Here is a 72,089-nt window from a genome sequence, read left to right on the forward strand (position 1 = left end):
TCAAAACCACAATTTGGGACCGAGAGTGTTCTGCAGACACTTAACATGGGGAGATGAGAGACTGTACCCATTTTTCAATAACCACACTGTAAACCACTGACTCCTCAGTGGAATGAAACAAAATGAACTGGATTTTCATCTTACCCAGCCCCATCATATTTACATACCTGCTCTTTCATGATACCAGTAAGAGCTGGCTTTTTATTGACCTGGGATAATTTCCATGATATGTAACCAAAACTTTGTTGTAGAATTAGGCTACTTATTAATATAGTAGACACCCTGGAGAAGAAAATATCAGAGAGAGAGACCCATACATAATGAGGCAGATATACACCACAGCACCAGAGATTTACACAATGCAGTGTTTCTCACATTTAGAGATGCTTTGACTTTAGTTTCGCTCTGCATGTGCCCGATTATTAATTACCTTGCTTTGGGTGCTAACATATGGACTATTCTGTGTAGATACAATGGTAGTAGACACAATTTAACGAAGCCAGTGTAGTCTCACTGGAATAAACTATGGCTTAGTAGTGATGAGGAATCAATTTTATTTCTCTAGTCAGGCTTATTTAATAGCTGCAGCATCATTTAAAGTCTTCTTAGGATAAAATGAAATATTCTGTGATATAAATTGATGTGGTGAACCTCCCAATTAAAAAGAAGTGTGTTTATTGTTGTATTTTTGAAGTTGGAATTTATCTGCTCAGGAAATATTCCTCAACTGGTCGAATACCAGAGCTGTGTATTGTGTACCACACATACAAGAAGATGTATTCTCCTTCTCCCTCTCCCTTCCTCCTTCCTCCTTCCTTCTCCCCTCTTTCTCCCTTTCTTTCTTCTCTTTCCCACTATCCCTCCCAGTCTCTTTCTCTCCTATCACATTCGAACTATTTAAATACTTTTTTGAATGTGAACTGCAATTTGAATATATAGTGGCTGATCTTGAAGTCGTATTACATTTGAATTTTTGAGAGCCCTGTAGGGCATAGTTCAGGTGATGGAATGGATTAGGGGCAGTAATATGTGAAATGTATTAGCACAATGTGTTGTTTTTTCTGAACTTCCAAGAGTAAAAACAACATTTTGAGGGAGTCGGGCATTAGCTCAGCAGGTTAAGCAGATGTGGTGCAAAGCGCAAGGACAGGCTAAAGGATTCCTGTTTAATCTCGGGCTACCCACCTGCAGGGGAGTCACTTCACAGGCAGTGAAGTAGTTCTGCAGGTGTCTATCTATCTTTCTCTGCCCTCTCTGTCTTCACCTCCTCTCTCCATTTCTCTCTGTCCTATCTAATAATGACAACAACAATAATAACTACAATAACAAAATCAACAAGGGCAATAAAAGAATAAAAGGGAACAGAAATAAATAAACAAAAATAACATTTTGATAGTTAAGTAGAGTACTTTTAGAATGTTTCAAAGTACCTCTCAAACACCTTGTGGCTACATGAGTGTAAGTTGATTAATTATGACCTATTCTAAGGTGACAAGTGTCAAAAGATATACCTGTCCCAGGGAATATCTATCACTGAGCAATGTAGGTGACATGAGAACATGTTCTAAATCATGACAAATTGTGTTTGATCAGTTTGAATGTCAGAGGCCTTGTTCTTAAAGGATGCTGGTGACACTTTGATGTCTGTAATGCTCAGATGTGTAATGCATGTGAAAACATTTTTTTCTTTTTTAAATTTCTTCATTGGGAAATTAATGTTTTACAAATTCAGCAGTAAATACATTTATAACATCTCCCAGTTTTCACATATCAATACAATCCCTACTATGTCCTCTGTCATCATTTTTGGACCTGTATTCTCCCCCCCTGACCCCCACCTACCCCAGAGTCTTTGACTTTGGTGCAATATGCCAATTGCAGTTCAGGTTCTATTTGTGTTTATGTGTGAAAACATTTTGTGAATTCAAGGGGGTGGATAAACATATGTTATACCAAGTCAGCACAGAGAGGTATAGTGTTTTCCTTATGTATGTAACTTTCTAAAAGTTACTAAGCCTCATTTCAGAATGCATACATTAAAGATATAGTGACAGCAATGTCAAGAAAAGTATTTGACAGAATGAGCACGTGTATGTGAGACTTGAGTGCGATTATGTAGCCATAAATATCTTGAGTGTGCCAAGAGTAATCGGGAAGGAGGAGCCAAAGCTGTGCAGGTTTGGGAGAAGCATCTGGACAGTAAGCAAGTTGTCACAGTTCTTCATACTGTGCAGACAGTAGTGGGGCTACCATCACCACAGTTGTTCATAATTTGTAGAACGTGTAACGTGACTAAGTCATTTCACAACTAACACGGTTAATCTGTAAATGTTCTTATTCCTAATAAGGCTTAAAATAAACTTGTGGGAGGCACACATTAAGATTTTGTCATTATTTACTGTAACTTTAAGATTATATTGTTTTTTATATGTTTGTTCTTCATTTCCCATGCATATAAATTTTATCAAAGTCAGGGGTTTTTTTTGTTTGTTTGTTTTTGTTTTATCAGAGCACTGCTCAACTCTGTCTTATGGTGATGATGAAGATTGAACTGTGGACTTTCATTCTTTTGTGCTTAAGAGTTTTTTTTTAGCATGAGTCATTTCCTATTTCTCAGGCCCCCAAACAAATTCTGTATACTCAGCAAGGAGAAGTGGATGTAGATGAAGTCACTGATTTCAGTTCCTTCTAGAGTCTAGGGGCATAAGCAGATTGGGAACACACACTGGCCGAGTACCCTGTGCGACAAGCTGTGGTGAAGCATGTGCAGTGGAGTCCACTAGCTATAGGTCCTATAAGCAGATTGTGGGGAACAAATTGGGCCAGAGGGTGGGCCAAGCCCAGCCCTATGAAAGTGCCTAACAGTTTATTGGGATAAATAGCTTACAAGGCATTTGTTGTCACATGTAGAAAGGGTTCTTCCCTCTCCCTTGATAGGTGTCTGCACCCCTCACCCATCAGCAAGTAGAGTTTTCTCAACCATAGTGCAATTGGTCAATTCTAACACATTCTCGAACACTATTCAGGACATCCCACATAAGAATGTCGGTAATTCAGCTGGAAGTACATCTCACAGCAGAAATTGTGCTTTAAAAAGACATGGAGATGGTAAGAGCTGTATGTTATGAAGAAGTCATTTAAGCCAGGCTGTGGTGCTCCTACTTAGAGTGCACACATTACATTGTGCACTGCCTGGGTTCATGTCTCTGCCCTCTCCCCCACTGGAGGAAAGCTTTATGAATGGCAAAAATTGGGCTGCAGGTTTCTCTCTGCCTCTTCTCCTATCTCCTCTTTAATTTCTCTGTCTCTTTCCAAAAATAAATGGGTAAGTAAGTAAATCGAGGTCATTTAAGTGGCATGGGGAGTAGTGCAGCAGAAGACAATGGAACTTGCAAGGCTGCACTCATAAGTTTGACACAGCTCGCAAGTGGCACCCAAAGTGGTGCTCTGGCACTCTCACTCTGTTCCCTCTTCTTCCCTCCCTCTCATTAAAAAATAAAATTGTTGAATTTTTTAAAATATTTATTTTTTTCCTTGTGTTGTCCTTGTTTTATGTTGTAGTTATCATTGATGTTGTTGTTGAAGAGGACAGAGCAAAATGGAGAGAGGAGGAGAAGACAGAGGGGGGAGAGAAAGAGAGACACCTGCGGACCTGCTTCACTGCCTGTGAAGCAACTCCTCTGCAGGCGGGGACCTGGGGGCTCGAACCGGGATCCTTCCCCTGGTTCTTGTGCTAGTGCGATGTTTGCTTAACCCACTGTGCTACTGCCTGACTCCCTAAAGTTATTGTATTTTATGTGGTAAACTGAGAAATATTACACATGTACAAACTATTGTATTTTATTTTATGGTTGACTCTTAACTATTAATACCCTAGTAAGTAAATCAAGAGAATAAGTAAAACTGGCAGAAAATTTTGACAGTAAGTTAATTTCAAAAAATAGCATATATATATATAGATAGATATATATATATACATATGCATACATATTTAACTTTAGTTATTATTGATTGATTTTAATTACACCTTATAGGAATGCACAATTGAAGGGAAATAGTTCCATGTCAAAAGGGTGTTCCCTTTCTTCACACCATACATCTTTTTAAAAAATTACTAACTTTATTTATTTGATAGAGACAACCAGAAATCAAGAGGAAGGGGAGATTGGGAGAGAGAGAGAGAGATAGAGAGAGAGAGACCTGCAGCACTGCTTCATCACTTGTAGAGCTTTCCCCCTACAGATGGGAAAAGTAGCTCCCAAATATCGGGACAATATAGTAATGTTGACTATAAACCTCATCAATTTTTATTGTTCATTTTTAATGATGTCAACATAATTACACTAAAACAAAGGTGTAGGGGAGTCGGGCGGTGGCGCAGTGGGTTAAGCGCACGTGGCGCAAAGTGCAGGGACCATCATAAGGATCCCGGTTCGAGCCCCCAGCTCCCCACCTGCAGGGGAGTCGCTTCACGGGCGGTGAAGCAGGTCTGCAGTTGTCTATCTTTCTCTCCCCTCTCTCTCTGTCTTCCCCTCCTCTCTCCATTTCTCTCTGTCCTATCCAACAAAAAAAAAAAACAAAAAAAACAAAGGTGTAGACAATTGTTCTAGAGGACTCAAGAACCATATTTCCATCTGGGACCAACCTTTGCTGCACCAAATATACTTTGTGGTTGTATTCATCATTAAAATTAGATGAATAGAGAATTTAAGTATCAAAGGTATCTATCTATCTATCTATCTATCTATATATCTATATATATATAACTTAAGAAAGGAGACATTAGCAAAACCGTAAGATAGGAGGGGTACAACTCCACACAATTCCCACCACCTAATCTCCATATCCCATCCCCTCTCCTGATAGCTTCCCCATTCTGTATCCCTCCCCACAGATAAGTTTTTACTATATTTAACACACAGTCTTCCCCATATATATATATATATATATATATATATATCGGTAAATATATATATTCACACAGACACACACATACTTCTTTATTCACTTCTACGGCCCTGCCTTCACTTCCTTTCTGAATTCCATCTCCACCTACTAGTGTGTTGTTTTCCCTCTTTTCTCCCACAGAAAAGAAACAGTGCCTGCGTTCCTTCCATATTTCCAGATTCTCTTTCAGTGATGGCATAAGTGTAAAGATTCCTGCTGATGAATATTTTGAGTCCTGGTTGGAACTGGGGTTCAGAGCCCTCTGGTTATCTCCCCCTAACATCCCTCCTCTGCAAATCCGGACCTAAATTACTTTGGGGCTATAGAAGAAAGGTGTTCTGGCTTCTGTAAACAGCTTCTTTGCTGTCCGTGGATGTTGGCTGGTTGATCCATACCACAGCCCCATCTATCTTTTCCTATTCGGGGAGAGCTCTGAACAGGTGACATGTTTTGGGATCAGCTGGCATGGTCATTTGCCTAGGGAGGACAGTATGGGATCCTAGTAGCATCTGTAACTTGGTGGTTCAAAGGTGGTATGATAGTGAGCAGGATGAAGTATTTAATCAAATAGGAACCAAAGAACAGATATAGAGGGAATGACAATATGGACTTTAAGGTGGATAGATCTAGGATGTCTATCATAGGTTAGTTCCTGGGATACCAAGAAACCTGCAACATCAGTCCACTGCCTGTAAAGCTCCTCCCCACCATGGATGGGATAATGGGTCTTTGTGCTTGGCAACATGTGTGCCCTACCAGGCACATCATATCTGATGTCACAATGCAGTCATTTTCACTCAAAGTCCGGGGGTTTCAGTTTCCTGTTTACTGTCTATGAATTGAAGGGCTTCACGAAGTCATATAATTCATTTTACGTTTTATTTCAATCATAGGTTTTCATAAAAAATGTCCTGATTTGAAGGTAATAACCTGAGTTAGTATAAGTGTTTGAGATTGTATGAAATTTGTAATATTCATTAATTATTTTGTTTCAAACCCATCCAGGGCATCAATAACGTCAGAAAGTCTGCTTCTAACAAAGCAGTAGCAATGAAAAAAATACAAAAACTACAATCAGGTCAGTTAGTAACACATTTATTTCTTGATGAAGTAATGAAACCATTTTGAAAAAACTACCTTCCTCTGGTTTTTTTGTCATCTTAACTGTCCTACTTAACTTTATTTTTCAGAAAAATCTGTTCTTTTGCCTCCAGGGTTATCCTGTGTCTTGGTGCCAGCACTACAAAGCCACTGCTCCAAGATGCCTTTTTTTTTGTTTTTATCTCCATTATATTAGACATAGAGAAATTGAGAGAGGAGAGGGGAGATAGAGAAGGGTAGAGATTGACAGCTCCGTACCTGCTTCACTGCTTGTGAAGCAACCCCCTTGCAAATGAGGAGCTGGGGGCTCAAACCATGATACTTTAACAGGTCTTTCCATTTCTTCTTATGTGCACTTAACCTGGTGCACTGCCTCCCAGCTCTCTAGAAAAAATCTTGAATGCTATGAAACAACTTGCTGTTGTTAATTATGTTTTACTGGAATATGCATGAGCATATATAGTGTTGCATATGTATTTCCAAGCCATGGTAATTAATGTTCTCCTTATCATGTCTATGGCTACATTATATAGATCTAAAGTCTTCATTGGCATTCGAAGAGACTGGAACAAATGGCCTTGGGGATTCTAAGGTACTGTCTTCTCCCATCATTATTTTAAGATATAAGCATTTGTGTTATCAAAATATTAAAGGAGTTGCTGGACTATTCTGTGTAGATAATATGCTGGTAGACAAAATTTAATGGGCCATTGTAGTCTCAGTGGAATAACCTATGGCTTAGTAGTGATGAGGAATCAATTTTATTTCTCCAGTCAGACTTATTTAATAGCTGCAGAATAAAGTCTTCTTAGGATAAAATAAAATATTCTGTGATATAAACTGATATGGTGAAACTCCTGATAAAAAAACAAGAAATGTGTTTATTGTTGCGTTTTTGAAGTTGGAATTTATCTGCTCAGGAAATATTCCTCAACTGGTGGAATACCAGAGCTATGTATTGTGTACCACACATTAAGAAGATGTATTCTCCGTCTTCAAGGTGGGTTAGAGCCCACCTTGCTGCTTTGCAGACAGTTTCCATGCTGCGGTTTCTTACCCTCCTTCTCTCTGTCACCCAATGCAAACAAAACAAACATGCATCAGTGCGAAGGATGGGTTTGGGAGTTAGAATTAGCAGGTATTTTATTTTGTTTTTATTATTTTTTGTTGTTGTTTAGATAGATATATAGAGGCAGAGAGAGAAACATTGAAAGATACCTCAGTATCAAAGCTTCTTTCAAGGTGTGTGTGTGTGTGTGTGTGTGTGTGTGTGTGTGTGTATTGTAGGGTGGGAGCAGTGGAACCTGTGTCTTGCACATGGCAAAGCAGAGCACTCTCTATGTGAGCTATTCTCCTGACCCGCCTGTCAGTTCTATATTTAGGGTATGTGCTTTCAGAGTCCCATATCAGAACTGGCCCAAAAGGTGTAAATATCATATATGCATACATTTCTAGTCATTTGATACTTGACTCACACTGGATGGAAATTTAAATGGCTTTAAAAATTTTAATATGTATTTATTCCCTTTTGTAGCCCTTGTTGTTTTATTGTTGTGGTTATTATTGTTGTTATTTTTAATGTTGCTTTTGTTGAATAGGACAGAGAGAAATGGAGAGAGGAGGGTAGACAGGGGGAGAGAAAGATAGACACCAGAAGACCTGTTTTGGATGATGCCCAGGTGTGGAAAATGTTCTGTGATTTTTTAAAATATGGTCTCTACTGCCCTATCCCTCTTGCATTTATCTTTCTGACAAAATCTGCTGTTTCACAGAGAATTGCTTCATATTCCCCAAATCTTTCCTCTCTTGCATCTTTGAATTCACACTGTGTGTTAGCTGAGTCTTCATGATTGGTTCTACTTCCTTGACAAGCTATATGAGACAAAATTGCATTCAAGTGTCTTTCCTACATTGAAACTCTGAAGTTTCCCTTTCCTGATTTATAGCCTCATAATGAATTCTGCTTGCTATTCTTCTTTTTGTTTTTGGTAACTCTCTGGTGATGTGATCTTTTAATTCTTGAGTATGTTTCTGCATGTTAAGTTTCAATTCTTGAATTTCATCCTAAGGAGTTTTCTAAATTCCTGTACAATCTGCCACGGCTGTAGCTTTTTTTACATCTCAGCTTGTACATGGAGCCTGGATTCTGTTATTGAGCTGGCAGGTGGTACTGTGGCTGATATACTAGGTTTTCTGGTTTATACATGAGATTGGGCAGCAGAGGGGGGATTCTACTGCATATTATTAAGCCAACTGAGTTTCTGCCAGTTGAAGTACATGAAGTAATCTCATGTCACTGTGTTTCAGTTCCTACAGAGGCCTGTGGTTGTGGATAAACCCACCATAACCCCACCAGTAAAAGTTCCAGTCCACCTATTTAATGTTATTCCATCCAATAAATCTAATAAGTCCATTTCAGAAAATGCAGTATTTGCAAAGGTAAGCCTTTAAAAAACTTTTCTATACTCACTTACACACTATGCTATGGCCTTTTAATAATGAAAAAATCTTTAAAAAGTAAATTGGAACTCCTGCACGTGGCGCAAAGCTCAAAGGCCAGCTTAAGGATCCCAGTTCAAGCGCCTGGCTCCCCACCTGCAGGGGAGTTGCTTTACAGGTGGTGAAGCAGGTCTGCAGGTGTCTGTCTTTCTCTTCCACTCTCTGTCTTCCCCTCCTCTCTCCATTTCTCTCTGTCCTGTCTAACAAAGATGACAACAATAGTAACTACAGCAATAAAGAAAAACAAGGGCAACAAAGGGGAAAATAAATAAATACATATTTTTAAAAAAGCCAGTGATCTAGAGGGAGCAAATAAATAAATAAATGAGAGAAAGTTTAAAGTTATGAAAATCGTGATCATAGATAACAAGTCAAATGATTAAAATTGACAGATAAAACTATATTTTAAATAATTAATATAATGTTTTATGTCACGCTTCCATTAAAGGGTGAAGATGAAAAATTGACAACAAAGAGTAGAGTAGAAAAATACAAAGGCAAATGTCATCACTCTGCTTTTAAGAATCGGGTATTGCCATCTACCAAGCATGCGCATGCTAAGAAAAAGTAAGTCGTTACAGTGGAACATAAGGGCTTTGATAAGTAAGTGTATAGAAAAGATGTCTGTGTTTCCTCTTTAGAAACAAAATTTAAGTAAAAAAAAATTTAAAAGAATGTCAGAATAGTTGTTGAATTGCTTTAAGAAGATGAGTTTGTGTCAGTGTTGTAAAGAACAGCTCTATTCTTTTTCAATCTTTTAAAATGTGTGCTGTTGGCCTTCATGTTCTATCTAAGATGAGGTAAGGGAGATAACATCATTATTTATAACAGCTGTGCACTTTGCCATTGATGGGTTTTAGTGGAGTTGTTGATGTAAATGTAGGCTCTCATCTCCCTGTGAATATTATCTGAAGGACGCATTTTCCTATACATATGTCTGTTTTCCACCTTCACACACCTGAAGCTCAAGGCTCTGTTCCATCTCTTCTCTTCCATGGCCTGCTTTAGTAGCTTTGATGCAATGTATCACGTTCAGTCCAGGTTTCATCTTGCATGATTTTGTTTTCCTGTTTTTTCTTTTCTTTTTCTTTACCTTTGTTTTCTTTTATCTCTTGATTTTTTTCTTATTTTTTTGTCTCCCCTCTCTCCCAGGGCACTACTCAACTCTGGCTTCTGCTAGTGTGACTATTACTACTTTTAGTAATAGTTGTCAACTAAACCTGATAATCAGAAAATGCAAATACATAAACAGTATGGCTTTTTGAAAATGTTAGACAAATAGCTTATTTAAAATGTCAGCTTATTCTTAACAAATTGTGAAGCAGGCTTGCAGGTGTCTTTCTGTGTCTCTCCCTCTGTATCTCCACCTTCCTTGCTCAAGTTCTATCTCTATCCAAAAATATATACATAAAATATTTTAAAAGGAAGCTTATTAAAAATGTAAATAGATTTCTTGCTTTTGCAGCACATACAAGCGCCCTGGAACAGTACAGACAGGATTATGCTGGCTCCTGCCCAAGCATAACATGCAGATTAATGAAGTGCTCCATGTTACATATATACACAGTATGCATCTCTTCATGTCTGTATTGATAACCCAATTGTACTTTAGGTACAGTTTCTTATCTCCTCATGATTGCTCTCTTCACACTCCTCCTATTCACAAAGGGCAGAGTTTCTCCATATCGACATAATTTAAGGAACACGTCTCAAAATTTCATTTCATTCCAGCATTTATTTAGTTAACCTCAAGTGTCACTTTTGTGACTCAGTCCTGAAAGAAAATATGAGTTTTGTTACACACACACACACACACACACACACACACACACACACCTCCAGCCCTGAAGAACATTTAATACATTCTATTATGTGTGCATTAAGTGGTAGGGCACACATGTTGAAGACCTTGAGCAGTGGAGGGTGAACTTTCAAGGGCTTATATATATATGCCATGTGTGCTGCCTACTATAGTGTAATGCCACTTTCTGTTCATGGTCATTGTCAGCCTTTCTGACTAGTGTGTAGCCCTCCTTCAGCTTTGTAAGCCTTGGTTTCCATCTCTGTTAATGAGTTGTTCTCTTCTAACTGGATAAATGTTTCTTTGAGTTGTTCTCTCCTAACTGGATGAATGTTACTTTGAAATAGATCTTATAAGAGTATGTACTAAAACCCATCTTTAGCAGTCATGATCAGGATGTCATTATCAAGGAGTACTTTATTTTTTAAAAAGTATTAGTTGTAGCTTAATAGAAATTTACAAAATTTTGAGATTTCCAGAAAGTAGTTTCATGTGTGTAGATGTATGTGTGTGTGTGTGTGTGTGTGTGTGTGTGTGTGTGTAACTTGCTGCAACTGCCACCACAATTATTGTGTCTTCTTCCCTCTGCCAACCACATCATTGCTTACAAAATCTAGAAGACAATATAATAAATGGTTTTTCTAATTAATGTGCTTCAGTTAATTACTACTTAGCAATCTACATAATTATAACCAACTCTGAAGAGCATTATGAGGTTAAAATGTATTTAAAGATGTGTAGTTACCTATAGTAATGCATGTGGTTCTTTGCAAATTCTCAGTAGTCTTACAATATCGAACACATTGAAAACTGTAACCTGGCAGTCAGGCGGTAGTGCAGTGGGCTCAGTCCAGGTGGCACAAAGCACAAGGATCAGCAGAAGAATCCCAGTTCGAGCCCCTGGGTCCGCACCTGCAGTCAGTCACTTCACAAGCAGTGAAACAGGTCTGCAGGTGTCTATCTTTCTCTCCCCCTTCTGTCTTCCCCTCCCTGTCCTATATAACAACAATGACATCAATAACAACTACAACAATAAAACAACAAGAGCAAGCACAGGAATAAATAAAAAAAATATTTTTTAGAATTTTAAAAGCATTGTACCCTAACGTAAATACTGGTTGCATTCCTATTTTTCCATCCAGTAATAGATATTTCCTTTTTAATTTTATTTTTTATATGTATTTATTTCCTTTTGTTGCCCTTGTTGTAGTAATATATTTGTATTATTTCTCCCTTTTGTTGCCCTTGTTGTTTTGTTGATGTAGTTATTATCGTTGTTGTTGATGTCGCTGTTGTAGTACAGATAGAAGTGCCGGGAGGAGGGGAAGCTCGAACCAGGACCTTCTGCTGGTCCTTGCCTTTGCTCCATGTGCTCTTGACCCGCTGCGCTACCACTGAACTGTCACAGTAAAGATTCTTAATCAAAATGACAAACTGTTGTATCAACTTACGAAGTAACATACATTTCCTCTCCTTTTGCCTATCTCAACAGTTAAATACAGTGTTTTTGTTAGTACAGCAAAATGTATTTTCATCACTTAAAGTTTATCTTGTCATTGTGTTTTCCACATACAATTTCCTTATAGCAAATTGGTTACAAATGCAGAGTGTCTGTCAAAATAATAGCATGATTTTCCATAAGGATTTTATATTTACTTGGAATGACCATTTATCCTTTCCAGGTGCCTAAAGAACTCATCAAAGGAAAATCACAAGGTATAGTGAAAATAACTTAAATGCATTTCTTAAAATGTATATGTTTGTATAAATAAATATATATATATATATTTGTTATTGTCTCTACGGTTACTGCTGGTGCTGCTTTCCATGTTTTTTCCCATTTTATTCAATAGGTCATAGAGAAATTGACAGGGGCAGGAGAGACTGAGGGAGAAGGAAAGACAGACACCTGGAGACCTGCTTCCCCACTTGTGAAGCTTCCATCCTCCAGGAGGGTTAGGGCTTTGAATCCAGATCTTTAAGGGTCCTTGCACTTATTACTGTGTGCACTTTTGTGGATTTGCCACTGGCGGGTATTAACATTTTGTATTAATTACAAAGTACATTAGTTTAGATACAGTGAAATATTAAATGTGCCCTTAGTTGTAATTCCTTTTGGCATAAATGTAAGCTCTGTGAAGAATTGCCAAGGCTTGAAACTTGGTCTTTAAACATGGCCATTTCCTCTTCTTTTCTTTACTTTTCTTCTCTTTTCTTTTCTTCTCTTTTCACTTCTTTTCTTCATCAGCCATTTGATAATGGTTCAGAAAGTCATAGCTCCAGGAGCATAGTCCTACACTGCCAGCTCACCAAATTTATTTTACTCACCCACCACTCCTAGCACTACTACTGTAGTTCTCACAAGGTCCTTTCCCCCCTTTATTTAAGTTTCTTAAGTTTAAATTCTCTCTATATATCTTACTTGTGAACAAAACCATAGGGTAGAGTTGTCTTTGACTTCATTCACAGTCACCCATTAACCTAATTCACCAGCCTTTGATTGTACCATTCTGTCCATCTTGTGCTCCCAGTTCCTGTCTCTTTGTGCTTTCCTATTTCTGCTGTTGTGTTCCCATCTACTCTGAATTCATTTACTTCTTTTTCTTTCTTCCTCTCTTTTTTATTTGTTGTTGTTGTTGTTTCTGCTGCTTTCAGGGTGTCTCCCTATCAGGCTCACACATGTTCCCAACATGCTGCTGCTATCACATGCTGTTCTTTTCAATAATTCTTGACAGGCAAGAGTTTATGGAGGCAAAAGATCTTTATTCCGCCTCCAATTGAAGGGTAATTTGGCAGATAGAGCTTTGGTGACTGGTCGTGGTATCTGTTAATGATTTGAATACGTCCTTCCACTCCTCCATTGCTCTTGAGTCTGTGATGAGAATTAATTCTGAAGAAAACCTCATAGCCCTATATTTGTACACAAATGTCTTACTTCCCACAGCATTCTGCCATAATGTCTTCTTGTCCATATCTTCTTTTTCCTCTAACCAGTACAATGCTACCATCATATGGTGTCCCATGAATGCTAGTAATGCCAACTTTGGGGCATTTGACAAATTAGGCCTTTCTGATCAGATATCCTAGTCAAGAGATCTTATTAAAAGAATAGAATGGGGCTAAAACAAATAATAATCTTTGTGTCCTCTGTTTCTACAGCAGTATAGCTATGGAATGTGAAGCTTAGGGAGAATCACTCAATCTACTCATTTTTCATTGCTAAGCTACAGACTTTTATGGAACCCTTGCTGGTTCTGTATGGTAAAAATATGACTTTTTTCTTAAAACTCCAATATTCAAATGAAAAGAAAGAATTGTACAAGTTAGGGGAGACTAGACTAGCTAAATGTAGAAGGAAGCTCCCTTTGCATGCCTGAAGCAGCACCCCACCTACATCTGACTGATTGTTCTTTGTTTATTATTTATCTTCTTTCCATTAAAATGGGGGTGACACTGTTAAGCAGTGAACAGTTGATAGTTAATCTGTTGACAAGTAGGAAGGACTTTTCACAGATGTTTGTTTAGTAGACCTGCTGCATTTGCCCAGGAGTAATGGGGTATAAAAAGAAGAAAGAAAGGGGGTTCCGGCGGTAGCTCAGCAGGTTAAGTGCACATGGCTCAAAGCTCAAAGGCCAGCTTAAGGATCCGAGTTCAAGCCCCTGGCTCCCCACCTGCAGGGGAGTTGCTTTACAGGTGGTGAAGCAGGTCTGCAGGTGTCTGTCTTTCTCTTCCACTCTCTGTCTTCCCCTCCTCTCTCCATTTCTCTCTGTCCTGTCTAACAAAGATGAAAACAATAGTAACTACAGCAATAAAGAAAAACAAGGGCAACAAAGGGGAAAATAAATAAATACATATTTTAAAAAAAGAAAAAAAGCCAGTGATCTAGAGGGAGCAAATAAATAAATAATGAAAGTTTAAAGTTATGAAAATCGTGATCATAGATAACAAGTCAAATGATTAAAATTGACAGATAAAACTATATTTTAAAGAATTAATATAATGTTTTATGTCACACTTCCATTAAAGGGTGAAGATGAAAAATTGACAACAAAGAGTAGAGTAGAAAAATATAAAGGCAAATATCATCACTCTGCTTTTAAGAATCGGGTATTGCCATCTACCAAGCATGCGCATGCTAAGAAAAAGTAAGTCGTTACAGTGGAACATAAGGGCTTTGATAAGTAAGTGTATAGAAAAGATGTCTGTGTTTCCTCTTTGGAAATAAAAATTTAGGAAAAAAAAAGTTTAAAAAAAAAAGATGTCAGAATAGTTGTCGAATTGCTTTAAGAAGATGAGTTTCTGTTAGTGTTGTTAAGAACAGCTCTATTCTTTTTCAACCTTTTAAAAGGTATGTTATTGGCCTTCCTGTTCTATCTAAGATGAGGTAAGGTAGATAACATCATTATTTATAACAGCTGTGCACTTTGCCATTGATGGGTTTTAGTGGAGTTGTTAATATAAATGTAGGCTCTCATCTCCCTGTGAATATTATCTGAAGGACACATTTTCCCATACATATGTCTGTGTTCCACCTTCACACACCTGAAGCTCAAGGCTCTGTTCCATCTCTTCTCTTCCATGCCCTGCTTTATTAGCTTTGATGCAATGTATCACGTTCAGTCCAGGTTTCATCTTGCATGATTTTGTTTTCCTGTTTTTTCTTTTCTTTTTTATTACCTTTGTTTTCTTTTATCTCTTGATTCTTTTCATATTTTTTTTGTTCTCGCCCCCTCCCCCAGGGCACTACTCAACTCTGGCTTCTGCTAGTGTGACTATTACTACTTTTAGTAATAGTTGTCAACTATACCTGATAATCAGAAAATGCAAATACATAAACAGTATGGCTTTTTGAAAATGTTAGACAAATAGCTTATTTAAAATGTCAGCTTATTCTTAACAAATTGTGAAGCAGGCTTGCAGGCGTCTTTCTGTGTCTCTCCCTCTGTATCTCCACCTTCCTTGCTCAAGTTCTCTCTCTATCCAATAATAAATAAATACATAAAATATTTTTTAAAGGAATCTTATTAAAAACTGTAAGTAGATTGCTTGCTTTTGCAGCACATACAAGTACCCTGGAACAGTACAGACAGGATTATGCTGGCTCCTGCCCAAGCATAACATGCAGATTAATGAAGTGCTCCATGTTACATATATACACAGTATATATCTCTTCATGTCTGCATTGATAACCCACTTGTACTTTAGGTACAGTTTCTTATCTCCTCATGATTGCTGTCTGCACACTCCTCCCATTCACAAAGGGCAGAGTTTCTCCATATCGACATAATTTAAGGAACACGTCTCAAAATTTCATTTCATTCCAGCATTTATTTAGTTAACCTCAAGTGTCACTTTTGTGACTCAGTCCTGAAAGAAAATATGAGTTTTGTTACACACACACACATACACACACACACACACACACACACACACACACACACACACACACACCTCTCCAGCCCTGAAGAACATTTAATACATTCCATTATGTGTGCATTAAGTGGTAGGGTACACATGTTGGAGACCTTGAGCAGTGGAGGGTGAACTTTCAAGGGCTTGTATGTATGCCATGTGTGCTGCCTACTATAGTGTAATGCCACTTTCTGTTTATGGTCATTGTCAGTCTTTCTGACTAGTGTGTAGGCCTCCTTCAGCTTTGTAAGCCTTGGTTTCCATCTCTCTTAATGAGTTGTTCTAACTGGATAAATGTTTCTTTGAAATTGATCTTATAGGAGGATAAAGTAAGGCCCACCTTTAGCAGTCATGATCAGGATGTCATTTCCAAAGAGAGTATTTTATTTTTTAAGTGTTCCTGTTGTCATCAATATCAATTTAAAAACTTATAAGGTTTCCTGAACGTAGTTTCATGCATGCAGAGGTGTGTGTGTGTGTGTGTGTGTGTGTGTGTGTGTGTGTGTGTATGTATGTGTGTGTTCACTGCACCTGCCACCAAAATTATTAAGTCTTCTTCCCTCTGGTATCCACCACCTGCAAAGCCTAAAAGACAATGTAACAACAAGTTTTTCAAGCTAATTTACTTCAGTTAATTTCTACTTAATAATCTACATAGTTATAACAAGCTCTGAAGATCATTACAAGTTTAAAATGTATTAAAGATGTGTAGATACCTATAGTAATGCATGTGGTTGTATGCAAGTTCCCATAGTCTAACATTATCAAATATGTTGAAAATAGTTTCCTAATGTAAATACTGGATGCTTTCTTAATTGTTGTTCCAGTAATAGATTCTTTAAGTTTATTTTTTATTATTTCAGAAAGGAGACATTAACAAAAGCATAGAATAAGAAGGGTACAGTTCTGCACAATTCCCATAACCCATCTCCATATCCCATCTCCATATCCCATCCCCTCCCCTGATAGCCTTCCCACTCTCTATCTCTCTGAGAGTATGGATCCAGGGTCATTTTGGTTTGCAGAGGGTAGAAGGTCTGGCTTCTGTAATTGCTTCCCCAATGAACATGGGCGTTGACTGGTTGATCCATACTGCCAGTCTGCCTCTCTCTAGGGTGGGGCTCTGGGAAAGGGACGCTCCAGTACACATTGATGGGGTCATCTGTCCAGGGAAGTCTGGTCAGCATCTTGCTGGCATCTGGAACCAGGTGGCTGAAAAGAGAGTTAACATACAAAGCCAAACAAATTGTTGAACTATCATGGACCTAAAGACTGGAATAGTGCAGCTGAGGTGTTGGAGGGTATTGCCTGCATGCTCTTGTATACTTCTGCTTTCAGGTATATATTTTTCCCCTAGTTTATGCGCATGTGTGAATCTATGCTCTATCTCAGGGGACCTGGACTATATCTAGGTTTGGGGACTTTACTGGGGAGTGGACTACCTGGAATGGAATTAGAGGATACAATGAAAGAAAAGGTCTCACTCGAGTGATAAAGCTGAAGGGTTGTCATTACACACCTGAAGTCTCTGGTCACAGTCTGAAGTGAAGCATGTTGTAGTGGCACTCCTTGCCTTGACTAGGTTGTGATTGGCGGATCCAGTATTCTTTGATTTGAATTGAGAGCAGCATGCAGGTAAGTGGGCCCCACCCTATGGTACCAGGACTGGGGGAAAATACAGGCTCTATAGTGGAAATGTGAGGGTCCTGTTGTCTTAGGGTTCAAGAAAACAATGGATAGTTATTGTTATCATCACATTATTTGGTCATTGGGTTAACTTTGAAAAGTCCCTTTGTTAGAGTTTGCTGTTAATACCCAGCATTTAGTATATAGTGGTGCCACTGGTTGCTTCTGTTCTCCTTGTATAGGCTTTTGAGAGAGTCTACATATCAAAGACTCAGCCTATGTATTAAAAACATTCAGTCTGTGTTTTAAGAAGTTCTAGACATATGATCAATTTTCCCCTCTCATATTAATTAGTGGTTTATATGTTTACACTTTATTAGGAATGTACATAAACACCATTCCCTCCACCAAAAGACTGTGTCCCATCCCCAGCCTCCCCACACCCCACCCCACATCCCCACCCCCTGTCATGCCAGGAAGGCCAATGGCCACCCTCCCTTTCACCACAGGGTTTTTACTTTGGTGCCCTGCTCTCAATTTAATCATATCCTGCTTTTAGTGTCCCTTTCTGTTCTTCTTTCTCAACTTCTGTTGATTACTGGCAACATTCCATACTCATCTTTATCTTTCTGGCTTAGCTGACTTAACATAATTCCTGCTAGCTCTGTCCAAGATGGGTTAGATAAGGTGGACTCATTGTTCTTAATAACTGCATAGTATTCCATTGTGTATATGTACCACAGCTTTCTCAGCCACTCATCCATTGTTGGGCACCTGGGTTGCTTCCAGGTTTTAGCTATTATGAATTGTGCTGCTATGAACATAGATGTAGACATATCTTTCTGGTTGGGCATTATGGAATCCTTGGGTATATCCCCAGGAGAGGAATTACTGGGTCATATGGAAGGTCTATGTCTAGTCTTGTGAGAGTTCTCTAGACTGCTCTCCAGAGAGGCTGGACCAATTTACATTCCCACCAGCAGTGCAGAAGGGTTCCTCAGTCCCCACAGCCTCTCCAACATTTGTTGCTGCTGTCCTTTTTGATGTATGCCATTCTCACAGGGATAACGTGGTATCTCAATGTTTTTATTTGCATTTCCCTGACAATCAGCGACCTGGAGCAGTTTTTCTTATGTTTGTTAGCCTTTTGGATCTCCTCTGAAGTGAATGTCTTTTTCATATCCTCTGCCCATTTTTGGATGGGGTCATGTGCTTTTTTGGTGCTAAGTTTGATGAGTTCTTTGTATACTTTGGTGATTAGTCTCTTTCTGATGTTTGACATGCGAAGATCTTCTCCCATTCTGAGAGGGGTCTCTTTGTTTGTGTGATAGTTTCTTTGGCTCTGCAGAAGCTTTTCAATTTGTTGTAGTCCCATTGGTTTATTTCTGCTTTAGTCTTTCTTGCAATTGGGTTTGTTTCATCAAAGATGTCCTTGAGGTTTAAGTGGGAAAGTGTTTTACCAATGTTTTCCTCCAAGTACTTGACAGTTTCTGGCCTGACATCCAGGTCTTTGATCCATTTGGAGTTCATTTTTGTTTCTGGTGAGATAAGGTGGTTCAGTTACATTCTTCTACATGTTACAACCCAGTTTTCCCAGTGCCATTTATCGAAGAGAGTCTCTTTCTTCCATGTAATACTTTGGGCCCCCTTATCAAAGATTAGATGTCCATAGGTGTGGAGATTTATGTCTGGGCTTTCAATTCTGTTCCACTGGTCTGTGTACCTATTTTTGTTCCAGTACCAGGCTGTTTTGGTGATGATGGCCTTATAATATAGTTTGAGATCTGGGAGTGTGATACCTCCGTTTCTGTTTCTTTTCCTCAAGATGATTTTGGCAACTCTAGGTGTTTTCTGGTTCCAGATAAATGATTGTAGTTTTTGTTCTATTTTCTTCAAGAAGCTTGGTGGAACTTTGATGGGTATCGCATTACATTTGTATCTGGCTCTGGGGAGAATATTCATTTTGATAATACTGATTCTTCTGATCCATGAGCATGGGGTGTCTTTCCATTTCTTGGTATCAGTTTCTATTTCCTTAAAGACTGACTCATAGTTTTCAGTATACAAGTCTTTCACTTCTTTGGTCAGCTTTACTCCTAGGTATTTTATTGATTTTGTTGCAACACAGTAATAGATTCTCAATCACAATGACTACCAAACTACTCTGTGTATCCAATCATGGATTAACATGCATTTCTTTTCTTTTGCCTATCACATGTGTTACATGCAATATTTTAATTAATACTATGAATTTTATTTTTATTACTTAATGTTTATCTTGTCGTTGAATTTTTCAATTCTTTTTAACCAATTATTTTTAAATGCAGAGTTTTTGCCAAAGTAGTTGTATGTTTTGCCATAAGAATGTTATATTTGTCTGAAATGTCTATTTATCCTTTCCAGGTCTCTTAAGAAATCATTTAGAAAAAATGACAAGGTATAGTAAAAATAACTTAAACATATTTCTTAAAATGTATACGTGTTTTCTTATTTAGTAATTTCTTTATTACTATTGTCTTCATTGTTATTGCTGGTGCTGGTTGCAGGCAGTTGGGGTCCACAGCTTCTGTCAGCCATTTTTTTCCATTTTATTGAGTAGGACAGGGAGAAATTGAGAGGGGCAGGAGACACGGAGGTAGAAGGAAAGGTCTGGAAACCTGCTTCCAGGCTTGTGTAGCTTCTCCCCTGCTGGAAGGTTTCAGGGTTTTGAATCCAGGTATTTTATGGGCCCTTGAGGTTAGTACTATGTGCACTTATGCAAGTGTGCCAATGCCCGGTGTTAATATATTGAATTAATTACAATGTGCATTGGTTAGATACAGTGAAATATTAAATGTGTCCTTAGTTGTCATCCCTTTTTTCATAAATGTCAACTCTGTTAAGAATTGCAAAGGCCTGAACCTGGGTCTTTACACACAGCCAGTTCCTTTTCTTTTTTTTCTTTTCTTTTCTTTTCTTTCCTTTCCTTTCCTCTCCTCTCCTCTCCTCTCCTCTCCTCTCCTCTCCTCTCCTCTCCTCTCCTTTCCTTTCCCTTTCTCTTCTTTTAAGCCTCTTTATAATGGTTCACAGATCATAATTGCAGGAGCATATTCCTACACTGCCACCTCACTAAATTTCTTTAACTCACCCACCACTCCTGCCAGAATTACTGTAGTTCTCACAATGTCACTTTTTTATTATTGAAATTGCATACATTTCAGTTCACTGTATCTGACTTGTGAACAAAACCATGGAGTAGTTTTCTTCAGCAGTGACCTTGGTTATATGTCAAGTGGATTTTAATTCACCAGCATTTGATTGCATCATTCTGTCCATATCTTGTCTTCACATTTCCTATCTCTTTGTGCCTCCTGTTGCTGATGTATCCTGGTCTATTCTGAATTTCTTTGTTTCTTCCCCCACACACCCTGATTTTGCCATGTACACCTCCTTTTAATAGTACTTACCAGGGAAGAATAGTTGGAGGTCAAGATAAAGGCAAATGACCTTCATTTCTCCCTGATATGGAAGGATGGAAGAGAGTAGTGTTTTGACTGACAACATTTAATTTTTAGTAATTTGAATATGTCATTCCACCTCTCCCATCCTCTAGATTTCTTTATTTGAAATGATATTTTTTTTTATCAGTTGTTGCTGCCATCCTTTTGGGCTTCAATTAATGCTAGCAATGCCACCTCAGGAGGATTTGACTAATCATTTGCTTTCTGCTCAGACAGCCTCATCAGAGTTCCTATTATCAGCTGACAGTGGGGCTAAAGCAGAATTAGCTGTCATCTATTAATTACAGCTGTATGGTTGTTTAATGGGAAACGTAGGAGGCATTAATCCTTTTTCTGATTCTTAAACTAGCGGTGCTTTATATATTCTGCTGGGTCTATATGGTAAACGCCATTTTTAAAAAATTTTTATTTTATAAAATAGGAAACATTGAATTGCTCAACAATTTGTTTGGCTTTGTATGTTAACTCTCTTTTCAGTCACCGGGTTCCAGATGTCATCAGGATGCCAGCCAGGCTTCCATGGACTGAACACCCTAGCAATGTGTCCTGGAGCTCTGCTTCCCCAGAGACCCACCCTACTAGGGAAAGAGAGAGGCAGACTGGGAGTATGGACCGACCAGTCAACGCCCATGTTCAGCGGGGAAGCAATTAGAGAAGCCAGACCTTCCACCTTCTACAACCCACAATGACCCTGGGTCCATGCTCCCAGAGGGATAGAGAGTGGGAAAGCTATCAGGAGAGGGGGTGGGATATGGAGATTGGGTGGTGGGAATTGTGTGGGGTTGTACCTCTCCTACCCTGTGGTTTTGTTAATTAATCCTTTCTTAAATAAAAAAAAAAAAAAAAAGGAAACACTGACTAAACCATAGGATAAGAAGGGTAAAACTTCACACAATTCCCACCACTAGAACTCTGTATCCCACCCCCTCCTCTGATAGCTTTGCTATTCTTTAACCCTCTGGGGGTATGGACCCAAGGTCATTGTGGGATGCTGATGGTCTGACTTCTGTGATTGCTTTCCTACAGAACACGGTGAATCCATACTCCCAGACTCTCTCTCTCTTTCCCTAGTGGGGAAGGGCTCTGGGGAAGCAGAGCTCCAGGAAACATTGGTGGGGTTGTCTGTCCAGGAAAGTCTGGTGGGCATCATGCTAACATATGGAATCTGGTGGTTGAAAAGAGAGGTAACATACAAAGCCAAACAAATTGTTGACCAATCATGGACCTAAAGGCTGGAATAGTTCATTCGAAGAGTCGGGGGTGGGGAGGGTTCCCTCCATTTTGTAGGTAGCTCCATTTTGTAAGTAGTTCTTAGGCATGTTTTACTTCTATTCCAAAGGGCCTGCGGCTATACTATTTTTTTTGTTTGTTTGTTCTTGTTTTTGTTGTTCCCTGAGCTTGAAATCTGATATGCAAATGGTTCCAAGTTATTGTCTGGGGAGATGATGCCATGGCTGGTAAAGGACCAGAAATCTGGATCAGGGAAGAGAGTAGCTCCCTAATGTGGGAAAGTGTTATAAATATTGTTGACTGTAAACCCCATTGATTTGATGGGCTTAGGAGCCTATGTGACCTCTGCATCCCTGTAGATCTGAGCTCACATTCTGTCGTCATGAGTAGAAACATTCCAAGCTGCCCCAATATCGACTCATCTTCCTGAGGTGTAGCATAGTATATTTTGTCCATCCTCCCTTTGGAGGATGGGACATTCTCTAGCATTGTAGATCCAAGTTGAGGACAATGTCCTATGGGGACCCACAAAGGGTTCTATTATGTTGTTCCTGAGAGAAATGACCGGTAACAATTGAGAGAGGGATTTATTCGAGGTCTAGGCCCATCATGCCAGTTTGGGAATTTCAGGACTCCCTGAGTAGGGAGGGAGGGCCCCAGCTGATGGGGTGGTCTGATAGTGACTAAAGAATCATCTTCTGAAGCATCACACTATCCTGCCACTATCTTTGTCTGTTCTTTATTTTCTTTCCAGGTGGAGTTGGTGCTCTTAGTTCGTGAAGAGTTGATAAAGGTCTGATGACCAAAACAGTGGAGAGAGGGATATATAGGAGTGTATTTCTTTTTTTCTTTTCTTTGCCTCCATGGTTATTATTGGGGCTTGGTGCCTGCACTATGAATCCACTGCTCCAGTGCTTTTTTTTTTTTCCAATATTTTTGTTTTGCATAGGACAGAGAGAGGATGAGAGGAGAAGGGAAGACAGAGAGGGGGAGAGAAAGCTAGGCACCTGCAAGCCTGCTTAACCGCTTGTGAAGTGACCCCCCCCACCCCCCCGCAGGTGGAGAGCCAGGTGCTCGGACCAGGACCCTTGTGCCGGTCCTTGTGCTTCTTATTATGTGCTCTGAACCCTGCCAGGTCCCCAAGAGCATATTTCATTATACTAGCTTCTTGTGAGATGTAAGATCTGGTTTCCAGTCTATTTATAAGTCTATTAATTAACATGATTTTTTTTCTTTTATCTTCATTAGACTGAGTAAGGATTTCTCACTTTTGTTTTCCTTTTTTAAGAAGTTCTTGGGTACACCAGTCTTTTGCATTGTCTTTTTGTTTCCATCCCATTAAATTCTGCCTCAATATCCACTATATACCCTGTCCACTGACTTTGTTCCATTAGTTCCATTTTTTTCTGGGCCCCTTAGTTGTAACAGTAGAGTGTCTCAGATTATATTTTCTTCCTTTTATGAGGCTGAAGTTTTATGAGCATCCCTTAGGAGTCCTTCTACACTGTGCCATATGCTTTTCTAACTAATGTCTTGTCTACATTTTCACTTGCTACCAGGAGCTTAATAATGTGATTTTTGACTCTTCCTACAATACTTCTACAATAATGGGATGACTAGCCTCCACATTATGGTTTTTATTCTAGGTCTGCATCAGGTTGATTTCTGGCATTCTTTGTGAGACTCCCTTTCTTTGTAAGATTCTGGCCTATCATTTCCTAGCAGTATCTGCATGTAGTCACAAAAGTATGGATATCAAATGCTTCAAGTCACAATTTACAAACTTTTCTAATGTAATCTGTGTGTTTTTATAGGAATGTGAAGGTGAGAAGAGGATGAAGAAGAAGCATGCTTATGAGGATCAAGCCACCAAAAAGGGCATTGGAATGGCATTTTTCCAGAGGGTAATTTCAGTTTTTAGAAGAAATCAGCAGTCCTCAAAGGTGTGTTGTTTTGCCCAGAGTATTGGGAGTGGGTCAATGCTAACACCACTGCCATTTGTGTTCTCATTCACTGTGTGGAAGGAGTATTGAGAGGACATAGGCAGGGCACAATCTCTGTTAATCTCCACTTTGACCTGTCATCCCACAGAGATTGGGAAAGCAGATATCTGATTGGAGCTCAGCCTCCATAGCAACAGACTCACTAGGAAGGCCATACCCCAGTTCCTGGAGACCCCAGCCCTCCCTCTGACTCATACCTCTGCTGCCCTCCAGGAGAATTCAGAGATTCATCTCTGGGGGCCCTTGTGGAGAACTGTACATCTTTCCTAAAGCCAGAGACACAAATCAAGTATTGAAGGTGGGGGACTAAGGGCACACCCAGTAGTGGACACAAGATAGCAGATAGAATGACCCGGGTTCACGTCCCTGGTCCGTATCCCCAACCGTATGGGGAAAGCATCCTCTTCATGTGTGGTGGAGCACTACTGCAGGTATCTCTCTTCTTTTTCTTTCCTTCACTGAATAGGAAGACTGTTTTAGGTATGTTCCAGGGGGCCACATGACTTTAGTAATTTTTGCTTGAGTGTGAAAGCTAACATAGGGGTAGACTAAGAATATTGTTTGGGAAGATAATGTCAGAGTTGAGAATAGGGCTAGAATGCTGGATTAGAGCAGAGAGTAGCTACCAATCTTGAAAGTATATAAATAAAATTAACTGTTTTACCCCATTGATCTGACCTGGAGCCTGAATATATTTCTATTTAGCACAGGAGCAGAGTTCCTAACAGTCTATCAATCTTTCTGTCTCTCTCTCTCTCCCTCATTCTCAGTTTCTCTTTAATATATCTGTTTTAAAAAAAAAAAAAGGAAAAAAGGAAGGGAGAGAAAGGAGAAGAAGTAAGAAGGAGTGGGAGGAGGAGGAAGAAGCAGCAATAGGAGGACGGGAGAAGGTAGAGGAGGAGGATAAGAAGTAAGATGGTGACTGGGTTCAGTGAATTCACAGTAATGGTACTGAACGCATCAATAAGCCTGTCACAAAATAATAATAAAATACACTGAAAATAAAATCAGAGCAATTCCACCTTGAAATCTCAAGGAAAATGCTGAGTTAAAGTGCACTGAACTCTAGAAAACTGAGCTCTAGACTAACAGCATGCTGAGATATCATTCTATAAAAATGGATGCTATATGAATCCATTCTACCACGTGTAGCATCAAGTTGCACTAACATGGTAACACTTTCAAATTACCTGGCTAGTTTAATTCATAAAATCATTCCGCATTGCGCTCCTAGAAGTGTGAATAATATGAGGTGTTCTTAGCATTGACCTTTCTGTTACTAGTGTTACTAAGAGGTCACTAGCTGGAGTTGGTTCAGGCTATAATTAGCTTTCTGTCATCTGGATGTACTCTTGTATGGTTATTGAATATGTAGATTGGTGGGGCAAGACTCATTCTTTGAATGCTGTTCTCTCAGTTGATAAGAAGCACCATAATGACCTGTGGCTTCTATTGTGGCAAATACTGCTTCATGTCTTTGTCAACAGAACTGAACATTTGATTTGCTAACACCCAAAGCCATCTGAAAAGCAGAAGAAAAGTAATCCAGCCAAGAAGAGTTCAGTGCTTAGTTACTGAAGCACCACAACATCACACCACTTAAATCTGGCTGATGGTGTTTGCATCTGTCTGTCTATTACTTTCCCAGTCAGTGGGGATTGAAAATGTTGGGGAGTGCACAGTGGATGGATGTACATCAGTTCACAAATCGTGGCTGACCTCTCAGGAATGTTCATTAATTCAGAAAGCAATTTATAAAACAACTAGGGATCTGTAGTGATAAGTTCAAATAATTTTATTCATTCAAATGATAAAAATAATTCTAATGATAAAGCAGTTTAAGTGACAGCATCTTTAGTGAATAAAATAATAAACATTGTTCCTTATATTGAACTTTGATGAAGGGGAACGAGGAAATATTGCACTTAAGTAGTAGAATGGCAGTTCCACAAAGCAAAATGGATGTTTCAGGTTTCAACAATGGATTACGTGACCGCATGCAGCAGAGCAGAGCTGCAAAGTGTGATAGGTAAGTGGAGAGCAATATATCACTGTATAATTGATCTATCCCTAGGGAATGTAGGGAAGGGCTGGAACAGAGAGGGTGCTATTTCTCTGCCAGGTTAGTGTGAAGGTGTTTCTTCCTGGGCATGTGCTCTCTGGGTTGGAGAGAACTCGACAGGAGCCAGCCTGGGCTGCTGCTTACTCAGTGACACAGGATAGGTACCAGGAACTCATGGCAGAGCGAGATTGCAATGCGTCTTTATTGATCAGAGACAACACCTTTATATCTTTTGAAACAGAAGTTTCAAGTTGGAATAGGAAAAGGCTAGGAAAGGGGATGGAGAAAAGGAAAGAGCACGAACCTTCCAAAGCTACTGTTGTGAAGGTTTTATCTGGTGGGATGAATTAATACACTGTAGGCAGGGTGGCTCTCATCAAAACAATGATTATGTTAGTAGACCATAATATCAGACATGGAGCAGAGCAGGGGGGCTGCCCGACAGTTCTCGGTACATGGTTTTGGAAATGGACATAGTTAGGGGTAAGTGTGTTTCTTTACCAGTTGTATTATTATGAAACATTGATCTTCTTCATATTTTATGTTGTAGTTACCAATCTGTAATGAAGGAGATGAAAGGAAAAGGAGAGAAGAGATTGGCATCAGAAATATCTGTAGTTACACCAGTGTTTGAAAAGGGTGCTACACTAACCCTTGATGAACTTCAAACGGAGATAGGCCACACTCCAAGGAGGTAAAATCTTCAAATTCTTTATTGCTTTATTAAAGCAAAAAAATAAATAAATAAAAATAAAACTGTTGTTACTGAAAATGCCATTCAGTTTCAATGACTAGTATAGAGAAATCTGAACTATACCAGACAAAGCTGTTGCTTGTTTAACATGAAAATAGATGAGACAGATATGAAGTCATTACAGTAAATGCTTCTTTTAGGGCTGAGGGTTCGTTCAGTGGGTAAGGCACAGCTCACTAATTGTACAGCCAGTATTGAAGTCCTTACACCACAGGGGAGTGCAACTACACTAAAAGGTCTCATTCACTGAGGTCCCTGGGCCCTTATTTATCTCTGCCTGAAATAAAAAGAATGAAAGTGAGGTTGGGAGCAATAAAAATATGCATGTGTGATGATCTAGTTTTACACTAGCAAATGATAGTTAATTACTTAAAGATTGCACTGACATGTAATTACAATAAGGAAGAATTAATCCTTTAGAAAATCATATATATTCAGAAAGGCATTAAAGGAATTAATATCTTGGAATGAATGTGGCTTCAAAGGTTATTATTTGGGTAGTCGGGAGTGGAGATAGCATAATGCTTATGCAAACAGACTCTCCTGCCTGAGGATCCTTAGTCCCAGGTTCAAACCCCTGTATCATCATAACCCAGAGCTGAGCAGTGCTCTGGGGTTTCTCTCTGTCTCTTTCTTTTCATCTCTCTCAAAAATAAGATAAATAAAAAAAAATTTTAAAAGCTTTTTAATTTTTCTTTACATATTTTAAAACATTTATTTCATATAAAAATGACTTACAGGGGGCCAGGTGGTGGCGCACCTTGTTAAGCACATACACTACAGTGCACAAGGACCCAGGTTCAAGCCGCTGATGTCAACCTGCAGGAGGAAAGCTTCATGAGTGGTGGAGCAGAGCTGCAGGTGTCTCTATGTCTCATTTCCTCTTTATCTCCCCCTCTCAATTTCTCCCGATCTCTATCTAGTAATAAATAAATAAATAAATGTTAGTTGCATTGGGGAAATAGGGAAAGACCTGCACCACTACTTCACGACTCATGAGCTTAGCCCCGGCAGTGACTGACCTGAGTCTTGAATCCTGGGTCATACACATTGTGGCAGATACATTCTAACAGGTGTAACAATATATCTTTATTTATTTATTTATTTATTTTTAATATTTATTTTATTTATTCCCTTTTGTTGCCCTTGTTGTTTTATTGTTGTAGTTATTATTGTTGTTGTCGTTGTTGGATAGGACAGAGAGAAATGGAGAGAGGAGGGGAAGACAGAGACGAGGAGAGAAAGATAGACACCTGCAGACCTGCTTCACCGCCCGTGAAGCGACTCCCCTGCAGGTGGGGAGCCGGGGTTCGAACCGGGATCCTTATGCCAGTCCTTGTGCTTTGAGCCACCTGCGCTTAACGCGCTGCACTACAGCCCGACTCCCTACAATATATCTTGACTTAAGAAAAAAGAGGTTGTTATATGGGTATGTGAATTGTTGTGCTTTTAGGAATAATTCATTAGGGAAAGCCATACTTATTAAACTTGATGTGTCTGCAATTGCTCTATAAGAATCAAATTGGGGAGTCAGGGTATATGACAGCGGGTTAAGTGCACCAGGTTAAGCACAGGTGACACAACGTGTAAGGACCTGTTTAAGGATCCCGGTTTGAGCCCCCAACTCAGGGGAGTCGTTTCCCAAGTGGTAAAGCAGGTCTGCAGGTGTCTATCTTTCTCTCCACCCTCTTCCCATCCTCTATTTCTGTCTGTTGTATCCATCATAATAAAATCAATGACAACAACAACAATAATAACTACAACCATAAAACAGGGTTAACAAAAGGGAATCAATAAACATAAAAAAAGAATCATGTAGGTTTAAATGCATTATTTTATAAAGATAGTAGTGGGCTATGGAGTTGGGTCAGTGGTAGAAACAGGACTTTCATGATTGGGGCTCTGAATTTTATTCTGAGCACTTGTCAATCTGAGGGGAGTGACCTTATTCAATAAGGAATAGATGAGATCCTAGTAAGCTCATGATCCATTCATGGGAAGATTTATAGCAGTGGCTATGCATTCTTAAAGTGGAACATCCACATATAACCACAGATATTATATGCATGTCCATTATGGTATTATACAAAGATTTTACAGTTTTAGTAATATGTCATGCTGTGACGCCGAGGAGAGAGAGAGGAGATCCAGAGCAGAGAGGGAACACAATTGTTTATTCTGCTGGCACCTCAAAGTTGGGTGAGAGTGCAGTGGTTCAGGCCACATGGAGTTAGCCATTTTGGATGCCTCATGCAGCAACCTTCCCTGTGTCTAATCACCCAAGTGAAAGGCTGGGAAGTGAGTGAGGGGCAGAAGAAGAAGGGCTTTATAGGACAAAAACCGGGAGTGACCAGCCTGGACAAGATTGGTTGGGAAAGGTACTCCGAGAATGTCCCAACTCTTGCGTGAACTGGCACTAGCCTGAGGTGACATCTGCACAACAGTCAGAGGTATGAAGTGTTTAAATACTAATGGTAAGAACAGTGCCTTTGGCACAAGTAGGTGTGACTTTGTTGAGCACTTTGCACCTGATCAAGGCATAAGAGTAGTTCTGTGTATGACGGCAAACAGGAGATTTGTGCACGAGAAGCAGCCTGTTATGAAGAGCACTACACAGACTATATTTCAGGGTCAAAATAATTCAAGGGCAAGTGGTATGCTCAATGTACCAAGCAGGGTCAGTGACAGATGTTGAGAAGTCAATCATTGGTCTTGTCAGCATCAATATAGTTTTGAATGGAACACAGTCTGCATATTGGTGAATGTTTATAGAGTCAGATATATATCAACTGTAGATTTTTTTGCTGTTTTGCACATTGTATAGCAACCTTTCCATGTACACGGAATCCAGATGCTACATTGGGCAAACGTGTGTAGCAGAGAATGATAATATTGATTCCTTTATTTTGATAATTCTCAAGGAATCTGAAATGTACAATGCCAAGAGTTTATTCTGATAAACTTAGAGTTCATTCTTTGTAATAATTACATGACATTAGCCTGAAATCATTCTTTTCCCTCTTTTCTTTCAGGCTCAGAACAGTATGGCTTGATACAAAGTACATGGTATAGTACAAATGACTTCTATGCTACTTAAAAAATAACCATTTATGTTGATAGTCAAAGTGCAATTGCCTTGTATTAGGTATAACTAGAGCAAGAGAGAAAGTACCTGTAGTTACAGAAGAACCAAATTATAGCAGCACTGAAATATGGCTGACTATGTTTGTGTTTATTCTAGCCTCTCTCTTTGGCAGTCAGGATGGTTCGGGAATTTTGGGGACAGAAGAGGAGCAGGAAATAAGTTCACTGCTTAGGAATGGCCTTTCAGAAATATTTGTTACTTCTGCTGCTTTCACTCAGAATTAAGGAGCAGTTTACTAGTTAGAAACCTGTAATGATAAACTAAAAGAAGTTCCAATCATTTTATTCATTCATGAAAATCATTGAACACTTCTTTTTTTATTTAAGAAAGGATTAATGAACAAAACCATAGGGTAGGAGGGGTACAATTCCACACAATTCCCACCACCCAATCTCCATATCCCACCCCCTCCCCTGATAGCTTTCCCATCCTCTATCCCTCTGGGAGCATGGACCCAGGGTCATTGTGGGTTGCAGAAGGTAGAAGGTCTGGCTTCTGTAGTTGCCTCCCCGCTGAACATGGCGTTGACTGGTCGGTCCATACTCCCAGTCTGCCTCTCTCTTTCCCTAGTAGGGTGGGTCTCTGGGGAAGCAGAGCTCCAGGACACATTGGTGGGGTCTTCAGTCTAGGGAAGCCTGGCTGGCATCCTGATGACATCTGGAACCTGGTGACTGAAAAGAGAGTTAACATACAAAGCCAAAAAATTGTTGAGCAATCATGGACCCAAAGCTTGGAATAGTGGAGAGGAAGTGTTAGGGGGGGGTACTCACTGCAAACTCTAGTGTACTTCTGCTTTCAGGTATATATTTCGCAGTAGTTGATGGATACGTGTGAACATATGCGCTCTCTCACAGAAACTGGTGTAAATCTAGGTTTTGGGACTTTGTTAGAAAGTGAACCCCCTGAGATGATCTTGAATTTATTGATGCTGTCTTTGTGGCCTAACCTGTGGTCTATCCTTGGGTATGTGCTGTGTGGATTTGAGAAGAATGTGTATTCCAGATTTTTGGGGGTGAAGGGCTTCTGAAGATGTCCAGGAGGTCTAGTCTGACCATCTCTTCATTTAATTCTCTTGTTTCTTTGTTGAGTCTCTGCTTTGTGGATCTGTCTAAGTGTGAGAGTGGGGTGTTAAAAACTCCCACTATTATTGTATTACTATGGATGTATTTTTGAAGTTCTTTCAGTAGGTGCTTGATGTATTTAGATGGACCCTCATTGGCTGCATAGATGTTAATAATTGTTAAATCTTCTTGGCTGATTGATCCTCTAATCATTATGGAATGACCTTGCCTGTCTTTTAGTACTTTATTTAATTTAACATCAATTGTGTCAGAGATGAGAATGGCTGTTCCAGATTTTTTTGTGGTCCATTAGCCTGTATGATAGTTTTCCATCCTTTCACTTTAAGTCTGTGTTTATCTTGTTGTGTCAGATGGGATTCTTGCCAGCAGCATATGGTTGGGCTATGTTTTCTGATCCATCCTCCCATTCTGTGCCTTTTGATGGGTGAATTTAAGCCATTGACATTTATTGATATTATGGATTTAATGTTTTGTAGTGCCATTGTTGAACGAATTTTTATTTGCTCTGATATATGGCAAGTATTATAGTGAAGTTCTTGTTTATAAGAGGTCTTTTAGAACCTCTTTCAGGGCCGGTTTGGTGATGGTTGCTTCCTTTAACTGCTGTTTGTCTAAGAATGTTTTGATCTCTCCATCTAGTTTGAATGAAAGCCTAGCAGGATATATTAAACTTGGTTGAAACCCTCTTTCATTCAGAGCTCGACAGAACTCTTGCCATACTCTTCTGGCTTTTAGAGTCTGAGTGGAGAAGTCTGCTGGTAGTCGTATGGGTTTTCCCCTGTATGTGACTTTTTGTTTTTCTCTTGCAGCCTTTAGGATCCTTTCTTTGTCCTTACTTTTTCTCATTGTGACTATGATGTCTTGGTGTCTTCAGGTCTGGGTCTCTTGAATCTTAATGTCCTTTGTATTGTTCAAGTCTGGGAATGTTTCTTCTATAATTTCCTCTAGAATGTTTCCTTCCCCTTCCTCTCTTTCTTCCTCTGGCAGGCCAATTATACGAATGTTACTTCTTTTGAGATGATCCCATAGGTTTCTGTTGTTGTTTTCAGTGTCTCTCAATCTCTTTTTGAGCTCTTTCGCCTCTTTCTTAGTTTTCTCTTGCTCATCCTCTGTCTGACTAACTCTGTTTTCTGCTTCTGTTAGTCTGCTTTCCCTTCCCTCATCTTCTTTCCTCAAGTCAGCTATTTCAGCTTTCAGTTCTCTAATTGCCTTAGGATAACCAGTATTTTCCTTGAGGGTCTCAACTGTTGTTTCCTTAATACTGCCATTCCTTTCCTCCAAAGTTGTTTTCATTTCTGTGATTAATAAATTTATTATTGCTTGCATACTTTTCTTACCTATGGTTACTTCTAGCTGATTTGTAGTTTCTTCTGGGCTCTTGTCTTCATTCGTTGGAGTAGCAGTTTTATTTGCTCTTGATCTACCCATTTTTTTGATTAATGTGTTTCTTATTTTTATGTTCTGTTGTTCCTCAGTTTTTGTGTTTTGAGTACAAGCAGCACTATACTAAATACCCTTATGACAAATGCAATCACCAGCCTCAGCTATTACAATAGCAACTGAAGCAAGGATTGAAGCAGTTTAACCACTACCAGTTAGCCAAACAATGTCTCCAGTCCATGAAAAAATATCAACCAAGTCCAAGTGAAGAAGAGAAAGAAAAAAATGGATAGCAAGTATAGATAGTTATGCAAATCTACTACCCGCTGTATATTCTAGGGGTAGCAAGAGGAGTAAGGGAAGTAGAGCAGAGCTACACACATAGAGAGTCCACGCTGAATCAGATTTCTTCCCCAAAATAATTCACAAATGAATATCAGTGAATTCAGAAATCCGAAGAAGGAGAAAGGAAGAAAGGAAGACCAGAAGAAAAAAAAAAAAGAAACAAGAGAGAGAAAAGAAAAAAGATAAGAAATAGAACTGTAATAAAAGAGCAGTGAAAGGAAAGTTGTTTATTTAATTGATTTGTTTTTTATTTTATTTTTTAATTAGCTAGAAGGAGTGAGAAAGGGAGATTGTGTAGTGGAGGGAAGAGTAATGAAACAGGTTCCTCTTACAATGGATAAGATGTCCGGTCCTCTAGCAATGGAAAATACACTAAGAGTTAATTCTGGTCAACCTTAAGGAGGGGGGGAAAGAGATACACCTTTATATAATATTAATCATAAAATAGAGCAGGGTAAAAAACCTGTCCCAGATTGCCTCAAGCTGCCTGAGCAGAGGCAGCTGATTGTTAAGGAAGTAAAACAAACAAACAACAACAAAAAAGCACCTCAGGGCTGTCTTTCCCTTTTGTAGATCCAGTTGGCCACTTAGAAAGAAAAGGAGCCAAGGGTTTCAGAAAGGAATAGGCTTAGAATGGAACCCCTGTTGGGCCAGGAATCTTGGTAAAGAAAGAAGTTCAGCAGGGAAGCCTGCTAGGAGCAGCTTTCTGCACCCAGGGTCTGGTTATGGGGGGGGCACAGGTGCACTTTGGGAATAATTAAAAAAAAACTGTTCCTTTCTTTTTTCCTCTATATTCTAACCCAAACTGGGCTATATTCACCCCCTTGATGTCACAGCTGGGACCCCGAATTCACTGTCTTGCTGAAGGCAAAAAATCCTACCGTTTCCAGCAGTTGTTACCTTACCTCAGACCAGTAGCTGCTTCTCAGTCTGCCATCTTGGCTCTGCCTCCAATATACTTATTTGTTAAAAGTTTTATCCTGCTATTCCTGTGCTACTCTTGTATTAGTCACTGTTGAGACATTTGGAAATGTGCATCATTTCACCATTTAATGTTTTCTCCACTCAGCAACATTTTAGAGTTGTCTCTGTATTACTATGAATAAGCAAGGCAGATATAGAGAATAATGATTAATGACATGTTTGAGAAAATTATCTTTTTCTCACCTTCACTGATGTGTGTAGACATAGAATCTATGATTCTCCTAGGTTTAATGCCCAACTCCTCTAACATTCAGAACTGAGCAATTTTCAGCCACAGAGGAAGGAATCAAGAAAGTACCTGTGGCTATTGATTTATTTGTTTAGATTCACTGTCTTCAACTGTATGTACTCTCATGCTTATATATGTAGAACATATAAATGCACCCACCCACACACAGACACATGTAGGAAGGAAAGGAAGTGTTGCACTGATGAGCTACTTGTGATGCCCTCTTTTATATTTTCTTGTTTATTTGTCTTCCTTGTTTATATACCAGCTCAGAATCAAAGCCAGGGCTCACCCCATGCAAGAACTGAGGTGTAATATGGAGTTACCATCTCTGTCCTAAAATTTCAAACAGGTGCACACTTATACTGCTTTAAACTTTAAAGATTAATCCAACTATTTCTAATTGCAGAATATTAATCATTTCTGTGTATAGCACAAGCAGTGCTTATAGTCGCAGAGAAAATTGTAATCGGTCATTTTCCTGTTAGCTGAAAGTCTTCTATGCTTTACTTAGGATACGGGAAGTCCTGCAACTGAAAGCAATATACTGGATACAAACCAAAAGCTACAGGATGAAATTGCTACCCTACAGAGAGAAATGGAAAAAATGAAACACGAGAATTTCATGCTGAAACAAGACATGGAAACAATGCGAGATGAGAATTTAGTGCTGAAATGGGACATGGAAACAATGCGACACGAGAATTTAATGCTGAAACAAGACATGGAAACAATGCAATACAAGAATTTAATGCTGAAACAAAACATGGACAGACGGCAATGGAAAGACAAACAAAAAGTGAGTGCTACAATACCACAGATGGAACGTCAAACAACATCATTAAAAGAGATGAGAGAAGAGTTGTTAAGAAATGTAAGTCAAATTGGATGTTAACTATATTGAAATTTAACTTGTCATCTTTAGGAGGCCTGGCTGTGGCATGCTATTTGAGTGCAGGCATTACCATAAGGAACAGGTACCAGCCTCTATTCCCCACCTGAGCAGGCCTGCAGGTGTCTTCCTTTCTCTCTCCCTCTATTTTTGACATCCTCTGAAATTACTCTCACCTGATGTAAGGAAGTCGAAAAGCAGAAAGAGAAACAATGGAAAAGTAATAGCCATCAGCAGCATTGGAGTCATAGTGCTGACACTGAGCCCCAGCAATAATTCTGGTGGTAATTCAAAGACAAACAACAAAAAAATATCACCATGAATCTTAGAATCAGTTTGCATTGATAGATTTCTATTACATTTACACTTTTGTTATTCTTACACTGATTTCTTACACTTTTTTGTGCTGCTATTCCTGTAGTAGTCCCTGTTGAGAAACATGGGCATGTGCATCATTTCACCATTCAATATTTTCTCCACTCATCAATATTTTTTGTGTTATCTCCCTATTACTATTAGTAAGCAAGGCAGATATAGATGGAGAATAATGATTAATGACATGTTTTAGGAAATTACCTTTTACTCACCTTCATTGATGTGCATAGACATAGATTCTATGAGGCTCCTAGTTTTAATGCCCAGCTCCTCTAACATTCAGAACTGAGTAGTATTTCATCCCAGAGGAAGGAAGCAAGATATTCTGTGTGGCTGTAGTTTATATCTGGTGGGATTCACTGTCTTCAACTGTATGTTCTCTCATATTTATATATGTAGGACATATAAATGCACCCAATTTCACACACCCATGTAGGAGAAAGAGGAATTATTGCACTGATGAGATACTTGTGATGTCCTCTTTCATGTTTTGCTTCTTTGTTTTCCTTGTTTATATACCAGCTCAGAATCAAAGGAGGGACTCACCCCATGCAAGAATTGAGATGTTAAATATGGAGTCACCATCTCTGTCCTAAATTTTTGAATAGTTACACACTTATACTGCTGTAAACTTTAAAGATTCATCCAACTATTTCTAATTGCAGAATAGTAATCATTTCTGTGTATAGCATAGGGAATGTTTATAGTCCCAGAGAAAATTGGAACCTGTCATTTTCCTGTTAGCTGAAAGTCATCTATGCTTTCCTTAGGATACTGGTTTTTCTGCAAGTCTAAGAAAGATACTGGATACAAACCAAAAGCTAAACAGTGAAAATGCTACTCTACAGCGAGACATTGGCACATTTCAAAATGAGGTTTTCATACTACAAGAGGATATTAACAGACGGAAAAGGAAAATGAATGAGACAATAAAATACATGGAACATCAAACAATGTCAGTAAGAGAAGTGACAGAAGAGTTGCTAACAAATGTAAGTCAAATTGGATTTAAAAAAATTGAAATGTAACATGTCACCTTTAGGCGGCCAGGCTGTGGCATACTCATTTGAGTGCAGTCATTACCATAAGGATCAGGTACACTGATAAGCAACAAGAGCAACAAACTTGAAAAAGAAATGTTGTCTCCAGGTGTTGGGGATTCGTAGTGCAGGCTCTGAGCCCCAGAAATAACCTTAGAGGCAAAGAAAAAAATGGAAATATTGACAAGACTGTGGAATAGGAGGGGTAAATTTCCACACAATTCAAACCCCTAAAACTCCATATCCAATCCCCTCTCTTGATAGCTCCTCTATTTTTAATCCCTCTGGGAGTATGGACCCAAGATCATTGTGGTGTGCAGAAGGTGGAGCATCTGGCTTCTGGCATTGCTTCTCCACTGAACATGGGCATTGGCATGGGCATGAATATGGGCAGATCGATCCATATTCCCAGCCTGGAGCAGGGATCTGGGGAGGCGGGGCTCCAGGACACATGGTGGGGTCTTCTACCCAAGGTGGTCGGGTTGGCATCCTGGTATCATCTGGAACCTGGTGGCAGAGTAATGAAGCTGAAGGGTTGACATTCCATACCTGATGAGAGACACAATCTTTGGCTTTTATTTTAAATGCATTCCAAGAAATTAAATACAGAACTTAAATTATTGATACAAACAATCGTTCATATTCACATGCAACTTTGACTACAACAGAACTGTATTTTTCCTTCATTATGCTCTCAGCACTGAAATTTATGGATTTTTAACACGTGGCCAACTCTGAAGCTCTGGGGACAAATTCCAGCCAGACAGGAAAGAAGGAAGCAAGTAGTTATATGTGTCTGTAATTTTTGCTTTGTGGGATTCATTGTTTTCAGCTGTAGGTTTTATATAGAATGAATGTAAGAGCATGCACTCGCTCACACACAAACACACACACACACACACACACACACACACACACACACACATAGGGGAGAGAGGGAGAATGGCACTGGTCAGCTCTACTTGCGATGTCCACTGCATGTTTGCTTGTTTGTCTTTCTTGTTTATATACAGGCCTAGAACCAAAGACAAGGCCTACCCCATGCAAACCATGAGACATAATATTGAGTCAGTGTCTCTGTTCTAAAGTTTTGAATAGGTCCACACTTATACTGCCATAACTTTTGCAGAATGCACCCAACTTTCTCTAATTGAAGAATATTAATCATTTTGGTGTATACCATAAAGAATGTTTATAGTTCCGATGAAAATTGTAACATGTTAGTTTATTGTTAGATAAAAATTCTTTTATGCTTTACTTAGGATTCTGGTTGTTGTGAAAAGACCAGAAACATATTCCAAGAAATCCAAGAGCTAGAGGATGAAATTGCTACCATAAAGCAATTACTGGATGTAGTAAAACGTCAGTTTAAATGAGGATGCAAATGCTGAAAAAAAAAAAGGACAGGTAAAGACTTCTCATCAGGATATGAAATTAGAGAACATGAAGTAAAGATATTATCAAAATAACAGAAAATTTAAAAAGAGATGTAAGTCCAATTTGATGTTAAATATTGAAATCTATCATTCACCTTTAGGTAGCCAGGGAGTGGCATATCATTTGAGCTTAGTCATTGCCATATGCAAGAACCTAGGTCCAGCCCCTACACCCCACCTACAGGGGAAATACTTCCTGAGCAGGTTTGTAAGAGACTTCCTTTCTCTCTCCCTCTATTTTGCTCTCTCCTTTAAATTTCCTCTCTGTCCTATATAATGAAGTAGAAGGAAGGAAGGAAGGAAGGAAGGGAGGAAAAGAAGGAAGAAACAAAGGAATAGAGGAAAGAAACGTAAGGAAAAAAGGAAAAATCAGAAGGAATGAATAGTGGGGTGGAGGGAAGGAAGAAAAGACAGAAGGAAGGAGGAAGGAAAGGAGGAAGGAAGAAAGGGCCGTCTGCTGCAGTGGGTCATCCTGCTGGCACTGGTCCTCCATAATTACTCTGATGATAACTAAAAGACAGACCAATAGAAAATATCACTTTGAACCTTTATAGGTGATACAAGTTTTTAGAATCAGTTTGCAGTGACAGATTTCTATTATATTTTCACTAGCATTTATGTTTTATTGTTCTTATATCTTAAACTTTTTCATCCTGCTATTCCTATAATACTTACTGATAACAAAGTTGGAAATGTGCACCAATTTCGCCATTTAATGTTTTCTCCACAAAGCAATATTTTGAATAATCTATTACTAATAAGCAAGACAGATATAGCCAGAGAATAGTGATTAATGAAATGTTTCAGCAAGCTCTTAGGCTCACCTTCATTTGTGTGTGTAGGCATAGAACCCATGTATACTTATTTCACAAACGTGTAAGTAAAAGGTATACAGGAAGGTTATTATATCAACCAGTTAAAAATAAGTATTACCTTCATTATATTTTCACTTTATTTTTTTAAGTCCTGGAAACATTCATATCTTATAGTAAATAAAGACTGATGCAGTGCTATGAGGGCTGTGTTCAGGGAGATCCAGTCAATTTCCCCCAGAACTGTGTATGGAAAGTAAACCCAGAACTGCTTCAGTGTCTATTAATGTGACCAAGGCTCACAAACAGGAAGGTGGCAGGTGGAGTAGGCACTTTGTGCAACCCTGCAAATGTTTAGGTCTAATGCTGTGCCGACTATTTCCTGATCTGCCTATTGGTGCACTGATGTCTCTCTAGTGGAACAGTAGGTCTGGGGGAAAGTTTGCAGCCATATTGCTGACATTTAACATTATACTATTTGCATTTGCACTTTTTTATTGTTTTTATTTATTATTTTTGTTTATTTAATGGACAGAGACAGCCAGAAATCAAGAAGCAAGAGCATGGTAGAGAGGCAGGGAGACAGACAGATACCCGTTGTTGCACTACTTCACCACTCAGAATCGTTTCCCCTTCAGGTGTTGACCAGGGGCTCGAACCAGATCCTTGATCATTGTCACATGTTTGCTAAGCCTGCTGCACCTACAAGTGACCTCTGGTTTCACATTTTCTAACTCAGCCTTAGAAGTCCTAGAGCTGGGAGTCTGGCAGTGGCACAACGGGTTAAGTGCACGTGGTGCAAAGTGCAAGGATGGGCTTAAGGATCCCAGTTTTAGCCTCTGGCTCCCCACATGCAGGGGAGTCTCCTCACAAGTGGTGAATCAGGTCTGCAGGTATCTGTCTTTCTCTACCTCTTTCTGTCTTCCCCTCCTCTCTCCATTTCTCTCTGTCCTATCCAACAACAACGACATCAATAACCACAACAATGTTAAACAAGGGCACAAAAAAATTAATAAATACCAAAAAAGTTTTTTAAAAAGTCATAGAGCAGTTGCATAATCTTCTATTTGTGGCCTGAATATGAAACTGCTCTGAGAAAATGTGTCTTTCCTCAGATTTTTATGTTTCTAGCAACAGTATGAAGGCAGAAATACCTGACTAATCTAGCAGTAAGCTTAGGTAATAAATAAAGCAGTCAAATTAAATGACAACTCTAAATTCTACAGTTCTTCACTTGGCCAGTGATTGAACTTTGGCTTCAGAAGTGCTCAGAAACCCTTGCCATGAAATATAAAATCGCTTACTTTGTTGCTAGATTATACAGCCTTGTATCTTTCAGTGGACTTACCCCCACTCTGTCCCTTGCTCCACAGCACCTCACTGAAATGGAGCACTGAGGCAGCCACAGGAGCAGTCCCTTCTCTCTCTCTAGTCTTTGCCTGAGTTTCTACCCTCTGTCAGCCCCACTGTTTTCTTCCCTTTCAATTGTTAATTTACCACTCCAACAAGATGTCCACAAGTTGTGTATGCCCCTTTGGTGGTACACAGCAGCATTCCATTGTACACCTGTCATGGTTTATAAAACCTGTATGGAAACCAGATGTTTAGTTGATGAGATGTGACTTGTGAGGTGTGACTTATACCATCTTCAACTCTCTTACAACTCAAGTGCTAGTTGTAGCACCTTAATATGGCTGTTGAATGAATGAGTGAAGAATGATCAAAGCAGAAATTACTCTGTGGACTGGAGAAACAGCATCAGTTATGCAAATGATTTTAGGCCCTCAAGCTCCCAGGCTCAATGTCCAGCACCTCCAAAAGCAGTGTTAAGTGGTCTTCAGCCAGAAAGGAAGGAAGGAATCAAAAGGAGAAAGAGAATTAATGAATGAAAGAAAGGAAGGAAGAAATATAGGTGGGGGAGAAGCAAAATGTAGGTAGGAAAGAGGAAAGGGGAAAAAGTCAAGATAGAGGAGTGAAGTCCTGCAGACAGGTAGGCAGAACAGAAAGTCTGCAATGTTTATAGGCAAATTGTTTTGATAGTAACTTTCTGTTTTGTTGTTCAGGAACAATTTCACTCATAATGCTAAGAAAGGATGACTTTCACTTATGGTAGTTTAGTTGCCTTCAGAATGTTTTAACAAAACATTTTCTGTGTGTTTTTCTCTAGATACAAAATGTAAAGTATTCCAGATTTCACAGAATTCATTCACAACCTAATGCTGAGGCCTGATCTCAAGCAAGACACAGTATTCAGTGATAGAATGGAGGCCTGGGGGTTGTATTCAAAAAGTTCCAGGTTTGGCCCTGATACGATGTGTAAAGTATGTGTAAAGTATACTCTGCAGTTCATTTAAAATAAAGTCAATTAATTTTTTATTGCTTCTTCAACTATGTCTCAGTATTCAGTTACTCTAGCTTAATGGCATGTAATCTGAAATGTTAAAAGTGTATTTGCTGCACTATTTAGACCACATTTTATTTTGTGCTTCAGTCTATGACTTCTGAAAAATCTTGTCCCTATTTTTGCCTCTAAAGTTATCAAAAGAGTTCCCTACCATGGAGTTGGGTGATAGTGCAGCCGGTAAAGTGAAAGTGGCACAAAGTGCGAGGACTGGTATAAGGATCCCAATTTGAGTCCCTGGCTGTACCATTTCTGAGTTTTCCACATAACAATTCAACCTCCTCTAGGTCCTATCTGGCATCACGTTTCAGGACCTGGACCCCACCCCCACCCCCACCCCTTAGTCTTTTACTTTGGTGCAGTACACCAATCCATGTCCAAGTTCTGCTTTGTGTTTTCTTATTTTTCAACTTCTTTTTTAAAATTATTATTAGTGACTTAATAATTATCCCACACAATTGTGGGCTGAGGAGTATAATTCCATACATAAAATTCTCCCCACCAGAGTGCCATATCCCATCCCCTCCATTGGAAGCTTCCTCTGGGAGTATGGACCAAAAATCTCCATCCTTTTCTGCTGGACATGGCCACTGACAGGTCCATCCATCCCCTTCTATTTGAATAGTGACTCATAATTTTCATTATACAAGTCTTTCACTTCTTGGGTTAGGTTTATTAATAGATATTTTACTGTTTTTGTTGATAAAGTGAAAGTGATTGGTTTCTGGGTCTTCTTCTGCTAACTTAATATACAAAGAAACAAACTAAGGAATCCAGTAGGAAGCTCTTAGAAATTATCAGGAAATATAGTAAGGTGTCAGGCTACAAAATTCACACACACAAGTCACTGGCATTCCTCTATGCAAACACTAAGTGAGCAGAAGAAGAAACCCAGATATGGATAATTTTAAACACTGATTAGTGTTTCATTTCTAATTAAGATATAAAATGTGCCAGAGGATTTTTCGGCTTTACTGTTTTACATACACATAACATGCATTTCAATGCACAGACAGAAAGGAATTGGTATACATTAATAGATTACTCCTTATCCCTGTGGGAACACGGACCCATGATCTTTTTTTAAATATTATTTATTTATTCCCTTTTTTGCCCTTGTTTTATTGTTGAAGTTATTTATTGTTGTTGTTGATGTCATCATTGTTGGATAGGACAGAGAGAAATGGAGAGAGAGGAGAAGGCAGAGAGGGAGAGAGAAAGATAAGACACCTGCAGACCTACTTCACCACTTGTGAAGCTACTCCCCTGTAGGCAGGGAACCAGGTGCTAGAACTGGGAGGGCATTGCCCCTTGAGCCATGTGTGTATCACCCATTGCATTACCACCCACCCCATTACCACAGCCCTTTCTATCACAAGCCCTGTCCCCCTTGTGTCCGTTGCAGTATTTTGTGTCAGCATGCACAACAGCAGTCACACACACAAAAAAATTCTACCACCTGCATCTAACACATCTAAAACACTTGATGAGGATCTTTTCTGTTCATCCATAAAGGCTACTAAAACTAGGTGACTCGTCGTACGCTGCAAATTACAATACAAACACACTAACAGACTTCACAGGATAAGTCATCCCTACCTGGAACATTTACAGTTGCTTCATTTGTTTACATCAAAGATTCCCTGACACTGTAGCATAGTCCTCACAGCAACAGTCACTGCACCTGGCTTCAATCATTTTTGCAGGAGTCAACTCACTGATGATGACCCATGACTTCACAACATCCTTATAATCCTGCCTAGAACACCCTATTTTTGAATGAATTCACAATCACACTGTATGTTAGCTTATGGATAACAAATACTGCTACAGATCTTCTCCTGAGTTTCCTGGTTAGTTCTCTGTTCCCTGGTGTCAGCACAGGCCTACCCCTCCTGCTGCAGCTTTGAGAGTAATAGCAATGGAGACTCACAGTTGCATTTGGTGAGTCTTAGGGGAGTCCTCTCCTCCCTTCAGCCATCTTTTTGTTAGTAAAACAGACTGGAGGTGGTGTCTCAACCAAGTAAACTGCCGGACTTTTACCAGCCACTTAATTTCTCTCTAGTCTCAAATCTGTCCACACATGTGCACTCACCGATGATTTGGTGGCTTCCTGAAGTTGTTCTAGTCCTGTCTTGTTGAGGTCCCAGATGATCTCCTTTGGTATTCCTAGTTGACCTCGCAAACACACTTTCATGCCTGAGGCTCTAAAGTTCCAGTTTCAATCCCCTGCACCACCATAAACCACAGCTGAGCAGTGCTCTGGTAAGAAAAATAATGAGTATATTAAGTTAGCTATCATATGTTGGAAACACTTTACTAGTCCCTAGAAGCAGCTTAATTAATTCTGTGTTTATTTAACTCTGAAAATATTATAGGAGCAGGGAAGTTTATTTTTTAAAAAATCACTTTCCTCAGGAGAGCAATTATTTACAAGACAGTTGTCACATGTGTACACTTTCTTATCTCCATGTTATAGATGTCTAAATACCACACCTTCCGATAACAGACATACTCCTCCAGCATAGTGCACTGGGCCCCCAGAGCCTTTCAATCTTTAAGATCCTTGAATCTGCTGGAATAGACTTAGAATAATAGAAATTTTTACCTCATTTATTTAAATTCCATCAATAAGTCATCTTTGATCATCAGTAAATAGACTCTAGGTTTATTTACATCTTGAGTCTCTCTTTATTTCTTATTTAAATCACCAATCTCACCCTCCTTTTGCTGATATTCTGTCTACTTTCATTCATTGTCTTTGCTGAATTACTGTATCTCTTTGCTTACTTTTCCTGAAGTCTCTCATATTAATTCTATATGCCTCTAAAGTTTTCTTCAACCTCAGAGTTTATTATAAAAATTTTGTATTTTCTCTCTGATAAGAAGATAAAATCTTCCTTATCTTTGAGGTTGCATTGTGGAGAGTTGCTCACTCCTTGTGAAGTCACATTCTCTAGAGATCTTAGTTTATATTTTTAGATTTATCTATTTTGCAACTTTATTGTGTCCTGATTTCTGTTATTCATTTTCATCTATTTATATCACCCACCTTTAACTTAATACCAATAATAATAATAACTTTTCCAGAAAGCATAGGTTCATAGAGTTTGATTCCCAGCACTACATATGCCAGAGTATTTGCTCTGGTTCTTATAAATAAATAAATAAGTCTTTAAAAAGCTCATTGAAAACTGAGACATTAGGGTCTGGGAGACACGTCAATACATTAGAGCATTTGCATGCTTTAGACACCAGAGTTCTGGGTTCAATTATTAGTACCACCATAATCCAGAGCTGAGTGCTACTGTCTCTCCTTTATTTTGTCTCTTACAGTAACAAACAAATAAATATGAGACCTTACTAAATATATCACCAGTAAATTTTCTGGAAACAGAAACTTGATTTGAGTAAGTTCAAGAATAAATAGAAATAGAAGAAAACATTTAAGGAGATTTAAAAAATATATAGTTAACGTAGCACACATACAGAATGGGAAATTAAAAAGAACAGGGTATCAAGGGATAATAATGCTATGGTAGCACAGAAATGCTTGGAAGGAGAGGAAGGAGCCAACAGACAAAGTGAATATTGCTGCAGACTGAGGTAAAAGGTGAACAGCCTTCAGAACCCAGAGCATGGGGTTGATTGTTCCGGAAGAAGAAAACATGGCTTTGTTTGTGGCAAAGGGAGACATGTACAAGACAAAAGGTGAATGTATGTGCCTTAGTTCGTTATGAGTTTAATAACATTGCAATAGCATAAAGCTATCATTAAAAGATTGAATAAAGAGGTATTACAGATTTGAAGAGAGGCCTAGCAGGATAGCCCATCTGGGAGTGTGCCTACTTTGCCATGTGTACAACCAAGATTCAAGCCTGGTCCCTGCCACAGCTGAGGAAGCTTTGGTAGTATTGTGTCTAGTCATTTCTCCTCCCTATTCCTCTTCCTTTTTCACACCCTTCTCCTCTTCTTCCTCCTCCTTCTCTCCCCCCTGATAAACTTGACAAAAGCAACAGTACTTAAAGAGAGAGACTACAAAATAATCATATCAAAGAGGGAGAAAGTGAATATTGTACTCAAACATAAAAGGATGTATGGGTACATTTGAATAGCAATTTTGAAATATATATGTGTGTGTGTGTGTGTGTGTGTGTGTGTGTGTGTGTGTGTGTGTGTGGACAGAAACAGGGAAATTTAAAGGGGAAGGGGAAATAGAAAAAGTAAGAGAGAAAGAGAAACAACAGCAGCTCTGCTTCACTGCTTGTGAAGATTTCCCACTTCAAAGTGGGGATGAGGGACTTGAATCTACTTTTGCTTTTTGTGTGTGTGCTCTATGGGGTACACCACCACCTAACAACCCTCCATTCATGATTAAAATAATGGGTTTTATTTGTTTTTGTGGTATCCTTGGTGTACAAGTCTCTACATACTTTGGAATTACTCTTCCCCACCTCCTTAAAATGTGTTATCCCAATTCTATCCCTAGCACAGCTCAAATATCTATAATTTTCACCGTTTCTCTGAATTTGTTGCAATTCTCCTCTATAGTTCTTCCCAACTCACTAAACTTGCTTAGGACCATGGCTTTGAACATTTCAGCCAGAAGTCTATACAGCTTCGCTACCTGTGGGCTTCTTTACAAGCTGCTGTCTTGTTCTGGTGCTTCCCTCTGTCCTCTCATTATATTTGAGTCTTTGTGAAGACCAGGATTAGCAGCCTGCATCTGGACAGGTCTGCGCAGTGACCAAGGAATCAAAGTCACAGTTGCCTTACTCAGGCACTTTTCTCCATGTTTTGCCAAATTCGAAGTTTGAGGTTACAGTTATACACAAAGTGGTGGGAGAACTCTGGCATCCTGAACTATGGGGTGTTTCTGTGACTACATGCCTCAAGTCCTGTTGCTATGAGGATAGAGACTATCAATAGCTGCTTTATTTATTTAATTATTTGAGGGTGGAGGAGCTAGCCTGGTGGTTATGCAAAGAGGCACTCATACCTGAGGCTCCAAAGTCCCAGGTTCAATACTGCCACCATGACCATAATTCAGAGTTGAGCAGTGCTTTGGTAAAAACAATGAAAAATCCTTGACTTGTTGTTTTGTTTTCACCATGGCTATTACTGGGCTTGGTGCCTGCACAAAGAATTCACTGCTCCTGGCAGCCATTTCTCCCCACCACCCCCCATCCCTTAAAAAAATTTTTTTTTTAACATAGGACAGAGAGAAATTGACAGGGGTGAGGAAGAAATATAGGAAGAAAGAGAGACATCTGCAGCTCTGCTTCACCCCTTATGAAGCTTCTTCCCTACTGAGGGGAGCAGGGGGGTTGAACCCTGGTTCTTGTGCACAGTAACATGTGTGCTCAATTATATGCAGCACCTCTAGGCAACCACAATAGCTGTCTGCAGTTGCCCCAACACTTTATAACTGTTGCTTCTCTCTGTGTTTGTTTTTTCTTTCACGCTGTTAGAAATTTCTGAAAACAGAGTTTTAATGGAGATGGCTAGAGTTGGTAGCAGTAGTGGTAGCAGAGCTATGAAAGGTACTCCTACCTTTCTTTAATATGAAAGTCTGTTCTCTCAAACAAGCTTCTGAGCTACTTTCTTTTGTTGTTACCAATATTTTATCTGAGTTCCAAGCTTGTTTCTATGCTGGTCTTTCCATGTATTTTATGTTGTAGATTTTGTTCCATGATGTTTTACAGCACATTGAATTACAAGTTACATAAGTATATATTCACTCTTGAAGTGAGTAGAAAGTGATAGCTGGGTATAATGGAAGGGGATCTTGAAAGCAAAAGATTATTGAGCCATTTGCATAAAAGTAATAATGTGACCATTGACTTCGCATAAAGAAATTGAAGAAAAGTAAGGTGTAGTGATATTGAAGAGGTGTATTGGTTGAGATCAGAGAGCTGTGGAAGACAGGATTACAAGAACAGTCGATCTGGTGAAGGCTTGTAGACGAACAGATCTGAGTGTGAGCTATATAAAAAGAGAAAGTGCTGTGAATCTGTAGTCAGTGATGATGAGAGTCTAGGGTAGGGTAGAATGATGAGAATGGCTTGCCAAAATGAGTGTGGGAGAAGATTGAAAATGATAAGACAAAAACACTGAGAGGGTAATACATTTACCCTGAACATGAGGAATATGAAACAAAGGGACTTGAAGTGTGCTGTGAGTAAAGGAGAATGTCTTAGAAAATGGTTTGTGACAGAAATGGACAGTGCCGGTGAGTGGTATATCAAAGCAGGTAAGCTTCAAAGCAGCTGCAATTTGCAAGGAAGAGAATTATAGGAAGATCCACTAACTTCCCCTATCATGAACTTTAAAGCCCATGCACTAAATCAGGTAAGATTTGCACTGTGGGCTTTGTACTTCATAGACCCAAAACTAAACTGGGTTGGATAAAAATTGAATATTCACCAAGTAATTTCTCTCCCCAAACTCCTACCACACCACCCACTCCCCGTGACCCTTCCCAGTTTAGGCTGCTTGTATATTGCATCTCATTTGCCTCCAAAAACAGATGTTGGATAGAAACTGAACAGAAAAGCAATCTCTAGAACTTTTGCCATATAATTTATTTTGTAATTAATTATGCAAATTATCTAAAGAAAAAAGACCCTGATGTATAAACAAAGAGATATGGAGGGAATGCTACTATTGACATAAAGAACTTTTACTGCTCAGAGAAATCCTTTAAGTATAGTACATACAAAATGTTTAATATGGGGAGTTGGGCGGTGGTGCAGCAGGTTAAGTGCATGTGGTGCAAAGAGCAAGGATGGACTTAAGGATCCCAGTAGGAGCCCCTGGCTCCCCACCTGCAGGGGAACCACTTCACAAGCTGTGAAGCAGGTTTGCAGGTGTCTATCTTTCTCTCCCCATCTCTTTCTCCCCCTCCTCTCTCCATTTCTCCCTGTCCTATCCAACAACAACAATATCAGTAACCACAACAGTGTTAAACAACAAGGGCAACAAAATGGAACATAAATAAATAAAAATAAAAAACATAAAAATGTCTAATATATACACTTAGTGAATTCTTTATAAAGAAAAACACTCATAGAATGAAGACTGGCAAAGAAAAAAATCTACTGGAGCACATGAAAGATAAAATTGGCAATCACCCTGAGCTGTATCTTTCCACCCTCACTCCCTCCCTGTTCTTTCGTCCCTTCCTTCCTGTCTTCCATGCTTCCTTTCATTTATATTTGATATTGTGAAACCAAAAGCTGGCCAGAGTTTTAGATTTTTTGAGGACTATATATGTGTTCCAAATATTCAAATAGTTTGTCATTAAGTATGAATCTATGCTTAAAACCCAGAGCTTGTCTTCCCACTACCATTCCATCTGCCCACCCACTCAGCCCTCCCAGCACAGATCTTAGTAATTCTCTACCAACCTGCTGGATGTCCTGTGTAGACTGCTCTTTAATGAACTTTCACTCCATTGCCTCCCCTTCATAATTGAGATCACTTTACAAGTTTATGTGCCTCCTGGGATCCCTTATCAGCCCCATAAAATTGCTTTCCATTTATATATCAATAGTTTATTGTTTCTTCTGTTGGATTCTAAAGTGTTCATCTGTTTGAAGTGGCTGCTTTTGTATAAAACTGTGTTGTGGGGAGAGAGGCTTCTGTTACTTAGTGGATCTTCGACTTAATCCCAGTGCTTTTAAAACTTAGTACATGAATCATCATGCTAAGCCTTCCTTAATTTATTACCATTCTCCCCCCCCCCCCAGTGGTTTCTAGGCTTTGTTTCAGTTAGAGGTGAATATGATTTAAAATGTATAAAATAGGGGGCAGGCTACCGGTAGTGTAGCAGGTTGAGCACACATGGCGTAAAGTGCAAGGATAGAATTAAGGATACCAGTTCGAGCCCCCGGCTCCCCACCTGCAGGGGAGCCACTTTACAAGCGGTGAAGCAGGTCTGCAGGTGTCTCTCTTTCTCTCCCCCCTCTCTGTCTTCCCCTCCTCTCCATTTCTCTCTGTCTTATCTAACAACATCAATAACAACAATAATAACTACAACAATGAAACAGCAAGGGCAACAAAAGGGAATAAATAACTATTTTTAAAAATTTATAAAGAACAATAATAATAACAACTATAATAAACAATAAGGACAACAAAAGGTAAAACATATATTCCAAGGAGCAATGGATTCGTAGTGTAGACCTGGAAATAACCCTGGAATGGATATATATTCCAAGGTAAAACATATATTCCAAGGAGCAATGGATTCATAGTGTAGGCCTGGAAATGAGCCCTGGAAATAACCCTGGAGGCAAAAAAAAAAAAATCCGAAAAAGAATGTATAAAATACAAAGGCTGGGGAGATTATATAACAATTTTGCAAAAACACTTTCATGCCTGGAACTCAAAGTTTCAAAGGCCCCAGGTACAAATCCTAACAGTGCTATAAGTCAAAGCTAAGCAGTGCTCAGGTAAAATAATAATAATAATCTAAACCGTAGTTAACTTCTGAGAAAAAATACATATTAAGTTATTATCTGAGGATGCTTTCTTTAAAAAATTATCCTCAAGAAAAAAGAAGTATCCTAAAGTGAGTTGTTAGATAATTTCCACTGTAGCTAAATACATTATTTTTAAAGAAATCATTAGCTAATTGTATTTCTTCTTGACCTATTTTTTATTTTTATTTATTTTTTGAATATGTACTCTATTTCTGTAAATCTCTCATTTTCTCTCTTTTTACTTCATATTCTGTCTGGGTGGGTACTTGGCGCTATCTATGCTGCTTGTGACTTAACAGCATCAAGATGATTTGCTATTCTGGGTCATATAATGCTCTCAGTTGAGGCCTTTTATTTTCAACTTATAAAGTTGCCATTTTAAATTTTACCGTAAATTCTTTCAGTTTTTCCTTAATTTCTTTTTAAAGTTCCAGTGACAAATTTCTTTTTACTTGAAGACTTCAGTTAATAATGAAACTTCACTGTAATAACTGTCAGTAATTCTGCCTTTTGGCTTACGTTAGATTTTCTAAAGCATTCAATGTATTGGAGGGTCTTGTTTTTCTTCCTGTATCATACTCTCTTTTGCATACTTACATAGCTATCATTAAGGTTTAGGTGCTTTTTATCCTAAACAGAAATTATATTTGCATAAAGTGAATTTGAAAGCAGTATAGTATACACTATTCATGTGAGTGCTTTAGGAAAGTGCCTCATCTTTTTATTTATAGAATAGTTCTATTATGGGCTGGGTGGTGGCGCACTGAGTTAAGCTCACATAGTCTGAAGTGTAAGGAGCCACACAAGGATCGTTGTTCAAGTCCCCAGCTCCCCACTTTCAGGAGGAATACCTCTCCAGTAGTGAAGCAGGTCTTCAGGTATCTAACTTTCTCTGTCCTCTTTTTTCATTTTTTCCTTTATTGGGGGATTAATGTTTTACAGTCGATAGTAAACAGAATAGTTTGTACATGCATAACATTTCTGAGTTTTCCAAATAACAATACAACCCCCACTAGGTCCTCTAGCATCCTTTTCCAGGACCTGTACTTTCCTTCTCACCCACCCCAGAGACTTTTACTTTGGTGCAATACATCATCTTTATCTCTTCTCTATCTCCCCTTCCCCTCTCAATTTTTCTCTGTCCTATCCAATAATAATAAGAAATAATAGTTCTACTACATTGGGGAGTTGTTGTTTTTCTCAACTATTGATATTATATATTTAAAATAATTAATTGAAACATTTTCTGATGTCTGTATTATGAATTTGCTGTTTTCAAATATATTAATCAGTTTCAAAATAACATAATTTTAAATATGCTAAAACCCAAGACTAGATACATCTATTTTTTATTTTATTTACAAAAAAGAAACACTGACCAAAACCATAGGCCAAGAGGGGTACAACTCCACAAATTCCCACCACCAGAAGTCCATATTCCATCCTTTCCCCCTGATAGATTTCCTATTCTTTATCCCTCTGAGAGTATGGACCCAGGGTCATTATGGGTGCAGAAGGTGGAAGGTCTGGCTTCTGAATTGCTTCCCCACAGGGTCGATCCATACTCCCAGCCTGTCTCTCTCTTCCCCTAGTGGGGCAGGGCTCTGAGGAAACAGAACTCCAGCTCACATGGGTGGAGTTGTCTGCCAATATAAAAGGAACCAAAGAGTATAGTGAGGGAGGCCATTGTCAACCTTCTAGTTTATCTTGACAGCAAAAGTCCAGATTAATGAACAGCAAAAGCATTTTGCCACTTGTTTCTTCTATTAAATCAATAACATTTCCTAAATCTGGTGTGGCCTACATCAAATTCATACCTCACAGCAGTCCCGTACCACATCTGCCTAAGTGCACACTCCTGAACATTCATTGCTGCTTCACCACTGTGCATAGCATAAATCCTACGGCAGTTTGTAAGTGGGTAGCTGAAGTGCTGCATGCCTATTTACTAAGCCCCATTTCATTTTTCCTTGCTATATCACAAATTGCGCTCTGTAGTTACAAATCAATTGGTTCCAGAATTTTCTAAGTAGTTCTGTTTTCTCGGAATATCAAACCTGCCTTCTACTTTCTCCAGTAGCACCACCTCCTCTGTGAAATTATTCATTCATTCATTCATTCAGTCAGTCAGTCAGTCAGTCAGTCAGTCAGTCACTGCAGGTTGATATAGGCACTAAGAATTCACTGCTCCTAGCAGCTTTATTTTTTTCCTGTTCCCAATTTTTTCCCTCCCTATTATACTTGATAGGACAGAGAGAAATTGAGAGGATAGGATAGACAGAAAGGAAAGAGAAAGGCACCTGTAGGCATGCTTTACCACTTGTGAAGCTTTCCCCTGCAAGTGGGGAGCAAAAGCTCAAACTCGTGTCCTTGCACATGGTAATATGTGTTTTTAGCTGGGAGTGACAGTGCCTAATCACCCCCTCTATGGAGTATTTGCTGAAGTCTGTTGGAATGCATGAGACCCCTTCTGTTTCATTTGGTTTAAATCCCCCCTGCTTAACACTATTCTATTTACATAACCACTTCATTCTATTTACATAACCGCTGTTAATAAGCACCACCCTCCCTCCAGGGCATTAGTGGTTCAGTGATAGAATTCTCACCTGCTCCAACCCCTCTCCTTGTCACAGCCTGATCCTCTCCTTGTCACACTCTGATTTTCACCAGTCACTTTTCTCTCCACCCTCTCTATGTCACATCCTGTTTCCACCCTACTTGGCAAGTATATATAAAGACAGCATTGTGAGTTTTACGGTACCTTTAGTTTAGCTTAGCTCGGCTTAGATTGTGCTGCGTCCTGCCTGAATAAAGAGATATTGCCTACAGCTCAACCATGAGTCCCTGGTCGTCTGTTACCCGCCCGTGAAGCCAGCCCAGCGAAAACAACAGAAGTCCATAACCCGTGTGTTTCCCATTGACTATGCAGCTCTTCATCATATATGAAAGTAAAATTCTGTTCACATTGACTCACTTATTCATAAAGTACATATACAGTTCACTACTGGCATAGTCACTATACTCAAAATTAGAGAAAATAATCAAAATCCTTTACTTAAAACTCTTCTTAGTTTAGATAACTGTTATCACAGTAAAAGGGTTAACAATATTTTGTTTTGCTATTTCCTTGACTAAATAGAATTCTATGACTGTATTTTATCAACTTATATTTATTATAGTAATAAGACAGTGGATAACATATTGGAATTGAGAAGTAAATGAATGGTTACCTTTTCTTTTTTTACTTCTTTTTTATTTTATGTTATTATTTTTTTCTTAAAAACTTTTCTAAAAAAACATTTTCTAAGTTTTCCAGTTTTGCCCAAACTTAAAGTGCTTCCATGATATCTACTCTAAGAAGGCTTATTTCTAGTTACATCTGTCCACTCACTAACTACTCATTTTTGTTGATTGAGTTGTCTGCTTCTCACAATACTCCAATGGTTTTTGATCCTTTTTGAGTAAAATATAAATTTCTTATGTTGACTTAATGAGCTATGTCCTGAATGTTGGTGATCTCACTATCTTCTTTCCATTCACCTTCATTGCTCTAATCACACCATCTCTCATCCAATCCTTACACACATGCATCACATTCCTACTTCAAAGTCAGTGCAGGTTTACTCCTTCCATCTGAAATACTGTTCTTGCTACATCTTCAGAGCTCTGCTTCTTTTCATCCAGGCTTGTCTTCAAGCATAATGTCAACAGAGAGACTTTTCTTTCTTTCTCTCCATTTTTTTTTCCTCCAGGGTTATTGCTGGGGCTTAGTGCCTGCACCATGAATCCACTGCTCCTGGAGGCCATCTTTTTTTCCCCACCCTTTTGTTGCCCTTGTTGTTGTAGCCTTGCTGTGGTTGATGTCATTGTTGTTGCATAGGACAGAGAAATGGAGAGAGAAGGGGAAGACAGAGAGGGGGAGAGAAAGACAGACACCTGCAGACCTGCTTCACCACCTGTGAAACAGCTCCCTTGCAGGTGGGGAGCCTAGGGCTCGAACTAGAATTCTTTATGCTGGTCCATGCGCCAGATGTGCTTAACCCGCTGCACTAGCGCCCAAACCCTGACTTTTCTAAACAGCCTAAAGTAGTCCTCCACCCCAACCTTCCATCTTGTGCAAACAACTTTTTTTTTAACACTTTGATATTACTGAGTGCCTGCCAGATTCCAAGTTGATTCTAGATGAAAGAGGCACAAGAGTGAACTGACAGAGAAAACTGCTTTCTTGGTTCATACATTTGAGAAGGAGCGAGTAGACATTAAATTTTTCAAAAGATGAGTATCTTTTGGTGTGTGAAATCGTTGTTAAGTATTTTGTGGATAAATAAAGCAAGAGGAGTAGAGGGAGAAATGTTCAATAAGGAGGTTGGGGAAAACTTTTCTGATGAACAGGACTGCTTTCAGATAGTGTCATGAAGAGCCTCTAATTAGTTCCCATGCCTAAAGTCTTCATGCCTTGAATTTCCTTGAAATCTCACTCCTGTGCTCAGAACTGTCAGGGATCAGGTACAATGCATAAAGACCTGAGCCTTTTCTTTAAGGCATTCCCTGAGTTTCTGCCCTATGCAGGATATTACTATAGACTTCAAAGAACTCTGAGACTCGTGTTTCTGAAGTGATCCAGCTGCCCCATGGAAATGCCTCATTTCTAGGATGGTAGCTTAATAAATTGATCATTTCTACTGCCTTTTGCTTTTTTTCTGGGGATCATGCGAGGTAGGGTTACCAGGACAGTACGGACCTGCTGGACTTCTTTAGAATCTTTGTTAACTTTTGTATATGTATATTGTTATTAATAGTTACAAGATTACAGTGCAGAATTCCACACTAAAGTTATATACCCACACCTTCCCAAAGATAACCACCATAGTTCTCACATGTCTTACAAACAGGTTGCTTGCTTCTGGCTTTTTTTTTTTTTTTTTTTGGCAAGTATATGTGAATCAGAACTCTAGATTCCACATATGAGTGAAACCATCAGGTAGTTGTCTTTCATCTCTTTACTTATTTCTGCTAAGGATGATCACCTCCAGTTGTATTTTGTCCCAAAGGACATAATGTCATCTTTTTTGATCATAGAGTAATATTACATAAAATATATATCCATAACTTCTTTAGACAGTCATCTATTGATGATCATTTAGGCTGCTTCCACTCTTTGGCTATTGTGATAATGCAGCTATGAGCATAGGGGTGCATATGTCCCTTCTAACTAGTGTTTGAGTGTCCTTGGAACAAATGCCTAAGAGTGGTTATTGATAAATCACAAGGTAATTCCATTTATATGTGTTTAAGGACTGTCCATACAGTCTTCCAAAGGGGTTGCACTGTTTTGCACTCTCACTAACAGATTTTTATTTAAGGTCTCGCCATACAGTCTTCCAAAGGGGCTGCACCAGTTTGCATTTATACCAGCTTTAATTTTTTTTGTTAAAGGAAGAAGAGAAAGGAGAAACAGTAGTTTTGAAGTCTCAGTAGCTCACTGTGAATGGAAAGGTGACACATTCCATCAATTTTCTTGCACTTCACTTAAAATAATGTAACGTTCTATCTGAAGTCACGGTTTTCATTCTCCCTTTTCTAAATGTTTGCTTACAATCCAGTTTTGAGTGTTGCAATTTGTTGTCAGAAATTCAGTCTTGAAGCTACTGAAATTGATTTTACTCTTCCAAGAAAAATATGTTCTTTTTAATGAAGCAATGTGAAAGTTAAAAAGAGGTCAGTTGATAGTGGAATAGTTTTGTGAACCTGCCAATTGGAATATAGCATCTGTCTTGATGTCCAAGTTGGAAGAGAGACAACACAGACAGATGATGTTTTTCTTGGTTTGTTTGCTAGGTCATAGAAAACTGTTTTCACATTGCCTTTCTGTGGTGTATAGTGGATTGAAGGAAGGTTTTTACACATTCAAATACACCAAGGTCCTTTTTTACTCAGTTTCCTGAATTAAGTGATGATGGCAGTCAATGACTTGTTTACTGCATGTATCATGGGAAAGGGGACATTGAATGCTAGAGTGAGGAGAAGGTGCTTTGGCCTGATAGACAGCAGACTATTTTGTCTGTTTATTTGTTTGTTTCTTCAGACACTAATGTTTTGAAGGAATTAAGCAAAAATCTAAATAGCATTTCTATTACCTCTGTTCACTCTTGTCTTCTGACCTGGGAAGTACCAATTTAGCACTGCTTCTTTTATTTGTTTGTTTGTCTGGTTTTTTTTTTAAGGTGAACACGCCTTTTTTTTTTTTTTTTTGCCTCCAGGATTATTGCTGGGGCTTAGTGCTTGCATATGAATCCACTGCTCCTGGAGGCCATTTTTTCTCTTTTGTTGCCCTTATTGTTTATTGTTGTTGTTACTATTATTGTTGTTATTGCCATCATTGTTGTTGGATAGGACAGAGAGAAATCGAGAGAAGAGGGGAAAACAGAGAGAGAAGAGAAAGCTAAACACCTGCAGACCTGCTTCACTGCTAGTGAAGTGACTTCCCTGCAGGTGGGGATCTGGGGGCTGGAACCGAGATCCTTACCCCGGTCCTTGCATATTGTGCCACTTGCGCTTAACTTGCTGCGCTACCGCCTGGGCCCCCAGCACTGCTTCTTTGTTTCTTTTCCTGTTATTGGTGTAACACTGGAATCAACCATTTCAAAAGGTAGCTAAGTTTAAAATCATACAGTAATATTCCACCAAGAAAATATTGAAGGAAGTCTTACTTAGATTGGTGCTGAAGATAGATTAGATGATTTCAAAGGTAGTAGTCTCCAAACCTGTTTTGGATGCAGGCGCCTAAGTTTTTGTGTAATAGTAAGACAGCTATGCCACAAACCACAGGAAACAACAAAGTTTATTTTTAAAATATTAAAGTCATTGATTTATTAACTTATTTATTTATTGGATAGAGACAGAGAGAAATGGAGAGGGGATGGAGGGGGGAGAAAAAGAGATGCTAGCAGCACTGTTTTACTGCTCATGAAGCTTCCTTGCTGCAGGTGGGGACTTCTGGGTCCTTGCTTGAACCCAGGTCCTTGTACATGGTAATATGTGTGCTTAACCAGCAAAGAGTGGAAACAGCCTAAATGTCCATCAATAGATGACCGGCTAAAGGAGTTATGTGATTATATTCCATGGAATACTACTCTGCCATCAAAAAAGTGGCATTGTGTCTTTCAGGAAAAAATAAATGGAACTGGTGGTAATTATGTTTAGCCAAATAAGAGATGATAGAAACTACCAGATGGTTTTTTACTTATGTGTGGAATATAGAGGAATGATACATAGGAACTTTCAAAAAAATATATTAAAAAAATAACAATAAATGAGAAGCAATGTGCTTGCTTCTAAAACTTGTTAGAACCATGGTGGTTATCTTTGGGAAGTGGGAGGGTGGAGACACAGGACATTTGTGGTAAATGTGGTTTAGAACTATACACTGTAATCTTACAATCTTGTAACCCACTGTTCATCTCCATCGGGAACAACATAATGGACCCCTTTGTGGGCTCCTGTACAACCTTGCCCTCACTGTGGATCAACAATGGTAGGGAATGTTCCATTTTCTGAAGGGAGGCTGTGCAACATATACTACCTATGACCCGAGGAAAATGTGTCCTGAAATTAGTGAAGCCTGGAATATTCCTAGCTGTGACCACAGAACGTGAACTCAGACCTACAGGGATGCGGAGGTTTCATAGGCTCCTGTGCTGGATGTGGGCCCCAGATCAAATTGAGCGGGTTTACAGTTAACAATATTTATATACTTTCCCCATATTTAGGAGCTACTCTTCTCTATGATCCAGCTTTCTAGATCTTTTTCCAAATATGACACCATCTACCCAGACAATAACTTGGGTCTACCTGCATATCAGATGTCAGGCTCAGGAAAAAACTAGTCAAGGCATGGGCCTCTTGGAATATACCTAAAATAGACGTACTAGCTTTTGCCAAAATGGAGATCCCAGTCTTCATCTGCAATATTCATTCTTGCCTTCAGGTTCATGATTAGTCAACAATTTGTTCGGCTTTATATTTTAACTCTATTTCAGCCACCACATTCCAGATGATATGATGGCAACCAGACTTCCTTGGGCAGACAACCCCACCATGTGTCTTGGAGCCCCACATCCCCAGAGCCCTGCCCCAATAGGGAAAGAGACAGACAGGCTGGGAGTATGGATCGACCTGCCAACACCCATGTTCAGCAGGGAAGCAATTACAGAATCCAGATCTTCAGCCTTCTGCATCCCACAATGACCTTGGGTCCATACTCCCAGAGAGATAAAGAATAGGAAAGCTATCAAGGAAGGGGATTAGATAAGGAGTTCTGGTGGTGGGAATTATGTGGAATTGTACCCCTCCTATCCTAAAGTCTTGTCAATATTTCCATTTTAAAAAAGGAAAATGTGAGAAATAAAAAATATAATAAAAATGTGTGCAGGCTCTACAACAAAGTTTACTATAAGTTTGCCATAAGTCCTAGAAACAGACTTATGAGGAGTCCTTAAAGAGGAGTCACATTAGAAAGACACCAGGATGGTGAGGAGGCAGAATACAGATACTACAGAAAGGGTTAGGTAACTTGTCTTTACTGGAGACTCTTTCTGTGAGGATGGAAAAGTCGGGGAGGGGGGCGACAATTTAGGATTAACTAGTTGGAATAATTTCTGTCTGGGTTTGTGTTTTGAGGTCACTTCTGGTTGCCTAGCACCCATTCCTGGGGTAGCAAGGTAAAATAAAATATATTCTCACTATGACCTAGGGTCAAACTGAGGAGTTAACTTTTAGGTAGGTTACTTTGCATATCAGAGATCCATGTTGTTAGGCCCTTTGTTTTAAGAATTGACTAGACCCACTCTTGCCCCTTCCAGAAAAGATATTTTAGATGTCAAAATAGGGGACAGGTGATTGTGCACCCGGTTGAGCATAAACATGATCATGCTCAAGGACCCAGGTTTCAATACCAGGTCCACACCTGCAGAGGGAAAACTTTCAGGAGAGGTGAAGCAGGTCTGTAAGTGTCTTGCTCTCTCTCATTCCCTCTCTATGCTCCCTTCTATCAAAATTTCTGTCTTATCTAATACGAAAAAAGATGTAAAAAAAAACATCATAATATACAGAAGTCTGAAATATTTCAATATTACACATCATTTGACAATTACTTGTCTTTTCATTTTTTGAAATCAGTTTTAATATAATAACTGCTGGCCAAGCACTGGTATTTACCACTTTTAATCAACCCAGTTTGTCAATTTCAGTTCACCTTTTCACCACAGGGTTTTATCCTTTTGAGGACAAAAAGTCCTGTCCTTTTGAGACCAACATTTCAATATCTAGGTACTACTCATAATTTCATTGCATTTATTTTGACAGTCAATTATATTGATTTTTCTTTTAACCATGGTTACCATTGAAAAAGATGCATTTGAAAAAAGCATAATATAGCAACACAACCAGAAATATATTGTAGTTGTAGTACACCAGGCTTTTTAAAATTTTAATTTATAAAAAGGAAACATTGACTGAAACATAGGCTAAGAGGGGTAACTTCACACAATTCCCACCACCAGGCTTCTGTATCCCCTCCCCTCCCCTGATAGCTTTCCCATTCTTTAACCCTCTGGGAGTATGGACCCAGGGTCACTGTGAGATGCAGATGGTGGAAGGTCTGGCTTCTGTAATTGCTTCCCAGCTGAACATGGGTTCTGGCTGGTCGATCCATACTTCCAGCCTGTCTCTCTCTTTCCCTAGTGGGGAAGGGCTCTGGGGAAGCAGAGCTCCAGGACACATTGGTGAGGTTGTCTGTCCAGGGAAGTCTGGCCGGCATCATGCTAGCAGCTGGAACCTGGTGGTTGAAAAGAGAGTTAACTTACAAAGCCAAACAAATTGTTGACAAATTATGAACCTAAAGGCTGGAATAATGCAAATGAAGAGTTGGAAGGGTCTCCATTTTGTAGATAGCTAGTAGGCATATTTTAGTTATATTCCAAAGGGCCTGTGGCTATACTAGTGTTTTTTTTGTTTGTTTGTTTGTTTGATTGTTTGTTTTGCCTGAGCTTGAAATCTTATATGCAGGTGGATACTAATTATTGTCTGGGGAGGTGGTGTCATGGCTGTCAGAAGGACCAGAAAACTGGATCAGGGATGAGAATAGCTCCAAAATATGGGAAAGGTGTATAAATATTGTTGACTGTAAACCCCACCGATTTGATCTGATCTGGGGCCCATATTCAGCTTAAGAGCCTATGTGACCTCTACATCCCTATAGACCTGAACTCACATTCTGTGGTCATAAGTAGGAATGTTCCAAGCCGCCCCAATATCAGGACCCATCTTCCTCAGGTGTAGCATAGAGTATGTTGTCCAGCCTCCCTTTGGAGAACACCAGGCTTTTATGCCTGAGACCCTTTGCTATGCTCTTTCAGTGTTTCTATTTTATAAATAAAGATTATTAAAAAATAAAATAAAAAGAACTATAAAGTCACATGTGTAGATGACTAGTAGGTAAAGATTCATGTGAGTTTTAAGCATATTAGAAAGCAAGTGTTTATAACTAAAAATTAAGGTTATCTTTATGCTCTGTCATTTTCAGAAATATAATTTGCTGTACAAAACAATACTCATAATATCAGTACTGGAACTCATATTGCTAGCATTACTGGTGTCATCCATTATCTCATTCAACATATGCTGTATTTGATAATATAAATATTTTACATGTGGATGTTTTTTAATTGATAAAAGTATGATTCCATAAATAAAATTATATTTATTATATTTATACTATAAAAATGTGTGGACTCATCAGGGAAGTCTAAGATCAAGTTTATGATTTCAACTCTCAAGAGGGTCCAAGAGTTAGAAAACTTCCTAAATATCTTTGACGTTTAACACCACAGCCTGAAGCTTCTGGTGCCAGGCAGGTCTGGCTGGAACATGAGTCACACAGATACCAAATGAAGCAAACTCTTTGAATGAATTTTCTTGCTTCTGTTTCTCCTTTCTTTTACATTCCAGCACTACGTTAGTTGGGGAATGTTTTCTGCCCTCACATAGTCACTATGACAGAGCTTCATAAGCTGCCATGTGCATCCAAATTATGTAGGCAGTAATTTTAAAATACTGATCCTGAGTGAGAAGTTTTGGCCTGGATGTCTGTATTGCTAGCAAGTTTCCAGGTGATGCTAAAGTTGCTCATGCACCATGGGGTTTTAAGTAGCAGGGGACTGCAGAGCAGTGAAAACAGAATTGAGATTTAGTCTTGTCTTTTTATAAATTTCACAGTATTTTTACTGAATAAAGACCAGTGCTTTTGCAAAATACTGCTTTTTTTTCAAATAGATATAAATCTTTTTTTCACTTTAAACAATATGTTTAGACTTTTTACATGTTTGCCTCAAGATGTAATGTCACTTTCGAGTCATAATTTAATTCACAACAAAATTAATTTTAAAACAATTTAATCATTTTTAGTAATTCATTCTTTCAAGGAGTTTTTTTTTTTAGCTTTTAGCCTTAGGCTAAAGACTGTAAGCTAACTTTAGCAGCTGTTGGAAATAATGAAGTATGAAATAGATTCTGGAAGTAAGTAAATTCAAGACACTTTAAAACATTAAAATACTTAGAGGTAGTATAAATAGCAAAATAGTGACCTAGTTTAAAGCCAGGCAAAGGTACCACAAATTACCACCTCTACCTGGAAAAAAAATTCTTTTTCTTTATTTGGAGGAGTTAATGGTTTACATTTGACAGTAAAATACAGTAGTTGACATATGCGTAACATTTTTGTTTTCCTCATAACACTCTAACTTCCTGTCGAGGTCCTTCTCTGCCATCATATTCCAGGACTGAACATTAACCTTCCCCACTACTCCCCCAGCCCCAGAATCTTTTACTTTGGTGTTATACACCAAATCCAGTCCCAGTTCTGCTTTGTGTTTGGAAAACAATAAAAATTTATGAAAAACCAGTAACATTTCTAAAATACTATTCATTTAAGTTGAATGAGTAACTTCAATGTCATCTATACCTTTATCTGTAAACCATTTCCTCTTTAGTTCATTACAGTGGTTAGATCACAAACCTTTATTGTGCATTTTCCTTCCTTCTTCATCCAGAACACTTTTTAAAAAATATTTTATTTATTTATTTATTTATTTATTAAGAATTTCAGAGGAGAGAAAGAGCAAACATCACTCTGTTACATGTGCTACTGGGGGACTGAACTTGGGACCTTATGCTTGAGCTTCCAATGCTTTATCTACTGCAACACCTCCTGAGCCATCAGAAAACCTTTTTTTTTTTTTTTTTTAAAGATTTTTATCCTGCTTCTTCTGAAAAAGAAGCAACTGTATATGAGACAAAGCTCTGGGATTCAGAACACTTACTTTTGTGGGAAAAAAAATGGAAAGAGTGAAAGAACCAAAAGAAAGGAAAGAAGGAAGGAAGGAAGGAAGGAAGGAAAGGAAGGAGGGAGGGAGGAAAGAAGGGAAGGAGGGAAGGAAGGGAGAGACAGAGAAGAGAGAGCTTGAGTAAAAAGTGACACATGTAGGGTAGTTCTATGTGTGGAAATCACATCAGGAGAGAGAGAGAGAGAGAGAGACAGAGAGGAATATTACAGTATTGAATCTTCCTTCAATGCATTGGGGGCCAGGCTCAGACCTTGATCATGTATATGCCAAAGCAGTACACTACCCAAGTGACCTATTTCACCAACCCTAATATCCGAAGATCTTAAAAGGCATAATATTTGGATACTCAGGAACCTGGAGATTATGGCTCCAGCAGTTCCCACTCCCTGTCCCCCCCCCCCAGTGCCCTCCTGCCCCTGAGAACACACACACACACACACACACACACACAGCAAATGATGAAGGAAAAAAAACAGGTAAATAAAATAACAAAGTTAGAGTTAATATTACTATTATTATTTTAAATGAGCAATGGGATAGTGACTGGTGCTGTAGAGCTGTAAAGCTCTTCCTAAGGTCAAGCATCTTAGTAGAGACACGAGTAAATGGAGATGAACCATGTTCATATAGAGAGCAGAGAAAACAGCAAAGAGAAACTGCCAAATGTAAAAGAAAACTTGGCCCTGAAGTGAGACCAAGATTGGTGAGAAGTGCGGTGCAAGGGAAATAAAGTAACAGACAAGAGATGGAAGTCAGAGAGATAAGTAACAGTTGGATCTGACAGAGCTCTGAAGATGAAAGTAGGGAGTATTCTAAGCATAACTAAAGATATTTGAGGGTGGGTAAAGCAGAAAATTACATGAGTTTATTATAATTTTTTAATGTGGTGCCCTGTAGAAGACGTATGCAACCATTTTTTAAAGATCTTATAAAATTTATTTGTGAGCGAAAGAGCGACACACACACAAAGAGGGAGAGCTGGAAAGATAAGACAGGCAGGCAGAATTAGAACATCACCTTGACACATGAGATGCCAGAGTAGAACTCTGAGGGGTCTCGCTCCGCCCCCCAGTGAGCCTCTGCGTCTTTACATCACAGGGCCCTCTGGCAAGTGCCTCTGGGGTGTGTCTCCAGGCAGCTCCTCCTGTAGTTGTGGGACCGCCTGGGTGTTGTTGTATCCTTTGCAAAGGTGGTTTCTCTATTTTCCCCAGCGAGCTGTGGGCCCTTCTGCGGGCCCAGAACGTGAACCTGCCGCAGTCTCTGCCGCGACGCTATGGAGGTGGTGGAGGCCCCCGGCTCAGCTGGAAACTCTGAAATTCAGTGTCGCTGGCGCTGGGGCTGATCAAGGTCAGGCGGAGCAGTCTCTGGGCTCTATAATGGTCGAGGCACCAAGGCCTTCGTCGCGGTGGGATGCCAGCACTCCCGGTGCTGGGCAGGCGCGGAGGCTCAGCCATGGCTGTTGCGGAGCCCGCAACCTGGCGGGAACTGTGTCTCCGGCCCTGGCGCTGGAGGACTGGTGGGACCCTGGACTTAGGACCCTCGGACTTGGGCACTAGCGGGCTTGGAGCTTTGGGGGCGGCTATGCCCTGCTAGGGGTGTGGGACTGGAGGAGGAGGAGCAGGGGCGGGGAGGGGCCCCGGCTAGCGCACAGGCTGCGCGGGGACCGCCCCTCCTCCCAGATCTCTGCTAATTGCTTTAGGGGTGGAGAGTTGGAGAATCTGACCTCTGTTCTGCTAAAATTGGTAATCTCAGAAGATTGGTAATCTTAGAGCGTGCTGTTCATGTATGTTATCAGTCTCTTAAGAATTGTTTTTGTTTTTTTTTTAACTACTCAGCATGACAGATCTCATGATGGCTTTAATGTTGACTGTGACATCCACTTTTTTTTTCCTCCATACATTATTTTTAGCGTGTGAGCTTGCTTTCTGAATCAAGAAAGTTGAGTCTCGGTTAAAGAATTGTATTTCATATTTCTAGGAATTGATTTCTGGCTTTTTGGTTAATTCTTAGAACCCTTCCAGGGAGCATATGCCATCATGAGTTTAAAGACATTGTATGTAGGGATTCGGCGATAGCACAGCTGTTAAGTGCTCCTGGCACATAGCGCAGGGACCTGCATAAGGATCCTGGTTCGAGCCTCTGCCTCACCACCTACAGGACCAGTGAAACAGGTCTGCGAGTATCTTTCTCTCCCTGTCTCTGTCTTCCCCATCTCTCTCGATTTCTCTCTGTCCTATCCAACAACGACGGCATAAATAACAAGAATAGCTACAGTAGTAAAAAAGGGGGCAACAACAAAAAAAGGGAATATGTATTTTAAAAAAAAGATACTGTATATAGTCTCGTGTGTTTTGCAAAGGTTTTTTTTTGAGATCTTTGGACTTTAGCCCCCATGTCTTTTCAGGGTAACACCTCTGTGGTGATGTCCTGGGATAATTCACCACTTCTTTTTGGGAAGAGCCACCTCCTAGGCCTCTAGAATTAAAACGTTTTAACTATAGGGTTCCAAGGAACAGGGCCCTCCTATTACCGTCTCAACACCTTGCTGGTTCCTTCAAGATATTTCCCACCAACTCAAACTTACCTGAGATGTTTACGTTTTTCCAGCCTCTCACTTAGACTGTAGGAAGGGAGTTGGTTGCCTACTTTGTTTGCCTGCCTGTTGGGCATCCTACAAAAATAGAAGAAATCCAAGAGCATGCAAGATGGCTGCCTGCGTATGTCCTCTCCCACAGCAGGAGCGAAGCAGTAATAAACTGAGACAGACAACTACCCTGGATGCTGAGCTTTGGGATTTGCCTAAGAAGAGACTTGTAGATTGGTGAATACTAACTGCCCACTAGACCCTCCCTTACCTGTGGCCAGTTAGGAAGGAAAGTTAGCAGTACTGAACAACCAGTAGGGGGTGGGACTGAAGGAGCACAAAGCCCCAGGTCCTAGCCCATTCTGATCTCTTTTGCCATCTAGGTGTGGTAGGCTACTGGAACCCAGCCACTTGGGAGGGATTCTTTGGCTTGCTATCGTATTTTTCTCTCGCCACCCCTTTAAAATCTTCCAAGTGGTTGTTCTTGGGTTAAAAGATGCTTTCCTTAATAAATTTAGCTCTTTTTTTTAAATTAGTGATTTAATTAGTAGTGTTTACTAAGGTAACAAGATTGTGTGATAAGAGGGATACAATTCCATACAATTACCATCACCAGAGTTCAGTATCCCATCCTCTCCATTGGAAGCTTCTCTATTCTTTTTCTCTCTGGGAATATGGACCAAAGATCTTTTTTTTTTCATCATTAAAATTTATTAAAATGTTTTTTTTCTTTATTGGGGAATTAATGTTTTACATTTGACAGTAAATACAGTGGTTTGTACATGCATAACATTTCTCAGTTTTCCATATAACAATACAACCCCTACTAGGTTCTCTGTCATCCTTCATGGACCTGTATTCTCCATCCACCCACCTGAGTCTTTTACTTTGGTGAAATATGCCAATTCCAGTTCAGCTTCTACTTGTGTATTCTCTTCAATCCTGCTTTTCAACTTCTGCCCGAGAGTGAGATCATCCCATATTCATCCTTCTGTGTCTGACTTATTTCACTTAACATTAATTGTTCAGGCTCCATCCAAGATTGGCTGAAAACAGTGAAGTCATCATTTTTTATAGCTGAGTAATATTCCATTGTGTATATGTACCACAACTTGCTCAGCCACTCATCTGTTGTTGGACACCTGCTTCCAGGTTTTGGCTATTACAGATTGTGCTACTAAGAACATAGGTTTACACAAATGTTTTTGGATGGGTGTGTTGGGTTCCTTAGAATATAGCCCCAAGAGAGGAATTGCAGGATCATAGGGTAGTTCCATCTTTTTGGGGTGCAGAAGGTGGAGGGTCTGGCTTCTGTAATTTCTTCTCTGCTGGATATGGGTATTGACAGGTGGATCCTTACTCCCAGCCTGAATACATTTACCCTTAATCCTTTTAGTAAATATCCCTAACATGCTGATTGTTGCTGTGCTTACTAGCTATTCTCATGTTTGGTTGGATTTTTCCTAACAGGAAAACTTCCCCCAAAGTATAGGACTTACATATATGAGGCCCCAGGTTCCATCTCTGACTCTGGATATGTAGAAAGAGTTCTTTGGTGTCTCTCTCTCTTTCTGGTTAAATAATAATAAAAAAAAATTAAGCTCTTGTAGAATTTTAAACAGAGATGGCACACTTAAGTTTGCATTCTAATATGCTTTGCTCTGTAGGGGTGAACTTGAATTGGGTTAAAGAGTGAAAACAAGAGTGGGACAGAGCTGGTGTGGAAACAGTTACAAAGTTTGCTTCAGTCTACAATGTGACCCCATGGTTGTCTGGATTCAGTATTTTGAAGTCACCCAGACCAAGCTTGCAAGATAAAAGTATAAGGCTATCATAATGAGAGTTTACCTTGCCTTTCATGAGAACTAGGGTTTTTGATCCCCTCTCCTCCCAAGAGTAAGTATTAGCAAGGGTTTGGAAACTTTCATTGATTGCTTAAATATTACAGTAGGTGTTCTTGAACGATGTCATTTCTTTTTAATATTGATGAGAATAAAGAACATTCCTGGTAAGCGTTGAATGAAGGACTTTTGTTATTTAGGATCTGCCTTCCATTATATATTTTTTCACTTAAAATCAGTTTCCAGGAAATAGACCCATCAGTGATGTATATAGTTACCTTCAGAATACTAAGTTTTGAATTATACCAGCAATAGTGGAAAATGTAAAGTAGATAATAATTGAATAGTATTGTTTTAATACAGATAAAGCCTTACTGATTATCTAGTTTTTTTCCTCTACAGTGAGACAGATTCAGATAGCTCAAGCTCCTCTTCTTCATCTTCCTCATCCTCTCATATATCCCTTCCTTCCATGCTGTCAGATGGAGAAGAGGATTTGCAAGTTGAGAAGGAAAATAAGAATTTTCCTCTGAAAACCAAAGATGAGTTACTTCTTAATGTAAGTATTTCTGTTCATTGCCAATTTACATTCTCCTGAGTTTTAGTATGGTACTTAATATTTTCATTTGTCCTATGTATACTCCCTGAATTTGAAAGCTAGTCTCATGTTTGTTTATTTTTAGATGATCCTTTATTATATAGTCTATTATTTATTTTGGATGGAGACCGAGAGAAATTGAGAGAAGAGAGGGAGATAGAGTGGGAGATAGAGACACACATGCAGCACTGCTTCACTGTTTGAAGATTTCCCCCTGCAGGTGGGACCAGGAACTTGAACCTCTGTCCTTGTGCCCTATAATGTAACCAGGTGCATCACCACCTGCTCCCCATTCTCATGTTCTTATTGGGCAAATATTCTTTATTCCTTTGTCTTTTCTATGAAAGAGAGCATTGATCCAGATAATTTCTAAGGTTGCTTCTAACTATGATAGTTAATTACTGTTATTGCTAGGACATTAATTTTAGCTTGCTGTTATAATTCTTAAAATAATATTTCCAAGAAGATAACTTCTTGTGTAGAATTGCAGTCTTTTTTTTTTATTCCTATGAGCCAGAAAAGTTTTGCTCAATAATCTTTGTAATCGTTCACTTTTAACTAACTGTATTTAGAGATATAGTGAAATTATAATGGATTGAACTGTTTGGGATTTCTATTTACTTGATATTTTTGGAGTGCTTTACTATTACAGTTGGAGAATGCTTATTAATACTTGGTAGGTTTAGTTTGTAAAGTTGACTCTGGTGTTGTTATTTCTGCTTACATTGTAAGCTAGTGGGGGTTCTGCTTGAGTCATCATGATCCAATAGGAAACTTGGACTTAAAGAATACTGGTTAGATTGCTACCATTTACTTCACCCACCCCTTAGACACTTGTGTCCCATCCCCTCCATTGGAAACTTCCCTGTTCTTTATCCCTCTGGGAGTATAGATCAGAATTCTTTATGGGGCATAGACAGTGCAATGTCTGGCTTCTGTAATTACTTCTTCACTGGACCTGGGCATTGACAGGTCAATCTGTATCCCCAGCCTGTGTCTCTGTATTTCCCTACTGGGGTACAGTTCTGGAAAAGTGAGATTTTTGGGACACATTGATAAGGTCCCTGCCCAGGGAAGTCAGGATATCCCCATAGTAGCATCTGCAACTTGGTGGCTGAAAGATGGTAAGATACAAAGCAGGATACATTGTTGAATAAACAGGAACCCAAAGGTAGGAATAGAGTAGATTAAATTAGGGGTCTTTTTTGTGGGAAGAAGCTGGGAAGCCTATTTTAGGTATACAATTCAACAGAGTCATAGATGGATTTTCCTTGTTCATTTTTGGCTTAATAGTTGTTTTTTTCACCAAGCTTAAAATTTGGCCATTGATAATCCTATGTAAAAGTCATGGGGAGGATTTGTGCTAAATAGCCTAGGGCCTGATGCACAGACCTGAATGTCTTTGAGCTAGTGAGATGGGTATTTGGATTGCTTGGACATGAGTCACAGTCATTCCTATTGTGGAGTGTGTGTGTATGTAGGAAAATAAGTGTTGGGGGGGGCACATGGGCAAGTGTGAGGGCAAAAGTGTAAAAGAGCCAGTTAACAATGGAAGCTTGAATGTGCCTTTTATTTTGCGGAGGGTAGCAGTTGGGTGGGTGGTATAAACCCCACTTAATCACAAGAGTTTGTGTTCTCACAGGGGAAAAAGGCGTATCTATTTTAGGAGATGCTCTTCAGTTAGCAATAATGGTTGTCCTCTACAGAAAGAGAAAGGGAAATGCTTTGGAGGGGTTATCTAGTATGACTTCTGTTGGACTAACGTGGTTGTTTTTGACAGAGATTCTCAATTTCCTCAAGATAAAGGGGACTTTCTATACATTTTATGAAATAGGCAAGCCATTGGGAACAGAAACATCTATTGAGGATCTTCATCCTGGTTTGTTTACTTACTTTTGAAAAATACCTCTTGGACATTTTTCATCATTTATTGTTAGGATTTATTTATTTAGTTTCCTGAGGGAGAGCATTGCTCAGCTCTGGCATAAGATGGTACTGGGAATTGAACCAGAACCTCTTGGACCTTAGATATGCCTGCTGTTTACTTTGTTGTTGTTGTTATCTCCTTGTCCATTCTCATTCTTTAATTCTTTACTGATTGACTGTTTATCTTTTTTTATTCCCTTTTGTTGCCCTGTTGTAGTTATTGTTGTGGTTATTGGTATCATTTGTTGTTGGATAGAACAGAGAGAAATGGAGAGAGGAGGGGAAGATGGGGGTAGGGGGAGAAAGACAGATACCTTCAGACCAGCTTCACTGCCTGTGAAGTGACTCTCCTGCAGGTGGGGAGCCAGAGGCTCAAACTGGGATCCTTATGCAGGTCCTTGCGCTTCGTGCCCCATGCACTTAACCCGGCTGTGCTACCACTGGACTCCCTTGACTTTATCTTTAGATTCATCTTTTTTTTTTTTCTTTTTGCCTCCTGGCTTATCACTGGGGCTCAGTGCCTGCACTGTGAACCCACTGCTCCTGGCAGCCATTTTCCCAATTTTATTGGCTAGGACAGAAATTAGAAGGAAGGGGAAGGTACAAAGGGAGATAGAAAGAGAGACACCTGCAGACCAGCTTCACCGCCTGGGAAGTGACCCCTCTGCAAGTGAGGCTCTGGGGGCTCGAACCTGAATCCTTGTGCGGGTCCCTGTTGTTTTTTTTTTTTTAATATTGTATTTATTTATTAAGGAGAAGGATAGGAGGAGAGAGAGAGATGCAGAGAAAGAGCCAGACATCACTGGTACATGTGCTGCTGGGGATTGAACTCAGAACCTCGTGCTTGAGAGTCCACTGCTTTATCCACTGTACCACCTCCTGGACCACTGATTCATCTTTTTAATTCTAGCTTGTCCATAGACTTTTGCATCCCTAGGTCTTAGTGCTATCAGAATTGCCCATTTTTATCTCCCATATGCATATACTAAGTGATTTTTTTCCTCTAATTCTTTACTCTCTTTGGGGAGAATTTTGCTACTTAGATTTATTTACTTATTTATTTTTCTGAAGATAGTCATTCTCCCTGGGAAGTGACCATCTTTCCTCATAACTAAGTTTGGTGGGCCCAGTCTTCTGGTATAGCATTTAGACTCTTATACAGTAGAGGCTGTTCATGGAGTTAGTAATTCCCTAATGAAATTTTGAAGAAAAGAAATGTTCTTTGCTGAAAGGCATATATAAATTAAGATGAGCCAATCAGCTGGTACACATTTCATGGTTTGTTTTGGATTTTTGAAGCTATCTTAAACATAGATAGGCTTGAATGAACCCATTTCCCTACCCCACCCCTTTGTAAAGTACACCATGTGTTAGATAATTTTGTATTGTCCTTAAGGTATGCTGAGCTTAAATTTTACCCCATTTAGTCTGTCAGACAGTAATGTTTACTCCATATGTGTAGCCTTACAAATCTATTCCCACTGTTGGAATGTTATATGTTAACTGTTACAGAGGGTGTGTGTGTGTGTGTGTGTGTGTGTGTGTGTGTGTGTGTGTAACCATGGCCTCCTACATACACGATCTCACTATTCTCTCCTATTGTTTTCTTTCAGTAGAGAGAGAGATCAAGGGGTGGAGGAGATACCACAGTGCTGAAATTTCCTGTTGTCATAGCACCCTTCTTGTACTGGGGTAGGAACCTGGATCCCTATACATTGTAGTGCAGGCACCCTACCTTGTGAGCTATGCCCTTGGTTCATTCATTCAAAGTATGCATATGGTGGGTACAGTAAAAACTTTGATATTGTTCTTGGGTTGACAGGGTTTAGTTAAAACTAGGTAGTTATGTTTTATTTTGTTTATGTCTCCCTGGTTATCACTGGGACTAGGTGCCAGCCCTACAAATAGGCTGCTCCTGGCAGCCATTTTCCCCATTTTATTGGCTAGGACAGAGAGAAATTGAGAGGGGAGGGGGAGATAGAAAGGGAGGGAGAAACACAGACATGTGCAGACTTGCTTCACCACTTCTGAAGTGTCCCCCCTGCAGGTGGGGCGTGGGGGCTGGAACTTGGGCAGGTCCTTGAACATCATACTGTGTGTACTAAGCCAGTTGCATTACCATCTGACCCCAACACTTGGATTTTTTTAAAAGCCGTGGAGGGAAGAGAAAGAAGAATGATTAGGTAATCAGAGGCATTGAAGACTCTTTTTATCATGTCACAATTTGCAACATATGGAACTAGAAAATTATCCCTTTAAATGCAAGCTCTTTGAAGTTGATATATATATATATATATATATATATATATATATATATATATATATATATATATATGTATCTTGCCCCAACTTAATACATATGTAGAGAAAATTAGCCCTTACGAATGTGGATTTGATCCCCTAGGATCAGCATGTTTACCTTTCTCAATAAAATTTTTCCTAGTAGCAATTACATTTCTACTATTTGATCTGGAAATTGCACTACTCCTACCTATCCCCTGGTTAATAAATTCACTAAGTACAACAACATCTATCATAATTGTCCTCACACTCATTATAGCATTAGCCACAAGCCTAGCATATGAATGAACAAAAGAAGGCTTAGAATGAAATGAATAAGGTAATTAGTTTAAATGAAAATTAGTGATTTTGACTCATTAGATTATGATTAATATCATAATTACCAAATGTCTATTGTATTTATAAATGTATTCCTAGCATTTATAATCGCCCTAATCGGTACCTTACTATATCGATATCATCTAATATCTTCACTATTATGCTTAGAAGGCATAATATTAGCTCTTTATATCTTTCACTCATAAGTCTTAATATACACTTTACCACAATATACATAATTCCTTCGCTGCAGCCTCATTAATGGGCCAGGACCAACATTGGAAAATGCAAAACAACGCAATCATAACACCTGCCAAATACTTCGCCGAGTTGGAAAAGAGCATCCTGCTTGCCTTGGTGAAAAAGTACAAATATGTCCTGAAGTGTAAGAAAAGCGACCTGGACTATTGAACTATCGCTCTCTAGCAGTGCACATGGCCGAGGAGTACAACTCTCAGCCCAGCCTGTAGCTGCGGGATTTCAAACAGCTGAAGAAGTGCTGGGAGAACATTAAGGCGCAGACCAAAAAAATCATGGCCCACGGGAGGAGAAAATGAAGCGTAGCATCAGCCTGCTCC

The 72,089-nt window shown here is 39.3% G+C and overlaps 1 protein-coding gene and 2 long non-coding RNA genes across 3 annotated transcripts; all 3 read left to right on the plus strand.

Annotated features, from left to right (window-relative positions):
• Positions 1-1,983: 1,983 nt before the first annotated feature.
• On the plus strand, positions 1,984-8,488 carry LOC132541982 (uncharacterized). The gene is made up of 6 exons (XR_009553102.1): positions 1,984-3,108; positions 5,841-5,869; positions 5,953-6,025; positions 6,582-6,640; positions 7,668-7,727; positions 8,356-8,488. It is a non-coding gene; the product is annotated as an uncharacterized LOC132541982 (long non-coding RNA).
• Positions 8,489-8,968: 480 nt separating this feature from the next.
• LOC132542177 (uncharacterized) lies at positions 8,969-35,339 on the plus strand. The gene is made up of 9 exons (XM_060204921.1): positions 8,969-9,114; positions 12,031-12,064; positions 14,375-14,493; positions 19,790-19,823; positions 23,931-24,059; positions 26,024-26,148; positions 26,732-26,875; positions 29,968-30,001; positions 34,615-35,339. The coding sequence occupies exons 1-9, from the start codon at positions 8,969-8,971 to the stop codon at positions 34,993-34,995; spliced, it is 1,146 nt and encodes a 381-aa protein (XP_060060904.1). The 3' UTR covers positions 34,996-35,339.
• Positions 35,340-35,358: 19 nt separating this feature from the next.
• LOC132539372 (uncharacterized) lies at positions 35,359-41,043 on the plus strand. The gene is made up of 2 exons (XR_009550613.1): positions 35,359-36,359; positions 40,823-41,043. It is a non-coding gene; the product is annotated as an uncharacterized LOC132539372 (long non-coding RNA).
• Positions 41,044-72,089: the final 31,046 nt, after the last annotated feature.

Source organism: Erinaceus europaeus, chromosome 1 (genome assembly GCF_950295315.1).
Source record: "Erinaceus europaeus chromosome 1, mEriEur2.1, whole genome shotgun sequence".
NCBI lineage: Eukaryota > Metazoa > Chordata > Mammalia > Eulipotyphla > Erinaceidae > Erinaceus > Erinaceus europaeus.

Bases quoted from the DNA above. Each gene is read 5' to 3' on its own strand.
- LOC132542177 (XM_060204921.1), top strand. From the start codon at position 8,969: ATGTTTTATGTCACGCTTCCATTAAAGGGTGAAGATGAAAAATTGACA. The intron at 24,060-26,023 runs GTGTGTTGTTTT...ACTTTGATGAAG, and splicing joins GAAATCAGCAGTCCTCAAAG to GGGAACGAGGAAATATTGCA. The intron at 26,876-29,967 runs GTAAAATCTTCA...CTTTTCTTTCAG, and splicing joins ATAGGCCACACTCCAAGGAG to GCTCAGAACAGTATGGCTTG.